The 52,724-nt window shown below is 43.2% G+C and overlaps 1 protein-coding gene across 1 annotated transcript; it reads right to left on the reverse strand.

The window, feature by feature from the left end:
* Positions 1 to 633: 633 nt before the first annotated feature.
* On the reverse strand, positions 634 to 29,748 carry PLCXD2 (phosphatidylinositol specific phospholipase C X domain containing 2). The gene is made up of 4 exons (XM_030582049.1): positions 29,635 to 29,748; positions 12,198 to 12,658; positions 10,488 to 10,729; positions 634 to 1,593 (listed from the first exon to the last, which is right to left on the reverse strand). Exons 1-4 carry the CDS (start codon positions 29,717 to 29,719, stop codon positions 1,431 to 1,433), a joined length of 951 nt encoding a protein of 316 aa, XP_030437909.1. The 5' UTR covers positions 29,720 to 29,748; the 3' UTR covers positions 634 to 1,430.
* Between the last annotated feature and the right edge of the window lie 22,976 nt (positions 29,749 to 52,724).

A 52,724-nucleotide genomic window follows, 5' to 3' on the forward strand; every position in this document is an offset into this window, starting at 1 on the left:
TCCTCTCAAATCTGTTAACTTCCCCTAATTCGTTAATGGAGTGTCAATACTGAAACATAATTTTAAAATATAAATTGTCAACATTTTGCTGCCGATCAAAACAAACAATTAAAAAAAGTGTATGATCATGTAATGAGGATCGGCACAATCTGTGAGCAGCATCTTATTCTGCGATCAGAAGAGGGTGCAGCTTGGGAGAATTCTACCAGTTATTCCCACTCCTCCACTCCCTGCATCCCAATTTGCCTCCCAGAGAGTAAACATGAAACTCAGGTCAGGGACTCAAAATCTCAAGTAAGCTACAAACCTCACAGTGACTTTAGGGTGGGTTTTGAGCAAACCTGGATAGGTTCAAGTTTTGGGGCACAAAATGATGTAAAAAATGACCAGATGCCAAACCAAAAAGTAATAATTTCCACAGTTTTTTTTTCAAATGAAGTCTAGGGAATGAAAAACCAAGTGAATCGAAATTGGGGTAGAGGGTAAGGTCCACCCAAATGAAACCACCAAAGTTTTCACTAAACTTCACTCTATAGTTTGCTACATTGTGTCTCAAAGCTACATACAATGAACAAAGCCTGCTGTGTTTCTAACATGTTCACATAGCAGCCTTTTGTGCAGAGCTTCCTCCCCCTCCCCACAATCTTTCAAGAAAACTCAACTGATTTCCACCTCCCCCCTCAACTTAAGAAAAGTGCATCTGCATCCTGCTTTAATGGAAGTCCCTTAAAATAAGAGAGAGACCGAAACCAAAACCTTGAAGTCAAAAGCCCCTGAGAGTTATAAGTTTAGATCCAACCTCCACACCTCGGGCCCATCTCTATTTAAACCACTGAATACAGTATAAAAGCTTCCCTCTGAACAATGGGGATGCTGTTTTTTTTAAAGAAAGTCAGAGGTAGCTTCCAGTACGACATAAGAAATACAATAGCAACTGCTAGCAGAGACCAGCACAGCTCTGACTTATGTAGCCAGATGGAGGATCCCTTTTGGCTAGTTTGGTAGAATTGCTCCTGGGGATCAACACCAATTCTTAGACTGACAATGGGGTTCAATAACACACAGGATGCACACCCACAGGGAGTCTAGTTGCCAGGGGAAACACTGCTGCCAATTGGTTACATCTGTTGTAGTGTCGGCCTCCTATTGGCAGGCAGACAACAGCTTGCTGTACTGCAGCAGATGTGTGCATAACAGAGTCAGCAGCACTCAGACACTGCTTAGTGTTCAGGTCAGATCCATGCAGCAATAGATCCTGATGTGAATGATTTTCAGCACGTTTTTCTCAGAAACTAGGTTTTTGTTTGTTAAAAAACAAAACCAAAAACACCTAAATTGAGATTTACATTGAAAGCTGTTGACATGGATGAAAGGCTCCAAATCCTCATCTCAGTCGATGAGCGCTGATCTTAGAGTGAGAGACAGAACAGTCAGGATTTAGTTACAGCTTGGTGCCCTTCTAAAAGGAGGTCGTTTAATGCAATAACCATGGCAGCAAAGTCAACCAGCTCCACAAAGTCTGATGTAATTATGTTTATGCCCATAATGCCTGGCTTCTGTGTCTTTACCCAGTTCAAAATCATAGGCAGGTTCCTAAAGAAAAAAAGGATAAATATGTTAACCAATATAACACACTGATATGGAAGCACCTTGATTTTGCTCTACATGTAACAGTTTGTCTATGAACAGCATGTTCGCACAGTATCCTTTAACCCCAAAGTAGCAAACACAATATATACTGCACCCTTAAAATGCAACCACCTCTGGGGAGAAGGGTGGCAGAAAACAGCACACTGCACAACCATTTTTTTTTGGTGTGTGCAAGTGGGGAATAGAAATATCGGCCAAAGTCACCAGTGGAAACCGCTGCTCTTACAAGACATACTATAGCATTCTTATTGACTTCACTGAACAGTTAGGACCTCAGAATTTAAGGTCCTGCAATGGTTTCTTTGTTCTTATTTTGTCTGAGTATATGCTGATCTGCAGGCTTTATTCATAGTGATTAGGTCTTGTGTTATTACTTAAATCATCGTAAGTAGGGATGAATGAAATGGTTTGGATTACTAAGAACTGAAATTTTTTTCAGTCATTTCATGAAAAGAACTTGAACCAAGGGTTTGCAGAAGTTTTTGTGCTCCTTTAACACTACAGCAGTGGGGTTTCCACAGGAGCCAGAAACAGAAGTAACTTATCCTATAGTGTGCCTGTTGTTTTAAAAGCAGATCGAAAGGCAAGCTGTGTGCCCCTTGGAGCTAGCAATCCCAAGAATAAAAGTAATAACAACCCACAAAGGAAGTCATCAGTAAACAAAAGGAAAGGGATAAGGGCAAAAGAGTAGTTATTCTCATGAAAACCCAGTCATTTGTAAATCATTGTGAGGAACAATTTCAAATGTTTCTTCTCCATTAGTTAGAACTTAATGCAAAATGGTTTAAGACTCATGTTTAGGGCCAGCATTATCATAATCAGAAGGCAGAGGTCCATACAAAATTGTACAGCCAAATATGAATGTACAAAAGAGGCAGTTCCCATTCAACTGTGTATAAACACTCTGCGTGAGGGTGCAAGCACGCTTTAACTTGTGAAGTATTTGGACTCTGTTTTTAACTGTATGTCGTTTCCAGACCCCAGTGTTTAAGCAGAACTTCTCAGTAACTTCCTTAGTAAGTTGTGCTTAAAACCTGATGACACATTATGGCTCTGTATTTGAATTATTGTTGGAACAAATGTTAATATTTGAATTATTGTTGGAAGACATCAGGGAAGTAACTAATTTTAAGGAGGGATTTGCCCCATCTGAACATTATTAAAGCTCCTGGAAATGCCTTGAAAATTAATTTACTGATGATTGTGAAGCATTTTGAGGATGAGAATGGTCATGTAAAAGCAGCAAAGAATCCTGTGGCACCTTATAGACTAACAGACGTTTTGAAGCATGAGCTTTTGTGGGTGAATACCCACATCGTCGGATGCATGTAGTGGAAATTTCCAGGGGCAGGTATATATATGCAAGCAAGAAGCAAGCTAGAGATAACGAAGTTGGTTCAATCAGGGAGCTCAGCAGTTTCTCTTTGAAGTCTGGTCCTGAAGTTTTTTTGCTGCAGGATGGCCACCTTAAGATCTGCTATGGTGTGGCCAGGGAGGTTGAAGTGTTCTCCTATAGGTTTTTGTATATTGCCATTCCTAATACCTGATTTGTGTCCATTTATCCTTTTCCGTAGAGACTGTCCAGTTTGGCCGATCTACATAGCAGAGGGGCATTGCTGGCATATGATGGCATATATTACATTGGTGGACGTGCAGGTGAATGAACTGGTGATCTGTGTGGCTGATCTGGTTAGGTCCTGTGATAGTGTCACTGGTGTAGATATGTGGGCAGAGTTGGCATCAAGGTTTGTTGCATGGATTGGTTCCTGAGCTAGTTACTATGGTGCGGTGTGCAGTTACTGGTGAGAATATGCTTCAGGTTGGCAGGTCGTCTGTGGGCAAAGACTGGCCTGCCAACCAAGGCCTGTGAAAGTATGAGATCATTGTCCAGGATGGGTTGTAGATCCCTGATGATGCGTTGGAGGGGTTTTAGCTGGGGACTGCATGTGATGGCCAGTGGAGTCCTGTTGGTTTCTTTCTTGGGTTTGTCTTGCAGTAGGAGGCTTCTGGGTACATGTCTGGCTCTGTTGATCTATTTCCTTATTTCCTCATGCGGGTATTGTAGTTTTGAGAATGCTTGGTGGAGATTTTGTAGGTGTTGGTTTCTGTCTGAGGGGTTAGAGCAGATGCGGTTCTACCTCAGTGCTTGGCTGTAGACAATGGATCAGACTTCAAAGAGAAACTGATGAGCTTCAGTTCATCTGCAAATTTGACACCATCAGCTCAGGATTAAACAAAGACTGTGAATGGCTTGCTAACTACAAAACTAGTTTCTCCTCCCTTGGTTTTCACATCTCAACTGCTAGAACACGGCCTCATCCTCCCTGATTGAACTAACCTCGTTATCTCTAGCTTGCTTCTTGCTTGCATATATATACCTGCCCCTGGAAAGTTCCAATACATGCATCCAATGAAGTGGGTATTCACCCACTAAAGCTCGTGCTCCAAAAAGTCTGTTAGTCTATATGGCGCCACAGGATTCTTTGCTGCTTTTACAGATCCAGACTAACACGGCTACCCCTCTGATACTTGAGAATGCTCATGTGAGTTTTAACACATTCTTATAATATTGCACATTTAATATATACTATAGAAGAACCATATTGTATCCATGCAAATTAAACTCTCTAGTAAGTATCTTCAGTTAAGATTAAGAAACAATTTTAAATGTATAGCGCTTTACTCCTTAAAACACATGCCTCTCTTAACAAAGAAAGGTGAGTGAGGTGATATCTTTTCTTGGATCATCTTCTGTTGGTGAGACAGGCTTTCGCGCTTACACGGAGGGCTTGTCTACACATACAGCGCTGCAGCGGCGCAACTGTACCGATGCAGCTGCACTGTTGTATCACTTAGGTTGTCTACACTGTGCACGCCACCTCCAGTCTGCACCAGCACTTTTAGTTGTTAAAACTTTTTATCATTCAGGGAGTGTTTTTTCATACCCGAGCGACAAAAGTTTTAATGATGAAAATGCCAATGTAGACAAAGCCTTAGCGAAGACACTATCTATGATGAGGGTGAGGAATTTTCTCCCATCAGCACAGGTACTCCATCTCCCTGAGAGGTGGCAGTGATGTCACTGGGAGAAGCTCTCACGTTGACATCGTGCTGTCTACACCAGGAGTTCAATCTGTATAACCGTGTTGCTCAGAGGTGTGAATTTCCACATCTCTGAAGGACGTAGTTATATTCACTTAAGTCTGTAGTGCAGACCAAGCCAGAGCTCTTCTTCAGGTCTGGGAAACTTACCCAAAGTGTCACAGCTAAATAGAGGATGGAACAGATCGTTTAGTACAAGTAGGTAACACTCAAGGGACCACTCAAGGTGAAGTGGCTTGTTAACACCCCTCTAGTCATAGGGAGGAAAAGGAGGGACAAGAAACAGCTGGGTGGGGGTTGTTAGAGGGTTATAGGTTGTTGTAATATGATTTTTAGTGTCAAGAAAAGTTATGAATTTAAGCTCCTAGGCTCGTTCTTTTTGTGAAAAGTGTTCACCCATAGGTAATGTGATGTTTTTGTCTTTTATCATTTTCCTGTGTGAGTTCATTCAAGAGACAAACACACCTTTCAAGATCCATAGGTCCTACACATACCTATCACAACATGTGGTGTATCTCATCCCGTGCACTAAATGCCACAGTAGCAACTATGTGGGTGAAACCTGACAATCACTATGCTCTCAAATGTTCCACCTTGTATGTATTTGCGACACTGACTAAGTTTCACAGACCTGAAGAAGAGCACTATGTAAGTCTGAAAACTTGAGGCTCTCACCAACAAAGGTTGGTCAAAGAAAAGATATCACCTCACCCACCTTGTGGTTTTTTTAAGTGTCCTGTGTTTTCAGGAGTAAAGTTATACAAATTTAAAATTGTTTCTTAATCTTAAAGATATTACCTCACCCACCGCGTCTCTCTAATATCCTGGGTCTGACAAGGCTACACATACTCTTAAAGAAAGCATTTTAGCACCATCTAGTGTTTAATGTACAAAAAACAAATCAATTTATTATTCTCTAAGGTGCCACAAGTATTCCTGTTCTTTTTTTGAAAAAAACAAACTGCAATCTTGGAAAACAGGAAGTTCAAAATCTTTGGATCAGATTACTTGGATATTAACATTATTTCATTATTTAGCTTTAGACATTATTCTGTCAGACTAAATTCTGTGGAAAGGCAAGAGACAGGAACTCCACATCCTAACTTCAACCACAGGAACTTCAGTATTTCTGTTTTGTGAATATTTTAGATTCCGACCCTCTGGGCCTATTTCTTAAGAATAGAATCACAGAATTATAGGGCAGGAAGGGGCCTCAAGAGGTTTTTAGTTCAGTCCCCTGCACTCAAGGCAGGACTAAGTATTATCTAGACCAGGGGTGGGCAAACTACATTTTAAGCTGTCTGGCAAACTGCCCTTGGGGGAGCAGGGTCTGGGGCTTGCCCTGCTCTGGTGCTCCAGCTAGGGGACCAGGATGGGGGGGCTGCACCACACAGCTCCTGGAAGCACCCGCATGGCTCCGCTCCAGTGCTAGCAGGCCGCTCCATGTGTAGGAGCTGGAGAAGAGACATGCCACTGCTTTTGGGAACCGCTTGAGGTAAGCGGGGCTCAGATCCTGCTCCCTGAGACTCTTTCCATGCCCCAAACCCCTCCTCCAGCCCTTATCCCCCTCCCGCCCTCCAAACCCCTCAATACCAGCCCAGAGCACCCTCTGACACCCCAAACTCTTCATCCCCAGCCCCACCCCGGAGCCCACACCCCCAACTAGAGCCTTCAACATCTCCCATACCGCAACTCCAATTTTGTGAGCATTCATGGCCCACCATATAATTTCTATTCCCTGGTGTGGCCCTGAAGCCAAAAAGTTTGCCCACCCCTGATCTAGACTATTCCTGACAGGTGTTTGTCTAACCTATTATTAAATACCACAACCTCCCTGGGCAATTTATTCCAGTGCTTAACCACCCTGACAGTTAGGAATTTTTTCCTAATGTCCAACCTAAACCTCCCTTGCTGCAATTTAAGCCCATTGCTTCTTGTCCTATCCACAGAGGTTAACTAGAACAATTTTTCTCTCTCCTCTTTCTAATAACCTTTTATATACTTGAAAACTGCTAAGTTCCTCCTCAGTCTTCTCTTCTCTAGACTGAACAAAACCATTTTTTTCAATCTTCCCTTATAGGTCACGTTTTCTAGACCGTTAATCATTTTTGTTGCTCTTCTCTGGACTTTCTCCAATTTTTCCACCTCTTTACTGAAATGTGGCACCCAGAACTGAGCACAATACTCCATTTTAGGCTGTGTCACTGTGGAGTAGAGCAGAAGAATTACTTCCCGTGTCTTGCTTACAACACTCCTGCTAATCCATCTCAGAATTATGTTTACCTTTTTTTGCAACAATGTTACATTGTTGACTATATTTAGCTTGTGATCCATTATGATCCCCAGATCCCTTTCCACAGTACTCCTTCCTAGTAGTCATTTCCCATTTTGTATGTGTGCAATTGATTGTTCCTTCCCAGATGGAGTACTTTGCATTTGTCCTTATTGAATTTCACCCTATTTATTTCAGACCATTTCTCCAGTTTGTCCAGAGCATTTTGAACGTTAATCCTGTCCTTTAAAGCAGTTACAATCCCACCCAGCTTGGTATCATCTCTAGACTTCATAAGTGTACTTTCTATGCCATTATCTAAATCAGCATTTCTCAAACTGGGGTCTGCAAGGGCACACCAAGAGGTCCATTGATCCTGCTGATCAACTCCTCCCCATCCCTCCCAGCACCTCCTGCATGCCAGGGAACAGCTGTTCAGGGGCACACAGGAGATGCTGGGGGATAGGGGAGCAGGGATGAGGGGTGCTCAGCAGAGAGAGTAGAAAGAGGCAGGGAAGAGGAGATACATGGGTGGAGCGGCGGTGGGAAGAGGTGGAGCAGGGTGTGGCCTTCGGGGGGGAAGGGTAGAGTGGGGGTGGGGCCTGGGGCTAAGCAGAAGGGCTTGGGGGTCCACAAATTTTTTAAAATGAAAATGGGGGTCCTCGGGTTGCTGAAGTTTGAGAACCACTGATCTAAATCATTTATGAAGTTATTGAACAGAACTGGACCCATGACCGATCCCTGTGTGACCCCACTTGATATGCCCACCCAGCTTGATTGTGAACCACTGATAACTACTTTCTGGGTATGGTTTTCCAACCAGTTATGCACCCACCTTATAGTAGCTCCATCTAGGTTGTATTTCCCTAGTTTGTTTATGAGGTGGTCCTGCGAGACAGTATCAAAAACCTTACAAAAGTCAAGATATATCACATCTTCTGCTTCCTCTCTAAGGGTATGTCTTCACTACCATCTGGATAAGAGGGCAGCGATCGATCTAGTAGGGATCGATTTATCATGTCTAGTTGAGACATGATAAATCGATCCCTGAGTGCTCTCCCATCAATTCACTCTGCGAGAGGCACAGGCAGAGTCGACGGGTGAGCGGCAACAGTCGACTCACCGTAGTGAAGATACCACAGGAAGTAGAGCTAAGTACATGTAGCTGAAGTTGCGTAACTTCGATCGATCCCCGCCCCAGGTAGACCAGACTTTAGGCTTGTTACCCCATTAAAGAAAGCTATTAGGTTGATTTGATATTATTTATTCTTGACAAATCCATGCTGTTACTTATCACCTTATTATCTTCTAGGTGTTTGCTTGCTTGCTTATTTGTTCCATTATCTTTCTGGGCACTGAAGTTAAAGTGACTGATCTGTAATGCCCCAGGTTGTCATTGTTCCCCTTTTTATAGATTGACATAATATTTGGCCTCTTCCAGTCCTCTGGAATCACTCCTGTCTTCCATGAATTTTTGAAGATAATCGTTAATGGCTCCACTATCTCCTCAGTTAGCTCCTTGGATGTATTTCATCAGGCCCTGGTGACTTGAAGCCATCTAACTTTTCTAAGTAATTTTACCTCGTTTTTTCCATATTTTAATTGATGGGCAGGGGGGTGGGTGTATTGTAGGAAAAAAACAATAAATACCACTAGAAGAAACAATAATTTTCCAAAAAAAATCTAGAATTGGGCTGTTATTCACTTGGGACTGAAGATTCAATGAGTTTTTCAGAAAATCAAAAGCCACATGTTAACTGGTTTCCAGTGTCGCTTATTTCATTGTTTTGTATCCAGTTCAGTAGGTGATATGGTCATTTTGACAATCAGACTCACAGTAGCAGCTAGCACCATTGTTACTAAATGCACAGGACTGGACGCCAGTCTGTATGTTACCTTGACAAATCCAAGCTTTGATTATATGGTACGGGTAGAGCTAAGGAGTAAGATCCCAGGCCTTACACGGCAAAAAGGATCACTATTCACTCTGTGATTTGGAATATAGGCTACACAATGTTAATATCACACAGTAGAATCATTTGGGTCGAATTCTGGGAAATGATGGGCCCTGCACCTGCCCTTTAAGTCATTATGAATTACAAGGGTGCAGCAATGTTCAAGGTCAGGCCCTTTATTAGTTGTCTTATTTATGGATAACCATGTAGCCACAATTAGAAAACTCCTATTATTCCTCTCTCTCTCTCTCTCTCTCTCTCTTTTTTTTTTGGTCTGGAGAAGCAAGACATATTTAAGGCCATATGTTGTCCTGTGAGTGTGTAAGTGTTATAGAAGTCACTGGGGTTGGTATGCACATAACTCAGAGCAGATTTTAGTCCACAGAAAAGGAAATCTGGTTTTCATGTAAGAGATAAGCTTGTTTTTCCTCCTCACTTTAAATCAAGAAGAGTTGAGGGTACCTATTTTCTCTAGAGACACCACTTCAAATTGCTCTCTGCTCACAAAATATGAATTTGGTCTTGCATTTTGTCAGCCAAAATCATGACTAAAAGGCTTGCACTTATGCTTGATATATAAACCATGAACTATTTTCCCAGCATCCTTTGTACTTATGCTAAAATAAATTGCATTAGTAGAGCGTATGAACTCTGTCCTTGGGTACGTGTAGGAGCTGTTAGGGATAAGATGCATGTCTTGTTAAGGCCTGACAAGTTGCACGAGGTGCTGGTACTGAGGAATAAGGATGGTTGGCATGATGTCTTTGTGACCTGAAAACTAAGTTCAAAATAAGATAAGAAACTGGTAAGAACTGGGTGTACTCTACTTTTGTTGTAAACAAGAGAATTATATGAGCGAAGTAAGTCCATAATTTTGGAGCAGATTGATTGCTATGAGACTCTACTTCCCAGATTGGATTGGTAAAGTATTAATCTTTTCCCTTCTGTGTTGTGCTGTATTGTCTTTGACTAATAAAGATGGCTGAGCCTTATCTGACATCTCATCAATACCCTAAACTGAACCCTACCAACACACAAGAAGCAATGGGCTTAAACTGCAGCAAGGGAGATTTAGGTTGGACATTAGGAAAAAGTTCCTAACTGTCAGGGTAGTTAAACACTGGAATAGATTGCCTAGGGAAGTTGTGGAATCTCCATCTCTGGAGATATTTAAGAGTAGGTTAGATAAATGTCTATTAGGGATGGTCTAGACAGTATTTGGTCCTGCCATGAGGGCAGGGGACTGGACTCGATGACCTCTCGAGGTCCCTTCCAGTCCTAGAGTCTATGTTCTCTGTGGAGATTTACACATAAAGAGATATTTTATGTTTTAGCTTAACTGCAGGGAGTGAGATGCTTGCAGTCATCAAATATAAATAACAATATATCCTGAAAGATCAGCACTTGTTAATAATTCAAGCACAGGCCTGATAGTTACTTGCTTATTCATTGTAACTTCAAGGTAAAAGTTTCAAACAAGGAGCTGTGGAACCAAGACAAATCCTTACCTGTGAACAAGTGTATTTTTTAGGCCACGGATTAGGTGCCATGCAATAGTTTTCACCCTGGGTGTGAGAATAGCTTGAGAAACATGAAAAGTTCCATGTTGAGCCCGCTCCCCAAGAGTGGTCTCTAAGAACTGTAATAGCTTGTGCACGTTCGTTGTGTTTGCCCAAGGTGCCGGCATTTTATTCCCTGGCCACAGGAAGGGATATTCCTGATACAGAGGGTAGTGGTAGAAAATGAGAACCTAAATAATGGAAAGAAAGATAGAAAAGGATGCAAATTAAACCGAATCATGATGTTTTGGAACCAAACTTTGCATTTAAGTATATCCATGCAGTCCCATTGAAGTCTGAGTACACATGTGTAAAATCTGGTGAGAATCAGGCCTCCTGTCTTTAAACTAGTACACTGAATACAATTAATTCACTGGAGTGTTACCATAAAGGAGAAAATCATTTTGATTAGCTGCAAATTCAGGACTGCATAGTGTTTCAAGTGTCACTAGAGAAAAAGGAGAATTTACAGTATGAAACTGAAATCACATTCCAAGATGTTTTACTTAAACAACATTACTCTAATCTTATTCTAAATATTTGTCAAAGAGCATTGCCAAAATGACTTATCTCAGGAAAAGGATGGTGGCAAGTCAGGAACTAAAATACTGTGTAACGCAATTCAAATTAACTTGCTGTGATATACTTGGCTGGCTCATACACTGGTGTTACACTGCCATTTACTGGATGGAACACCAAAGACAATCTCATTGTCTGCTATAACCTCCACTGTGCCTTCTGGAGCTGAGATATGAGTTTTATTTCTGGTGTCATATGAAATAACAGTTTATGAGAGTCCTGTGAATATCTGAGAAAGGTCTTCAGATCCAGAGTTAAATAATACATTGGGATTCAGTGTTCTAGTTCAGCCCATTAGGGAGTTTCAAGCCAGATGTATGCTGTTTGCCTCTATGTCCGGATCTGAACATCTTAGAAGTTTATAAAGAAAATGGATCTTGAGTTCAGATCTGGATCCATCTCTAGCAAATCTGGATACCGAGTGTTACATCCCAATCTGTTTGTTTCAAAGTGTCAGATGATTTATTGAGAGCTAGCTATAACTAAAACAGAACACCTTTCATTATCTGAATTGACAAGAGGCTCTTTGCTTTAATCAGGTAGAATCCTGGAAGCAGACTGAAGAGGACTTGCTCAGAGGAATTCCTCAAAACATGACTGTGCACACACAACTTTATAGTTTTGGAATTAAATGAAAGCACTGGGAGTCTTTTGCTTCAAGACTGAGCATTAGAGAACTGCAATCAACAGGCACCATAGTCACCAACCAAAGCTCATTCATGCACTAACATGGATAGAACACAGACCATTTGCTCCTAAAACACAGATGAGATAAGAGACTATGCATTAGCTATCTATAGAATTAAAGTTTTTATTCTTTGTGTGGGCTAGTTACTGGAGGACAACGTGTCTTCACAAACACCAAGCCAATACTTTACAGAAGATCAATTACATATGCAAGTTTGTATCTTTGTTGCATATTTGCGAATTCCTGAATAATAGGGCCCTGACCCCTAGATGCCACCGTACTACAAAAAATAAAATAAATAATAATAATATGCTTTGAACCCTAATCAGACATTCTTTATAGTTTGAATTGTAATGTTTTGGGCTTAGATTCATTACATGTCCTTTCCCCACCTGCTGACTCTTCTCCCAAAGATATCGCAAGGTCACATTTTCTACATATTCCATTGTGCAAAGTTTTGATCCAAATGCTTCCCGGATCCTGTTAATCAGGTATATGTGGTGCTGGTCTTCCATGGCATAGAAGTGATTGAAATCCAAGAAGATAGCTTCTTTGGGGTGCTCCGTGAGGAAGGTGTTTATCTCCATCAGTCCATCCCATACTTTGATGCCAAACAAACCATGTATGAAGTAGATCTCCTGTCCCACTTCTCCCGGTTTGGAAGATACACGCAGATCAAAGTAGCGGATCCCAGCTTCCAGCTGCTCTTTGAAGGTCAGGTTTTGAGTCACTGACCATTTCTTCATCAGCTTTTTCACCAAAGAAATTTTAGCCAAACGTTTGATTGCTGTGGCTTGATCAGGTCCCACAGGAGATTTCTCATCAACCCAGTAGCTGAAAGAATCATGTGATCCTAGAGATAAAAAAGAAAGTCATTTTAATGTTATAGCATTGAAAATAATATTTAATGTGTCCAATATGACACAAAGGTCTACTGTTAAGGCACTCGACTGGGATTCAGGAGATTTGGGGTCAACTCTTGGCTCTGACACAGGACTTCTTGTGTTATCTTTGGCAAGCCACTTCATCTTTAAGTCTCAGCTTCCCCCATCTGTAAAATGGGAATACCACTTCCTATTCACATCTGGGAGTTTTTTAGAGTTACAACTGTCTCTTAAGATGTGTTTGTACAGTTCCCAGAATGATGCTAATACAATATAAATAATAAATAGCCATAGTAAGTACACTCCTCTGTCCTATTATCCTCTCCTGTGTTCATACTCCTCTGTCCATCAAAGAAACAAGCAAGCTACCTCCACAGATCTTCCACTGTGGTGGCACAGGGGTTTAAATCTGGTCTTGTGCTTGTTGATGAATTCAGCACTGAGCCCTAGAATGAACCAAGATTCTCTTTTTATATTGTATTTATTCCTTGCTGTAGTGGGGTGCTCACTCATTCCGGCCCTGAAAGGCTTAAAAGCAGCCCTGGAGAGGGTTATGGTGGGGAAAACCTACGCTGATTGGGGGAAGCAGGCACAGCTGAGGCCACGCCCCAATCAGGCCACAGCTGGCCCTTTAAGGGGGCTGAGGGCCAGAGACTGGGAGGAATCTCTCTCTAGCTTCTAAGAGAGAAGGGCCTGGCTGCCTGAGAGCTGAGAAGGGTACCTAGGGTAAAGCAGTGCTGGGGAAGGGCAGAGGGAGCTCCAGCCTAGTAAAACCCCAGGCTGCAGGCCTAGTTAAAGGCCTCCAAACAGGTACTTAGACTGCAGAGGGGCAGCCCAGAGACAGGCACAGGCAGCAGGTCCTAACCCCCTTGCTGATGATGAATGGTTTACAGACTGCAGTCTGCCCCAGGGAGCGGGGGCTAGATGGTGACTGGCAGTAGCCACTGAGGCAAGGTGGGGATAGAGGGTTGGGAGGTTCCCCTGGGAGGGGAGACCAGAGTGAGGGAGTACTGTGGTGGGCAGAACCCCAGGTAAAGGGCACTGGGGTCTGGGAGAGACATGGGGCCAGCAGAGGGCACTGGCCTGCAGAGGGCACTCCAGGTTGGAAAGACCTAACTCCCGAGACGACCAGCCCGGAGGCGCCACACCGGTGAGTCATCACCCCGCAACACTTGCCTTACTATCATAATTCATGTAGATATATCTACAGTTACTTAAAATGACACATGACTGTGGGAAAACCACCTAAGACACCAAAGCTCTTGGTTAATCTATGGGACAGAGACCTCAGGCTGTGGCTGGGTGAAAATCTTCGCAACGCACTGCCAATGAGTCTTAGCTCTGACCATAATGAATCATTTCCAGCCATCAGATGACTGAACTATCTCCATGTTCAGCTAGTCCTTGGCCTTTCAGCTGTCACCGACAACCATGTAGCAGGTAGTGTCAGTTGTAATGATATTGTTTTATTTTGTATTTGTGGATACCTCTATTCCAGGAACTGGACTGAGAGCAAACTCATTTCAAACAGGCTTTTTACTGGCAATGACTTTAGGTCACTACTGACCTTGTAAAAATGCAGGAAGGTGACTAAGAAATGAAAGATTCCCTCTCTCATCATCAATCACCTGATAACCGAGCCATCATCCTGATGCCCCATCCAGTCTCTGCAGGAGAGATGGTAATGTGCCTGTGACACGGGGCGTCAGCATTATGGACATGACAGAATCTGGCAGGGAAATCATGCACCTAACCACAAAATAATGCTCATAAATAAAGCTCCACCTCTCACTAGTCTAATAAAAAGGTACCAAAAAAACAACCTAGTAAGAAAGAAATCAAGAAAAATCCATTGTGGATTATGTCTTCCTAGTTACTGCTTGCAGAATACAAGAGAAGAGAGGCTGGGAGCCCCTGAAGAAGTCCTGACCTGATGGCAGTGGGAAGCATGCAAGGGCAGGAAGGATGATCTTAATTGGAGCAGCAACTTTGAGGGGAGGTGGGACCAAGAACATAGTACTTAGAGGAGACCCTGGAGTCCCTTGTCAGAGGCAACATTAGGCAATCTGGGGATAGAAATCTGCCTGCCAAGACTCCAGTTTAGCTAGATTTCCAACATCCACCCCAGGGAGCTCCATCCTGGTCAATATGCTGGGGCTTTACAGACACAATCCTTCCTCTGCAGTCCCATCCAGGAAAACAACTAAGTGGTTCTAGCTTCTCTGCTCCCTGGCTCCTTCTAGTCTCCCAGCAGAGAAGCTGCAAGCTGTTATTTGGGCTTGACCCACTAGCCATTTCCCAGGAGGAGATAGGAATTCCTGCTCTTAGAGCAGGAATTGAAGGAGCAAGCTACATCCTAATAGCCCTGCTCCTACTGCCAGTCTGAAGCTCAGGGGATGCTGCACAGCAATGCTAGCTCCCTCAGCTCCTGTCCACTTGCTGAAATATAGGAAGCATACACTGACTCCACCAGACTATATAATATTCTAGTATATTACAGATGCCAACATCCCCTTGCCTCCCATCTCTCCCCTCCCTGAAAATCCAGCAATTCCTCTGCCACCTCCCTGAATACTCCTACACAATCTCTTTGTCTAATTTTTTCCCCTCCTCTCTGTTTATTAGACAAGCATCTCTTGTGTGTGTGTGCGTGCGCTCACTTGAAGACTAATATGTTTCCTGTCATGCTGCAGCATCAGAGCTGTAAATGAGATTATGATCTCAACAGGATTACCTTGTTAGGGTTATTAAATCCATGTGGACGCATAAGCTGTTCACAAGTCAAACATCAGTTTGCAAGATTCCAAAGCACTCCAACAGTAATAAGCATGAGCAGTTCCTCTCCATTGTGTAACTCCACACACAGTCATGTGTGCGAGAGGGGGAGGAATCTCTCCTACCCCAATCAGTGTGGTGGAATAAGGGGGAAGAGAAGCATGTCATAATTTTGCAGTTTCAAGAAAACAAAGCTATTTTGCTTTGCTTCTCCTGAAGAGTGAAAGGTTGTTCCCCACAAGTCTGATCATATATTTTATAGTTACAAGACCCTCAACCCAGTGCAGACTGCAGCATTTAACAGGATAAATGAAACTAGTGCAAGACAAAGGGAGATAAGTAATGGCATCAGAATTTTGTGTTTTCCAATCTACCTTCATGCATGTGGCTTTAGACAGATGGAGGTGTAAACATGGAGTCATAAAGCACAGGAGCATCTAATCCAATCCAATCCAGTGCAAGCATTCATGTACGCCTACAAACATATTACTAAACAAGGGAATTCTGTTGAGAGCTGGCAAGTACGTTCAATTGAAACAAATCAGTGTAGAAATATTTAAAACTTTTTAATGATTTTTACATACACGCTTCAGAGACTGGATTCTTAGTGAACTGGGGAAGAAACTCTTTCATGTTGCTACGTTAAAAGTCCCTATATCTATGACTTAATGAATGTTAGTAAATGTTTTGAGACTGTGGATAAGTGACCCTCGAGTATAAATTATTTTATACATAATAAAATTAATTAATTTTAAGACTTGCCCAAAGTCTTTCTGCAGACCAGAAACACAGTGGAGAACAGAACCCAGGCCTCCTGAATCTCAATTTGCTACCTTCTCCACTGTACTGGGGAAATACTCTCCTTGTGAGGTGGTTTGTGACACCAGACGTTCATAGTTAGTATTCCGATTACAACAATATTAGAACTGCTTCGGTGCTGCAGCTTCAATGTGAGCCTCACTGCCAAATACCCGTAGAAGTCAAGACTTAATTTGGAATCATAGGAATGCATAGGTTATGAAATACAACGCGGAACAAACCATTTGGTCTCTCTAGTCCAGTATCCCATCTCTCCACCAGCAAAGGTTGGATTCGTCAGGGAAAGCTATACCCTCTCCCCTGTCTGCCCAGGCATTCAAATTCCTTCCTGACACCAGATTGTTACTATGACAGATAGCTCTTGTAATTTTATCCTAGCAAGTGCAACTGTAGATTCATGAATCCTTTTTCACTTCCACTATGCCACTCTCAAGTTAATTGTGTGTTAAATCTATTGCCTTTATTATCTTTCATTATTCAAGAATGTTTTTGTTCTATTTTCTTTGTTTCAGTTGGTAAGAAGCAGCTTTTTAGCTTCACGTCTGTAACTATTTCTAAATTGCCAGTTCTTCACTTTTTCATGTTCCTTAAAATCATAGGATCAAATTAATTAGTCAGATCAAATGAATGCAGTTACATTACAAAAATTTGGCATTATTTGGTCTTGGACTTAATTTTTATTTTCACTGTTTTGTGTGGGTTATCAAGAACTGATTCCTTTTTCTTGTTACTGTATAAAGTTGATAATAAGAGAACATTGTATAATGATTAGAACATGGTATCTGGAAGCAAGAATTCTGGGTCTTATTCTATTAATGACTTCCTGTGTGACCAAGCGTGTCATTTAACTTTACCCTAACAGGATGTTGTGAAGATTACTGTGCGTGCAAAAGGATTTGACATGTTTCAATGTAAAACAAATTTCAAATACAAAATATATTGTCTACACACTGGAAAGATATAAAATACCCTTTCCTAGGCAAAAGCATATCTAACATCATCTCTACGAATCTAGTTTTCCTGACTGTGAAGTATATTAGGCTGTGGACTAGTCTAAATAAGTGGATGAAACTCCTTTTCTTAAGACTTTTAGAACTAGGCTGGACTTAAACACCAGACAATACTGAAGGGGAACAGTGCTGCATTTTCAGGGAAATGGACTGGATGAGTGGAAAGATTTTTCTCATTGTGGACATACAAGGTATGATTACTGAAAATTAAATAACTTTATGTGTAATATTTCAGTGAGTAGCTGGCGAGGTCCACAAATGGCACTGGCATATTAACAGCATTAAAATGTCAATTGTGGACTCTGGCATTACACCTCAGGATTACCTTAGCTGCAGTGACGCCAAACTTCTTACAGTAAGATTTGCTCTCCACCTAAAATACATTTGCCATTTAATCAAGAAAATATAGATTCAGCACAAACCACAATCAAAAACAAAAACATCTGGAAATACACCAATCAGGCTTCAAAAGCAACAGATCTGGGAGCATCACGGAAAAGCTACACAAGCAGCAGTCAAGGAAAGAACAATATTCTGTATTTTGCAAGGGTAAGCTCTGCTTTGTACCAGCCATGAGGTACATGAATGAGACAGAAGCACCTCTAATAAACGCTGAAGTCTTCTGGATACAGGTCATTAACAATCCAGATTTTCTAATCAAAAGATTAGCATCTTAAAACATCTTTACTAATCCACATTGAATAGCACGTTTGACTTGCTTGTTACCAGGCAAGAGGGGGGAGAGAGTTAGCCATGATTAACTATATGATCCATATGAACTATCTAGATAAGCATGTCCATTTTTGAATAGTATTTTAACAAAATTCTGTAGTTAAATGTAATACAGCAATTAAACAGGGGGAACACAAAGTCTAGTAACTTAAAGCTTCCTAGAAACTTGTAATTTCAGTATCAAGCATAGGGTATTATAATTAGGAGAGGAGGAGAACGGTGTTGAAGAAATAGTTGTTGAAGACACAATGCTCGTATGTTAACGTTCTTTTCTACCGCATCATCTCAAATCCAGTCCACTGTTATTGGCTGTCAGCTGTTGGATGGCCTGTGCCAAATCGATTTGGTGATCCTGGTCTAGTACTTAGTGTATTGCTGTCAGCATCATGAAAACCTCCATCACAACTGGCTGTCACAGCAGAGCGGAGCAGGACATGGAGGCTACACAACCTTGAACCTGGACTGAGGTTCAGTAGGGAAGTGGTTTCTAAAAAACTTACACCGTTGTACCTGATAGTGAGTGAACAGAGGACTTGAATCTTGGAGTATGTTTGACCCTGGATCCTCCTTGGAAAACACAGAATCTGTGTCTTGTTAGCCTAGGCCAGAGTTTGAAAAAACTTCACTTGCCTCTCTAGTGTATCAGTTCTTTTCATTGGAATGGGAGAAAATTGACTATTTGATACCAGTGTGATTAACATCTTCCCCTGTTCGTGAGCTCTGGTCTGTGCATTCGCCTGCATGGAACTCAGAGCTCAACATTATTGCTAGGGAACATTAAGGTCAACCAATGTCTCTCACATGTTCCCACCAACCCAGTTCATTCAATGATTTAGAAATACTTAAGCCAAGTAATAGTAACTTTTAACTCACAGCAAATGGGGCCGATTGTCCCACAGGGGAAATGAAGTGAGAAATCCAATAACTTTCTGACTCCAGTTAGAATAGTGGAAACAAAAATACCAGGAAACTACAGGATTTCCACAGTAGATCGTCACACATCCCCACACTCAGTGGTGGGAAATAATGAACAGAAAGCACTGAATTTGGAATAAAAAAGAAGGTGGGAAGATTAATTTGTGATGGAATTAACTCTTCTCCCTAGGAAAGTGCTGTGAACGCTCATTCACCTTGCAGTTATCTGTATCTTTTTGGGGTCCTGAGATGCTGAACACAAGGAAGAATTATTTCCAGAGAGACATGGGAAAGCAGAATTTACTTTCATGAGGAAAGCCTGTAATGTTCTGGGGACGACATTGTCTTTATATAAATTGCAATAGGATATCTGTACTGAAAGAGCCACCAAGTTCTGACACTTGCTTTTGGGATTCCTGAGTGGCAACATTGCCAGGAGTCAGCCAATGGCTCTTGTGACCCATGTTGCCAGCAGAGATTTTGGTTGGAGGGTTTCTGCTTCTGACTATTTATTAAGAGAAGTTAGTCTTAGAGCAAGGGGCCTGAGTTCATCCCAAGACAATGGGTGGCTGGGCAATATGTGATTGTTGCTGCAGAGGCCAAGACACAGTTAAGGACCTACAGGAGGGAACACTGGACTACTTAGAAGAGGTGTATTTGCACAGGGGAGAGTTTTCAAAGACTTACTTCTGAACTGGTTGAGGTAGGTTATCATCCTCTTGTGAGACCCTCTGGTCTGTATTCATTTTGTCCACAGGGTCACCACACTGTCCAGTGGAGAGGGACGTGTATGAAGAGACATTGCACTGATCCAACATTGTGCTCTGACACAGTGAGGGTCAGCGGGCTGTGATCAGGCATGGCAGAGTCTACCCTACCTCAGATACATAACAACACTAAGAAGTTGCACAGTTCTTTCTGGGCTGTTCTCCCACTTTGTGGTCGCCTATGAGGGAGGTACTACACCACAGGGCCAACAGAAAACAGCCTCTTCTTATTATGATACTCCCCAGAGGAAAAGCTAGTAATATAGCATCTTGCCACTGCCCTCCAAAAAGAATAAAAGCAAAGTTGAAAAGAAAGGTGGGAGAAAGCAGAAGCACTGAATTTTTTTTTTTTTAATTATTTCTAGCAGGGGGACTTCCTACACCTGGTGTTTCCTAGTAGCAACAATGCTGTCCTCCTGCCTCAGCTTTCCAATTAGACCAAAGCAGTGTCCATCACTGACAAGTTGGAGATGATGTCATGATCCAGAGATCCTTGCTTTCACTGACTACATTCTCATGAGCAGGCATTTTTTGTCTTATTAGTTTTTCTACCCTATTTTTCAATGCTTCATGTAATCTGTGTAGCTCAACACTCTAATTTATACTCAGAAATGGTCTCACTAACACAGGAATTGCCACGCTGAATCAGACTAATGGCCCAGTCAGTCCAATAACCGGTCTCCAACTGCAGCCAGTATCAGCGGCTAATAGAGAGAAGTGCAAGAAACCCCACAGTAAGCAGTTATGGAATAACCTGGCTATCAGGAGAGGCTCTTTTTAAGACCTACTAATCAGAAGCTGCATTTCATATCAGGTTTTCATCACTGCTGCAAGATTATTTTCCTCTAGTGGATGATGCATCATTGCTTGGTGAATGTCCACTGAGTTGGGCAGGAAGCCAAAGAATGGAGATTTAAGAAGTTAGCCGTACATCCTCTATTTTTGATCTTTTTTTTCAATCTCATATGCTTCACCTGTCACATGAGTACAAACTTTAACCCAACAGATGGTCAGTTCAGCTGTCTATGCACTGATTCAATGACATTATCCCCTCAGTCAGCAGTCCATTCCATCAGGACCCCTATAGAGACCTGCTGCCGTTTCAATTTGCTCCCTCCTTGCATGGGGCCACAGGGTGAAGGTCATCTACTTCTCTTTGAGGGCCAAATTTTCATGGGGCACAAAGGTCTCATAAATGAAGATGGGGAAACTGACACACAGAAAGTGACTTGTCCCAGGTCTCACAGACAGAACCCAAATCACCTGTCTCCAAGCTCACCCTAAAAATTTAACCTGGTTTTCACTTAACTAACACTTTCATTTAACTTAGCCAATTAAGACACAAGACACCCAGGGAACTTTGGGTCAGCAATTACACATGCATCAAAATAATCTTGGCTATACCCACCTTTGGGAGGTGCTGAAATATTTGTATACACTTACACCCATTTAAGGTAAGTCATGCACATCTCATTCTGTGAGCAGCATATGCAACTGTGACCTCTTTTTCATGATTGCATACATTCAGAACTTGGAACTATTTTCCCTTAACAGCTTCTTGTGAATTCAATAAACCAAAGTACACCCCTTCATGTTCTGTGTAATAGATACTCACTTTATTATACTTGGGGCTGGTAATATTGCCTATTAAGGTTGCTTGACACTTTCCCCATTGTAAGACCCTTCATAATATTGCCACACTTTAATTGTTGGGGCTGGGTTGTCTACATCAGGTTGAACATTTTTTGGAAAATTTCAGCCAAAATTGTTCAGCCATATCTAAGAACGCATAGTTGTGCGCATCTTAAAAGATTCCAGCAACTTTTTCTTTTAACAACTTGGCCACCTCCATGCTTTGGAGCGGGTTCTGAAATTTGGCAGGAGATGACCTTTTTGACAGGGATGTGCCTTTTGCCCTCCCTGTAAAAATCTCCTCAAACTGGGCCAAGTTATAAGCCTTTGAAAAATCACATGTTCATTAGAGACGGATTCTAGCAGCTAAATTCTCTCACTGAACATGCTTCATCAGCTCACAACCTCTTGTGTGGGTGGATTGAGCATGTGCTATTCCCACAGAGCAACTGAGCATGCTTCCTCCAATCCAAGGCCAGTACAGGGGTGAAGTCAGACTGTCCAGGTAATGGCTGCTCTAAGTTGGGCCCAGGCACTGGACCTATGAGCAGGACCTCGCTCTCTGGTATTCTCAATGATCCCCCTGCAGATATCCAGGCAGCATAGAGGAGGAAATCACATGATTAGAATGCAGAGGAGACAAGGAGTAGAGATGTGGGGACAGAAACTGACAGTAGCTGGGCAAAGAGACTGGGAAGAGAAGCCTGGAGAGCAGTGGAGGCTGGAAACTGGTGGGGGGGGGGGTGGACAGAAGGGCTGGGACTGGTTGGGCAAGGAAACTGGAACTTAAAAACTATCACAAAGCATATGTACACATGGAGGGAGGAGTGGTGGCAAGATAAGGTTGCATAAGTGACCTTAATTTGGCTATCTCCTACCTTTTGAGTGCTTGACTTTGCAATCTTAGCAACGTTCTTTTAATGTATTTTTGTATGTATAATTATTTATGTAGTGGCATCTGTCTAAAGATTCCAACCCTGCCTATAGTTCCCAATCAGGAACTGAGATCTGAGTGTGTTAGGTTCTATCCTTGCCCGCTAATCTTAACCTGGCCTCCCACAATGCACCTGAAATGGAATTTGGAAGCTACTTTCAGCAATCAAGTTCGACTAAAAATATTGCTTCTTAGGATCTGTCTCCCTCAGCCCTTTGAACAGCACTCTTTATGACTTCACCAGTCTCCTGGTGCTGCATAAATCCTAGTATCAGTCTTTGGAGCCACCCAGTCTGCCACTATAATGATCACTGAGCCATGTTATGGTTATTTTATATGCTTAGAACCAGAGGAGCAAGATCCTGGTTATCCCTGGTGGAGAGGACTGAGACAGGAGGTACATAGACTTTTCTCCTCCTAACACAGTGGAAAAAAAAAATCCTCATGCTTCTTCACTTCAAGGGGCAGGAGAGTCATAGTGAAGTCTAAGGCGTTACGCATCCTAAATACATGGCTGAGGCACATCAAAGCCTTGTGCACCTCCAGCCCATGCACCAGCTTGTGGTCTAAAACCAGGTCGATAGGAAGGGCCATGACATACCTTCAAACCAGTAACTGAAGAGCTGCCTTCTCATCTCATCTCTTCTCTACATTGCTAGGAGGCACTCAAGAGGTGAGTGCTCCTTTACAGCATCCCTGCTAGTGAAGCCACAATTTGATTTAGAAAGCAGGTAAATAATGATCAGGAATGTAATTTTTAGGCTAAAATTCTACCAGTGCAATAGAAAAAGATTTTACAGTTAATGATCACAGTGGGACTTGGTCTAAGAGCACAATAGGTCTTTCCCATTTGTAATTTCTGTGAAATCAAGTCTATCTGCTGTGAATGCTTCTGAGCCAAAACATACTAGCTAGGACAAAGTTAATGCCCTAGTGCTTCATTCTCTAGTCTAAGGTATCACCCAAATGCAATGAATTCCCCTAATCTAAAGAACAAAATAGTCAATGCTTTTGCTCATTACCATGACCCAATGTATGGAAGGCTGGACTAACCAACAGCTCAATAAAGTTTCAAGTGAACATCTGCTAGCTTGCTTTGCTGGCTCCTTGAACAATGGGGACAGGACAGCAGCTTATCATGATCTGAGTAAGTGTTTAGGACTGCAAGGGGAGAGAGTACTTGAGTGTCAGGGAATAAACAGAAAGTTCAGCCTGTCCTAATAAAAAGAATTGTGTCAGTCTGATGAAACTGGGAAGCAATACTATATCCAGCTAAACCATTCCACAGATACTGACAAAGATACCAGGCTGCAGCCAGGATGTCAGATCTGAACTGTGATATTGGAGAAATTGTTCAGAAAAACAATTCATTGGAAGTGCAACCACCACAAACCATGCCTACTGTTGCTCTGAATTTTGTCAAATGAACAAGTCATCAATGATTAGATATTCTCACCAAATTCTTTAAAAAGGAGGTTTATTTACTGTGCTAGAATAGTAGTTCAATGAATACTAATGTAGCACAAGCCAAACTTTGTCGGATATATCACTTCTCACATTTATAATGGAGAAAATAAGAATACCAATAAAGACAAAAGTTAAATATTTTTGTTAGGAGGCGGTAGAAGGGGACAGAAGTGTACAACACTGGTATTTTTCATATATATATATTTTTGCACTGAAACATTTGTCACTTTGTTTTGAGCAGTACAATACCCTTTTATATTTTGTATTCACGTTAAAAAAACCTTCAAAAATGCCAATTTTAAACCCACCTTCATGTGGACTAGATGCATTTTTTTTACTAAAATGGGCTTATTTTCAAGGGAATTAGTTTACTGAAATTATCCAGCAAAATTAGCCCCCTTAAGTATAACACAAAATACATTAAAAATGATGAGTTAAGTAATCTTGGGTGATTTTTTTTCTCTCTCTCTACAAAAAGGTATAGTGGTATCTTCCTTGGAATGAACCATAATGAGGAATCTCACACCTCTGTCTGGATGATACTAGATTGTGCTGCATTTTATTCTTGATGGTTATGGGTTTCAGGCTTTCAGATCTATTTTGTGAAAACTCCAAAGGTGAACATAGCTAAGCTGTGCAGCATAGGTCAAAATCCACATCTGGATTCAAATGTCTCAAAGGCCCACTCTATCTTGATTGCAGGTTAAATCAACACAGGAATTGCCATACTGAATCAAACCGTTGGTTCATCTCCAAAAGTGGCCATTATCAGCTATTTCAGAGGCAGAATCAGGCAATCACCTGTACCCAGGGAATGTTTCTTCCTAGCCCATTCAATAGCTAGAGGCAGGCTTATGCCCTGAAGCAACAGGGTTAATTCACCTTAAACCTTTTCTATTTTTAAAGATAGCATTTATTGTTAAAACTTTGGATATTTTGTGTTCTGTATAAATGTCTAATCCTTTTTTGAATACTGTCAAGTATCTGAGAATTGAGCTCCACTGTGCGTGTGTTGTGTGTAAAAGTACTTATTTTTATACATTTTGAATGTTCCAGCTATCAGTTTAATTAAACATTCCTTTGTTCTTGTAGAAATTTTCCATCTATCTTCTCTAAAACACTGAATACAAGCAGTCCCAAAAGCTACGGTGTTTGGGGCAGAGGGAGGAAGAGCAAATGCACTCAAATTAGGTACCCCCTTGATTTAAAATCAAAGGGTTACTGTATCATGAAGAGCCCTGGACTTTACTGTTTGACTTGATTTCTTTCTAGGGTATTGGCTGTTTGGTTTGTTGCTCTTGTTGTTAGAAACTAATTTGTTTTTTTAATAGAATGATTTTATTTTTAATATATGTTGAAGATGCTTAGATCTTTCAGTTATCTAGCCCACTCCAAGTCTATGCAGGTTTGTTCCCCACAGACATTTTCCAGCATTGTGTCCTATCTGGTTTGGAAAGTCCCAAACAATGGAGTCTCTTTTGCTAAAGAAATGTCATGATTCTGTGAAAAAAATGCAACATTATTTTGAACATACTAAACAAGAGCTCAACAGGTCCAAATCCTTATGTTCTCAGAGACCCTTGTCCCCAGCTCTCCAAAAAGGAGAGTTACTTCCAAGGCAGCTATTCCTCATCAGCCCCACATGGAGCATAAATGTGTATTTCTCACTTTAGATTAATAAAGCCTCCCTCCATGTCACTGTCCTTAGTCAATATTCCTTAATGAACCCAATCATTGCTGTCAACTGCTGGAATGTTGATCCATGAAGTGATCGTTTTCTTACATGCTGCTGTTGACTTGCCTTGGCTCCTTTACAGGCTGCTTTATCATTGATTATACTCTATTTCATACAAAAGTTTGGTAGGATGCAAATGGAAAACAAAACAAACAATAATTTGTGGAGTGCTGCTGTTCATTTGAATTTTCCACTCTTCCCTTCCCTTCACACTCCCTCCCTGTCTTCTGTATTCACAGGCTACATGACAGGCAACTGTGTCTAGCTGTCAACTTTCACCATCACCATATCCACAATGTGAAGGTTTCAAGAAAGACAGAAAGTCTGTCTTACGATGAGGAAACGTACAGCATGTTAGGGTTTCCAAGCCTACCATCATTAACTTTTCTGGTTCCTCTGCTGCAACTACCATGCTGCCAATATCCACTCACATCACTTGACTGAAATTAATAGACAGTTATGACATATCCAATACACTGAATAGCACTGCAGGTGCATATCCTGCCTGCAACATTTGGGAGGCACATGTGCCGAACACATCTAAGCAGCATCTTCATTGTTGTTAGTATTATTGTCGCATATTACCGCTGCTATAGCTGGTTGAAAATTAGAATTTCTGTCTCCTGAGAAACTTCTGTTTGTTTTTGTCACTTACAAGGGTGAAAATTTGGGGGAAAACATTTGTGGAATGGAAAATTCCAGAGCATATGGATTTGGAAGTGTCAAAATATTTGGTTTGGAGGTTTTTGGTAAAATGACACATTGTGAAAGTCATGAACCAAAATGTTTTGTTTTGGGTCAGTTTGTCAGTGAACTGCATCTAGCTGAGCTGCTCTGGTGCATCATGGGAGTTGCAGTTAGGGTGCCTCACGTTCCAGTGGCTTGAAACTCCATGGGTTTGCATCTCCCAGAGCACACACCAAAGGCTTCCCATGAAAATGTCTAGAACTTCAATGAATTTGCCACAACATACATACCGGGGAAGTTATGATGGCTTTAGGAGACTATTGCAAGGAACTTGGCAGTGCTGCACTTGAGCAGAGTCCAAAAATGAAATACCATAAGGAACAGTCTATAGCAGTTACCACTAAAATCTTCACAGTCTCAGGGGACTTGGGGTCAATTCCTGGCTCTGCCATTGGCCTGCTGGGTGACTTTGGACAAGTCACTTCCCTTCCTTGAACCTCAGTTTCTCCCTCTGTAAAATGAGGATGATGATACTGACCTGCTTTGTAAAGTGCTGTGGCATCTACAGATGAAAAGTGCTACATAAGAGTTAGATTATTAAGTACAATGAGACTGTGCAATTGTAAAATAGGCATAAGAGACAATATTTTAATGGCAACCACTATTCTTGAGTCTGCTGAATAAAAAAATATTGAGCTGACTTACAATTACATTGTGACCTTTTCTCTACAGAACAACATAAGTAGTCTCTACTATAAAGCATTCATACTGAATGACTAATGAATACATGCAGTAGGGATGATTTTTACATTACTCATCAGTATTGCCCAGGGCTAAGCACAGCATAGCATTAATAATTAAGTATCGCCCCAGCCTGCTTCCAGCCCTACCTAGCAACATGAGAAATATATTTCAAAAGTAACATTAAAGGTATTAGAGTAGGGGAGCAGAAAGGGAAGGCAGTACAGATAAATACCAATTCTTCCAGAGCTTGAATCTCTGTTTGAAATTCACACCTGTTCCCATATCTGAAACAGATATCAATACTAGAATTCACCTTTACAAAACCTGACTTGATTAAATATTTGGACTCCATTTTAGACATTGCCAGTACTAGAAAGGTTTAGTTCCTGAATGCGGTGTTTGCTGTGGTTTCTTTCTCGAGTTTTTTCCTTCTGTTTTACAAACAGAAGTCACCTACGCCTCTCACTGGCACTAGAGCTGGTCAAAGGCTAAGAAGATGACAGATGCACTGCTGTTTACATAAAAGTCTAAGCACTAGTTTGCTGTGACAGATGGGGTTATATTACCTGTCATTCAGACGTATTTAATTTTGCACAGCCACCAAGCATCAATGAAAATGTTTTTTAGTTCCAGGTTTCGTTATTTTTAGCATGAGTGATTAATTCATTTGAAAAATACTTCACAAAAGTAAATTATTAATTGTTCTCCTGTTTTAAAAGCTTTGAGGTCATTTGGGAACATAAATACTAACTTGTGACTTCGGCAGCCAAACACACAATATGAATAATGGAAGCAAATGTTGTATGACCTCACATGTAAACCTAAAGTTATTTGGGCTAAGTGTCTGGCCAGTACTTATGAATGACTGATAAATTTGAAGAAAGCCAGGATTGACTCATGAACTCTTCACAAAACTAGAAGGGACTAAGGTCAGGCTGATATTTCGGAAACAGTTTAAGGAAGCTTGCATCCTGCCAAATCTCACTGAATTTCTACAGGATCCGAGTACCCAGCCAGAGCCCTGCACAGGACTATTTTTTAAAAATCCCATTCCCGTCCCGCTCTGCAATACCCACTCCCACTCATGCCCACATTGTTTCTTGCTTTTTTATCCTGTACCTTCTTGCAAAAACCATAGATCCCACAAATCCCACCAGAGAGAGAGAGTCCCCCATGCTACTTTTAAAAAAGTCAGATAGTATATACATTATAACAGGAGTTATAGTTTTACATGGTTTAAGCAAGATTTTTTTTTCTTTTGGTAGTAAAAATTGTGTCTGAATTCTGTTTTTATATATAAAAAACAGAATTCAGACAATTTTTACCACCAAAAGAAAAAAAAATCTTGCTTAAACCATGTAAAAATATAACCCTGTTATAATAGACATCAAATCTCTTTTTATTCCTCACTTAAATGTAAGTATTAAAACCTTTATTTAAATCAGAAAAACTTGCTTTACATTGCTGAAATTCTATTTCTGACAAACTGAAGGAAGATTTAGTGTTTTCCTGCAAATTACTGTAGTTTTCTCCCCCTCCTTCCCCGGTCCTCCTCGCACATAGTACATTTTACTTGGATAACAAGAATATCCCAGACTTGTCATAATAAATATCAGAACAACAAATAACATTACAAGGGATACAAACTCATGTTTCAGGGCATAAAACAACTTCTAACTATTGGGGGATTGGCGTAAACTCCGATGTTACTGTATGACAATCCTCTGAAGCAGATGGTACTGGACTTGATGGCACAGCGGTCTCCACAATTCCTATATAGCTTTCAGTAGAAAGACTCACGTGCTAGACTGCTTCATTCCTATTTTACTACCTATAGATGAGACATAGATCCCAAATTGAATGTCAGTCAGTTGATCTCATAGATTACGGGTTCCTCAGTTCCGGAAGGTGTTCAGACACAGGCATTACCAGAGTAAAACAATGATTCATCTAGTCCGGCATCCTGGCTCCACCAGTAGCCAGCGCTGGATGCCTCTGATGGAAGGTCACTCCCTCCTCAATAATTTACTCCCTTGTGTAAGTGCGTGGGAGGAGAGAATGTTTCTTGACCTCAGCTGGTGATCAGCTGACCCCAGAGGAGAAGGTGGTAAAATAACCCCGGACATTAAATTTTACCCTCGCTGACCACACACTTTGCAGCAAAGTGGCAACCAACACTGGGTATGGTTGTTTCAAACCAAACAAAAAACCAGACAGAAACAACCCCCAGCCAAGCCTATAGCGAAGGTAATTCGGGGGTACTCACACCTCCTAGACCTAGGTGATAAAAACAGCGTAACTCGCACAGGGGCTTTGTCTGGGGTGAGCCCCCGAAACAATCAGCCCCTCTCCGCCAATCCGCAGGTGCGTTCACACGACACGGCCCCGCCCAGCCCCCAGGCTTGCAGTGTTTCTTGTCAACCAGCCAGTTCGGGCGCCGAAACGTGTCCCGGGAGGAAGAGCCCATCGGGAACCCCTTGCCCTGAGCGGTTCCCAGCCAGCCTCGGGCTGGCACACCAGGGAATGGGCTCTCTCCTCCGCGCTGCCCTTTCTCCTGGGCGGCACCGAGCGCGCCCCAGAGGAGCATCCCCCGCCCGTGGCTGGCTAGCGCGGGACATGGGGGCTCTAACCCGCGCGCTGTCCCTCCCGGGGCACCTCACGCCCCTGGCCGCCCCGCGGGGCTCATCCCGGCGGCGGGGGCGAGCCAGGCGCGCAGAGGACGCGTTACCTGGGATGGCCAGATGGGCCAGCGGGAAGGCGCTCAGGGCGGGGGCGAGGGAGCCCATCCAGTCCGCGTTGCTGCCCTCTGCCATCCTCCCGCCGCTTCGCCGGGGCTGCCTGCTCGCGGGAAGGGCGGGCGGCTACCGCGGGGCTCGCCTGCTGCCACCAGCTCCCCCGGGGCCGCCCGCCCTTCGCCTCTCCCGGGGCCGCCTCCGGCTCCTGCCGCCGCGTGGGCACCAGTCCCCCCAGCCGCCCTGGCTACGCGCAACTTCGTACCGCGCCCCCACCCCCGGCGGACATGCCCTGCCCGCGCCTCCCCGCCGGGAGCGGAACCACACGGCACAGGGGCCCGCTCCCGGCTTATGTAACAGGTGCGCGGCTCCTCCCCGGCCGCGGCGAGGTATAAAGCCGCTGGGCCCGCTGCCAGCGCCCAGCCGCCTTGGCAAACATCCTCTGGCTCTGCCCAGGGCACGCCGGGCTGCAGCTGCGAGCCCCCGCCCAGCACCGGGGAAAAGGCGCGACGCGAGCAGCCTCGCTGCCCTCTGGCTGTGCAGAGATCAGCTTTGCAGGGCAAGTTAGAGGCGATTTGTCAAGGTCAGACTGAACGCCGCGGGGAGAGATTTGTCTCCGCCCAGCAGCTGGCTCGGCTTCCGACTGCGGCAGGAGGGCCTGAGACGGGGGGCCAAGCCCCCCACCCCTTTTAAAAGAACCGCTTGTAGATCAACCAACAAGTACAAGCAAGGGATTTAAGGAAAAAACGGGAGGAAAATGGCTCTGACAGCGCAACTTCACATCTAATAAAAACCACGTTGGTAAGAAATCTCCGAAGCTAGGAAAACGTGCCTAGGGGAGATAGGAGTAGAGCTGTCCTGGGGGTGGTCATAAGAACATGCTTTATTTGTCAATATCGCAACTGTGTGTGAATGTGGCAATATCAATCCATCTTTTTCTTTTTGGGAGGTGGGGGATGGGGGAGGAGAAGGGAAATGTTTCTCAGGTACAGGCTGGCATCCCCCCCCTCCAAAAAAAAAAACATGGTTAGGACACTCTCCGGGGGTGAGGGAGAAGGAGTTTCAAGTCCCTTGTGTGCCCAATTGAGTAACACAACCACTGGGCTGTAGAGTTAGGCTCTGTTTGGTAGGTTATACGAAGTGGAACAGTTCCAACAGGAGAGTCAGAGAAACACCAAATAGTCAATGCCATAAGATAGGGGGTGGAACAGCATTCTGGGACTTATGCATCATGAAGGACTTTTGCTCTCCAAAACAGTAGGGATTAGACCTTGGTCAATACCCAGTGATTAGAGCATTTACAGAGGGTAGTAGGAGGAAGGATAGAAACTCAAGCTCAGTTCCCTGAGATGAAGCAGGGATTTGAGCCTGGATCACCAACCTCCCAAATGAATGGCCTGACCCTGAGCGATTGGCTATTCAGGAGTGGGTTGGTTCTTCCTCCTTCCCTCTCTCATTTTTCATTACAAACTTCAAGAGGGCTTTCTTTCATCCCACTGCAGAAAGAAAAAATATTTGGAAACTCAGATTTTTGCAGGATAGAAAATCTTGCCCAGTTCTCATCATAACAAGGGAAAACACATTACATGGTACCATATCAAATTGTACTTTCACTGCAGTTTCAAATAATAAAGTATTAATCGTTCTTTTAAATAGTGAAATAGGTGCAGACACATTCAAAATACAAACTGAAGTGAGCATATCCATCTAGCTCATGGAAGAGCATCTGATAAAGCTTCATATTGCTTTTGGAATTAAATTTCCGAATCCAGGGTAGGCATAGCCACAGGCTGCCATAATGCAAATACCTATTGATACTGACATCAGGATGGGAATCACTTACAGGTACTATATGCCAAGGCAGCAAAGAATCCTGTGGCACCTTATAGACTAACAGACGTTTTGGAGCATGAGCTTTCGTGGGTGAATACCCACTTCCTCAGATGCATCTGAGGAAGTGGGTATTCACCCACGAAAGCTCATGCTCCAAAACGTCTGTTAGTCTATAAGGTGCCACAGGATTCTTTGCTGCTTTTACAGATCCAGACTAACACGGCTACCCTCTGATACTATATGCCAAGGGCCTTTGGTCTATCATTCACCAAAAGCTTCATCCCTTTATCATCATTCCCCCCCACCCCACGCAGTAATTATTCTCTGAATATTCAACAATGAAACCCACTCAACTAGCTGAGGAGTCCAAAAACCTAACAGAGATGGAATACATGTGCATAGATCAAGTTACTAGGCAGGAAATAGCCCATCTCATATAAAATTCAAATGCACTATATTCAGATATTAAACAGGTACATTGGTACATATGTGCAGTAATAGCGCTGTTTGGACTATCATTTTGTAGCTTCAGGAGAATGGGAATGAATGAGGCAAGACCACCCTGTCTTACACAAGTTATTTAATGCAGCCAGAACCAGCAATACCTGAATTCTCGAGATCAGAGTTGACTGCAGGCAGCCCCACACTCAAGAACATTGCCTTTCACACTTTCCATTTTCAGAGCCTCTCTCAAACCACACTCACTTCCTACACAGCTAGGCAGGGTAAAGGGAAACCTATAAGAAAAAGCACATAGCAAATAATTTTATAGAATTTCTATTAGCTTGTCCTCAGTACAAAATTTTATATGGTTACAACACAGCTGTGCAAAGTTGAATCAACTTGCATGATACTGATCAGGACACTGTGGTCAGCATAGAATTGGCTAACCTGTGTTTAGTATCATGCAGCACACCTTACTGACAACACTGTCTACAGTGCCAAAGTCGTGGTTAGCGCTGTGCTGGCTAACTCAACTCTTCATAGTTGTTTACTAACAGCATACATTTTTAATAATGAAAACAAGGCTTATATGGTCACAAAGGCCTCCATGTCCATTTCAAGCCCCACCTCAGCCACAATAAATCTTTTCAGACTTCAGGAAAGCCTTTAGCACACTAAAATATACCTCCAGATAACTCAGATTATAGTGAATCAGTTAAAACACATGCCAAATTTAAGTCCTTAGCAATTTTCTTAGCAGCTGTTAATATGACTCTGTGTTAGAGTACTGTGCTGTATAAGCCTGGCAACAAAGAAATATCTTTCTTGTTAGCCATCCCAGTTGGCTCTCTCATTTTCAGATCCAACTGAGTTCTTGCAACATGTCTTAGATACCCTTCCTGGCTGTCCTCCCAGGTCATCTTCCAGAGCCTCTCTTGGCCTGTGATAAAGCAAACTATTTCCAAAACAAGAGGCAAATCCTAAATATTGTATTATTCCTCACTATACAAGTCATCTACTAAGTAGACTCCTGCTCTCCCCTCAAGAACATATCCTTTTGTCAAATAGGAAGCAGCATAGCCTCCAGGGAACAAATACAGTCTGGAATTCACCAATTGTTTATTCTAATACCTTTTCTACCATCCCACTGCTGTGTGACCTCAGACAAGTCACTGTTTTCTTCACCTGTATCACTAATATAGTATGTACCTACCCATCAACATAGGAGGGAGTTGAGGTCAGGGCCGGCTCCAGGCCCCAGCATGCCAAGTGTGTGCTTGGGGCAGCATGCCGCGGGGGGCGCTCTGCCGGTTGCTGAGAGGGCAGCAGGCGGCTCCGGTGGACCTCCCGCAGGCGTCCCTGCGGAGGGTCTGCTGGTTCCGTGGCTCCGGTGGACTTCCCGCAAGCGTGCCTGCGGATTCTCCACCCGAGCCACAGAACCAGCGGACCCTCTGCAGGGACGCCTGCGGGAGATCCACCGGAGCCGCGGGACCGGAGAGCGGCAGAGCGCCCCCCGTGGCATGCTGCCGTGCTTGGGGCGGTGAAATGGCTAGAGCCGGCCCTGGTTGAGGTTCACTTAAAAATACATACATAATGCTTCACATTCTCTATATTCCAGACACTCGGCCAACCCTGCAGTTCCTCCGCTTAATGCTTGTAACTTTTGAGATCTGGCACCATTTCTTCTTCATAGTCTCACGTGTTGCCACAGAGACTCCTAAAAAGCCTCATGTAGCCTGAATTCTGAAATCTGAACCCCAAGGATTACATTTTTTTTCATTGGTGCTGGTCAGCTTAGAGGTCAGCCAGGTGCCTGTCTTCTGTGAAGTATTTGCACTCTGCTTCTCTGCCTTTTTATTTATTTATTGCTCTATGCACATTTGGCAAATCTGACAGATTTAACTCCTCATGCAGCAGGACCCAGATGCTCAAGTGAATATGTTGCAGGACTTCTTTTTCTGACAGGCACTGCAAACAGCAGGAACAAAATAGAAGTCAGATCCCACAGTTCAGAGTCTCAAACTTTTCTGCAAAGCCGGCTTGTAAAAATGGGCCTAATCAGGCATGAGTAGAAAGCAGGACCTTTACTTTCTGTATCAAAGTTGCATTTTACACAACTTAGAAACTTATTTTATGTACGTTTCACAGTGATTATTACTATTATTTGGTCTCTGAGTAAAGTAGTACACAACATGCCTGCTTCCCCTTACTGTTTGAATCCTCCTCCTGTCTGAGTAGTAGCTGAGGCCTAAATAAAAAGAAGTCATTCTTATGTAGTACATTTTAACACCTGCATGTTTTTCTGACCATCTGACCATCCTGTTATTGCAATGTCAATCAGCAAGGGGAACAGTTGCATGTGAAAAAAAGCTGACCCCACACAGAGCTGCCCCACAACTGGTCAAATAATGTCCAGACAGTATAGCAATAGGAATAAGTAACACATTGGTTCCTCTTCTGCATCAGCTCAACAACAGAACTGGAACAAGATCCATCAGTATGTGGGCATGGGCTGGGCCAAAGAGGAAGTGGTGATCAAATCAGGGAGGATGTCAGCAGAGTCATAGAATCATAGACTATCAGGTTGGAAGGGACTTCAGGAAGTCATCTAGTCCAACCCCCTGCTCAACGCAGGACTAATCCCCAACTAAATCATCCCAGCCAGGGTTTTGTCAAGCCTGACCTTAAAAACCTCTAAGGAAGGAGATTCCACCACCTCCCTAGGTAACCCATTCCAGTGCTTCACCTCCCTCCTAGTGAAAATATTTTTCCTAATATCCAACCTAAACCTCCCCCACTGCAACTTGGGACCATTACTCCTTTTTATGTCATCTGGTACCACTGAGAACAGTCTAGATCCATCCTCTTTGAAACCTCCTTTCAGGTAGTTGAAAGCAGCTATCAAATCCCACCTCATTCTTCTCTTCTGCAGACTAAACAATCCCAGTTCCCTCAGCCTCTCCTCATAAGTCATGTGCTCCAGCCCCCTAATCATTTTTGTTGCCCTCCGCTGGACTGTCTCCAATTTTTCCACATCCTTCTTGTCATGTGGGGCCCAAAACTGGACATAGTGGTCCAGATGAGGCCTCACCAATTTCAAATAGAGGGGAATGATCACGTCCCTCGATCTGCTGGCAATGCCCCTACTTATACAGCTCAAAATGCTATTAGCGTTCTTGGCAACAAGGGCACACTGTCGACTCATATCCAGCTTCTCGTTCACTGTAACCCCTAGGTCCTTTTCTGCAGAACTGCTGCCTAGCCATTCGGTCCCTAGTCTGTAGCAGTGCATGGGATTCTTCTGTCCTAAGTGCAGGACTCTCCGCTTTTCCTTGTTGAACCTCGTCAGGTTTCTTTTTGCCCAATCCTCTAATTTGTCTACGTCCCTCTGTTTCCTGTCCCTATCCTCCAGTATATCTACCACTCTTCCCAGTTTAGTGTCATCTGAAAACTTGCTGAGCGTGCAGTCCCCACCATCCTCCAGATCATTAATGGAGATACTGAACAAAACCAGCCCCAGGACCGACCCTTGGGGCACTCTGCTTGGTACCGGCTGCCAACTAAACGTAGAGCCATTGATCACTACCCGTTGAGCCCGACGATCTAGCCAGCTTTCTATCCACCTTATAGTCCATTCATCCAGCCCATACTTCTTTAACTTGCCAGCAAGAAGTCGGATGTAATCTTACCCCAACTGGCACCAAATAGGAATTCTAGATTTGCACTGCCATGAAATTTAAAATCCACTGAGCCAGTGTGAACTTCTGCATGCCGCCAAGGCCTGCAATTATCACATTACAGCCTCATACAGCACACCTGTTTTATGTGCGTGCATATGAACACATACGCTGGATTCCATCTGTATCCACAAAAAAGCTGTGGTCCTGAATCAGATCTTACTCACACCATTGTAATTCTATTCGATGGAGTTATCCCAACATACAGCAGAATGACAGCAGAATCAGTACTTACGTTACTGCAGCATTCATTCATAAATCAGGAAATGTGAACAGTAAGATTGCAGCTGTCAATTTACTCTTCCCCCTTGTCCACAGACATTAAGATATAGGGTAATATTTAGGGTACAGCTACATTTCAAGCTAGGAGTATAATTTCCAGCTCAAGGAGACACATACTCATACTAGCATGCTAAAAATAGAGTGTAGCTGTAGCAGTGCAAGCAGCAGGAGGGGCTAGCTGCCTGGAGTACATGCCTAAAGTCTCAGATAGGTATGCAGCCAGGGTGGTTATCTCCTCACGCTGCTGCAACTGCACTCTGTTTCTGGTGTCCTAGCTTGACCAGAGCTAGCACAGATATTTCTCCTCAAGTTGTAAATCACACCTCTAGGTGTCAGCTAGTCAGTACAATTGAGTAGAAATTGGTGCAATTTCCACACGAAGGGAGAGTAAAGGAATAACAGTACAAACCAACTAACATGAGAGGCTAAAGAGTAAGGTATCTCCATAATGGCAGAGCTACAGTGCCGGGAGTTACAGCACTGCTCAGAGCGCTGAAGGGAAACCGCTTTTGTGTGTTCACGCTGTCAGCTGCCTTTGCAATTGCTTGTTCACACTTGCAGCGGTATTTAGAGTGCTGCACTCTGGGCAGCTATCCCACAGAGAACCATTTTCTTTTCTGCCTCTAAGAGTTGTGGGAAGATGGAGGCGGTAGTGGGGAAGTCAAAATGCCCATTGTGATCCTGGGAGACCCTACCTACCCCTTAATGCTTTGGCTTATGAAGCCATACACGGGGCAACTTGACAGAAGCAAGGAGCGGTCCAACAACAGGCTGAGCAAGTGCAGAATAAGTATTGAGTGTGTTTTTGGCCGTTTAAAAGCCCGCTGGTGCTGCCTCTGTGGGAAGCTGGACCTGTCTGATGACAATATTCCCATGTTTATAGTCGCATGCTATATGCTCCATAATGTTTGTGAAGGGAAGGGTGAAAGCTTCCTTCAGGGCTGGACCACAGAGGCTCAGCACCTGGAGGCTGAGTTTGAACAGCCAGAGACCAGGGCTATTAGAGGGGTGCAATGTGGGGCCATAAGGATCAGGGATGTCTTGAGGCAGTAATTTGAAGCTGAAAGCCACTAATATTTGTTGTTATGCTCGGGAGTGCAGTGCTTATAATGCTAGGTGGTGATTGGTGCAGATGATGCAATATGTGAGCTTAACATAATTGTACACTGCTTTGCAGGGCTCTTTTTGCTTTCAATTAATAGAATAAAGATTGCTTTCAAACTAACACAATTCTTTTATTAAAAAACAACAACTGGAGGAGAGAGTCAAACCAAAAAAACCCAACCAACCAACCAACCAAACCACTAGCAGTGAGGGGGATGGAGGAAGGTCCCAGGAGGAGGAGGGCTCCCAGGACGGCTAAAGATTTGTGTATGTCCAGGGATCATATCCATCCTTCTCCTTTGGAGTACAATTCAGTGTGTGCTGTACTTCAGCAGGGTCAAACTGCTGAGGGATGGGTGTTGAATACAGTGGGTAGTGGGAGTCTGCAGTGCTGGACTGTGAGTGGGGAGGAGTGGAATACAGTGGGTATAGACTGGAGCCAGGAGGTTGATAAGAGTGTGTTGGTGGTGTCTGGGGGGGCACATGGGAAAGAGTTTTGCGACAGTAGCTGCAGGGGAGAGCAGGCATGGAGCTGCTCAGTTTGAAGAGCTAGTATCGCTGGGACCGTGTCCACTCGGCGCTCCATAACGTTTAAGAGCTGCTAAGTGGCTTCATTCTGGTGCACCACGTTCTCCTTTCAATCCCTCTTCTTGCTGTCCCACCACTACTTCAATTCTTGTTTTTCGTCCGCGGAGTGAATCATGAATCTAGACTGTTCTCAGTGGTACCAGATGACAGAACAAGGAATAATGGTCTCAAGTTCCAGTGGGGGAGGTTTAGGTTGGATATTAGGAAAAACTTTTTCTCTAGGAGGGTGGTGAAACACTGGAATGAGTTACCTAGGGAGGTGGTGGGATCTCCTTCCTTAGGAGTTTTTAAGGTCAGGCTTGACAGAGCCCTGGCTGAGATGATTTAGTTGGGGGATTGGTCCTGCTTTGAGCAGGGGGGTTGGACTAGATGGCGTCCTGAGGTCTCTTTCCAACCCTGATATTCTGATTGTGACATCACACAGAAAATCCTCCTTAGTTCTTCTTGGTTCATTCTAATTCTGCGCAGCTGTTCAGCTGGCTATAACAAAGAGGGAAGCTGGGCTCCCAGGGTCATCTCTGTGAAGTTTAAATGCAACATTTGAAAGAAGTAGTATTGTTTACAACATAGACAACAGTGATTTAGTGATTTAACACACAGCCATTACTCTCACACCTGTCACTAAATGGCTGACCCCAGGCAAGCGCACATGAGCCACAAGACCCCCAAAATGGATAGTAGCCACAGGGGAAGAGTAAATCACTCTTCCTGGATCCTGCTGTACACTGGGCACATGGCTCTTGGGGAGAGCCAGCACTGTGTGTGTGAGGGGACTGATAGTCATTCCTGTCTGCACACTTTCCACAGGAGGTGATCATTATGGAAAATAGCTCATTGCTCAGGGTCAGTGGGGAATCAAGGGAGGGTCTTCTCCAAGACTGCAGCTTCTGCCCTGGCCCTATGCGGCTTGCCTGTGTGCAGCAATGGTCCCCGTGCCTCCGGGATGGCACAATGACATGGGAAAGTTACCGTTAATGGGACAAGAAACAAAGCAGCTCTGCCAAAGAACTTGCATCAGTGGATTTCCCAGTATCTCCATGAGAGTTTCCTGGAAATCTGAGAGAGATTCCCATGAAGTAAGAGAGTCAATCAACAGCCTGTTCCGTCACTCAGACTAGCCATGCAGTGGGAGACAAGCCTGCTTTATGCAACCCTTCTACCTCCCAACAACTTGCTTCAGTGATTCCCAAAATCAAATCCACTTACCAGGGGTTGCCTCTCCTGTTTGCGCTTCGCCAGTATCTGACAGCTGTGACTGGTTAGCCTCCTCTGAGGTAGAAAAGAGCTCCTGGCTGCATGCATCTCTGATCTCTGAATAATCTTCTGCCTCTGGGTCCCCTTCCCCCTCCACATGCTCATCTAAGATTTCCTCCTCCTGGATCAGTCCACTTTCGACTGGTACACAAGCCACAGAAGTATCCACAGTGGTCTTCACAGTAGCGGTGCGGTCACCACCGAGTATTGCGTCCAACTCTTTGCAAAAATGGCAGCTTGTGGGCGCAGCACTGGAGCGCCAGTTTGCCTCCTGCCCCTTATGGTAGGCATTCTGCAACTCTGTCATTTTGACCCTGCAATGCAATGTGTCCCAGTCATGGCCCCTTTCTGTCCTGCATCCTGAAATCTGTCCATAGGTATTATAATTCCTACAGCTGGAGCACAGCTGATGAGGTCCAACAGCTCAGCATTGCTCCAAGTGGGGATCGCCTTGTGCGTGGAGCAGCCGTGGCCATCTGGAAAGATGCACTGAGAGCACTGCATGTGATACAGAGCAAACAGGAAGGGACTTTTAAAATCCAAAGGAATTTATGGGGTGGGGATGATGGTTGGTCCTGTGAGCGCAGGGCAGTAGAGTTCAAACCAATAGCCAGAGAGGTGAGAACAGGCATTGTGGGACACCTCCCGGAGGCCAATTGCAGCACTGCAATTAACCACAGTTTCTACACTGGCACTGCAGTGCTGTACCCCGACGCAGAAAGTTGTACGCCTCTTGTTGGGTTGTTTTTTATACAGTGCTACAGCTGCACAGATTCTGCACACTAAGGGCTTGTCTACATTACCCGCTGGATCGACGGGCAGAGATCGAGCCAGCAGGGGTCAATTTATCGCATTGAGTCTAGATGCGATAAATCGACCACTGAGTGCTCCCCCATCGACTCTGATACTCCATCAGGGCAAAAGGTGCAGGCGGAGTCAATGGGAGAGCATCAATCATTGACTTACCACAGTGAAGAGACCACGGTAAGTAGATCTAAGTACGTTTACTTCAGCTATGTTATTCACGTAGCTGAAGTTGCATAACTTAGATCGATCCCCCACCTCGCCCCCCCACCAAAGCATAGACCAGGCCAAAGTGGCTTGTCAATGTGTACACCTCGTGACTTACAATGCAGAAAGCTGCTTTACTGTACAGAAGCTTGCCAGTGTAGACAAGGCCTAAAACAGACCATTTTATTTTATACTTACATTGTCTGTGGCACTTCTTGCAACATCCTGTTCCTTCCACTTGCTCAGGATGCAATATTACCAGTCTATGTTCACTCATTACTATAGCACTTATTTCACCTTTGTCTTCATCCCTAAGAATACGTCAACACTATAGACACAATAGCAGCATAGCTACGTCACTGTAGTTATGCCGTGTCAAGGTTTTTTCCCTCACTTTGAACTTTAGAGTAAAAATGTTGGGGAGCTGCATGGACCCTTCTAAGCTTAATTACTAGCGTAAATCTGGTACGCTGCCACCAGCCAGAAGTCTGTGTCTGGCACACTTCTGTTCCCACAAAACCTTCCCTGGGGAATCCAAGACCCAAACCCCTTGGGTCTTAAAACAAGGAGAAATTAACCAACCCCCCAGCTTTCCCCCCACCAATCCCTGGTGAGTTTAGACTCAATCCCTTGGATTCTAAAACAAGGAAAAATCAATCAGGTTCTTAAAAAGAAAGATTTTAATTAAAGAAAGAAAAAGGTAAACATTATCTCTGTAAAATCAGGATGGAAAATGCTTTACAGGGTACTCAGATTCATACAGACTAGAGGGACCACCCTTCCCCTAGCCTGAGATACAAAGTTACAGCAAACAGAGGTAAAAATCCTTCCAGGAAAAAGACACATTTACAAGTTAAGAAAACAAACATAAGACTAATCTGCTTTGCCTGGCAATTACTTACTATTTTGAAACATGAAAGACTAATTCAGAAAGATTGGGAAGACTGGGAATACGTCTTGTCCCTCTCAGTCCCAAGAGCGAACAACGAACAAAACAAAAAGCACAAACAAAGACTTCCCTCCACCAAGATTTGAAAGTCTCTTGTCCCCCTATTGGTCCTCTGGTCAGGTGTCAGCCAGGTTTACTGAGCTTCTTTAACCCTTTACAGGTAAAAGAGACATTAACCCTTAACCATCTGTTTATGACACACACCCCAAATCTCAGACAGTGTGGAACCACACTGGCGGTGATTTATTCCTAGCACTTTAGAATAAACAGATTAATAAACACATGCACCTTTACATATACTACTAATTATGTAAACTACAAGACTTTTCACATTTTAAGGACAATTTTTAACCAGTTGATTCTGGGAAACTTTCACGGGAGAGTGCATCAGCTATTTTGTTAGAAGCTCCTGAAATGTGTTGAATTTCAAAATCAAAATCTTGGAGAGCTAAACTCCATCGAAGAAGTTTTTTGTTGTTCCTCTTGGCAGTATGAAGCCACTTTAGCGCAGCATGGTCGGTTTGTAGCTGGAAACGCCGTCCCCAAATGTATGGGCGTAGCTTTTCCAGGGCATACACAATGGCGTAGCATTCTTTTTCACTGATTGACCAGTGGCTTTCCCTCTCCGACAGTTTCTTGCTGAGAAACACGATAGGATGGAAGTTTTGATCCGGTCCTTCTTGCATTAAAACTGCTCCTACACCACGCTCAGATGCATCTGTGGTTACTAGGAATGGTTTGTCAAAGTCTGGGGCCCTTAGCACAGGGTCAGACATGCGTGTTGCCTTAAGCTGGGTGAAGGCCTTCTGACACTTAGTAGTCCATTTACTGCATTTGGCTGGGTCTTTTTGGTCAGGTCTGTTAGTGGGGCAGCGATTTGGCTGTAGTGTGGTACAAATCGCCTGTAATACCCGGCCAAGCCTAAGAAGAATTGGACCTGTTTCTTTGACTTTGGGACAGGCCACTTTTGGATAGCATTTACCTTGGCCTGTAGGGGGTTTATTGTTCCTTAACCCATCTGGTGTTCAAGGTAAGTCACTCTGTTTTGGCCTATTTGTCACATTTTAGCCTTAACAGTTAGTCCTGCCTGCCTGATGAGCTCAAAGACTTTTTCGAGGTGCTTCAGGTGTTTTGCCCATGAATCAGAAAAAATGGCCACATCATCGAGGTAGGCAACTGCATATTCTCCCAATCCTGCTAGGAGACCATCTACAAGTCTTTGGAAGGTGGTGGGTGCATTTCACAGACCGAAAGGAAGCACATTAAATTCATACACCCCTGCATGGGTGATGAAGGCTGACCTTTCTTTGGCGGGTTCATCTAGTGGTACTTGCCAGTACCCCTTGGTTAAGTCTATTGTAGAGATGAACTGGGCATGTCACAATTCCTCCAATAGCTCATCGGTGCATGGCATTGGATAGTTGTCAGGATGAGTTACAGAATTTAGCTTACAGTAGTCCACGCAAAAGCATATTTCTCCATCTGGTTTGGGTACCAGAACCGCTGGAGATGCCCATGCACTGGTAGAGGGGTGAATTATACCCATGTATACCAATTATACCAATGTAGCATGTTTTGGATCTCCCGTTTTATAGCAGCTTGGGCATGAGAAGACACCCGGTAGTGTGGGGTTCTAATTGGATGAGCATTACCTGTGTCAATGGAGTGGTATGCCCGTTCAGTCCGTCCTGGGGTGGCTGAGAACAATGGACCGAAGCTAGAGCACAGCTTCTTGATCTGTTGCCGCTGCAGACATTTCAAGGTTGTGGAGAGGGTCACCTCTTTCAAGCCATCATCACTTTTTTCTTTGTAGTAGACGCTTTCAGGCCACTCAGCGTTATCTTCTCCCTGGGCTGTAAACTGACAAACCTTTAAGTCTCTGGAATAAAAGGGCTTTAAAGAATTAACATGGTACGCTTTAGGCTTTAGGTGGGAAATGCTATGAGATAGTTAACAGCTCCCAGGCGCTCTTGGACCGTGAATGGCCCTTCTCATGACGCTTCCATCTTATGGGCCTGTTGCCCCTTCAAGACCATAACCTGGTCTCCTACTTTGAAGGAACCCTCTCTGGTATGTCTGTCATACCAGGCCTTTTGCTCTTTCTGAGCATTCTTTAGGTTTTCTTTAGCAAGAGCTAAAGAGTGTTGGAGGGTGCTTTGTAGGTTGCTTACAAAGTCTAGAATGTTAATTCCTGGAGAAGGCGTAAACCCCTCCCATTGCTGCTTCACCAATTGTAATGGCCCCTTAACCTTGTGGCCATACACAAGTTCAAATGGTGAAAACCCTAAACTGGGATGTGGTACAGCCCTGTAGGCAAAAAGCAACTGCTGCAACACTAGGTCCCAATCATTGGAGTGTTCATTTCCGAATTAACGTATCATGGTCCCCAAAGTTCCATTAAACCTCTCCACCAGGCCATTGGTTTGATGGTGGTAAGGGGTGGCAACCAAGTGATTCACCCCATGAGCTTCCCACAGATTTTTCGTGGTCCCTGCCAGGAAATTAGTTCCCGAATCTGTAAGGATATCAGAGGGCCAACCTACTCTGGCAAAAATGTCTCTTAAGGCCTGGCACACAGTTTTAGCCCTGGTGTTGCTTAGAGCTACTGCTTCCAGCCATCGGGTAGCAAAGTCCACGAAAGTCAGTATGTACTGCTTTCCTCTGGAGGTCTTTTTTGGGAAAGGACCCAGAATATCCACAGCTACTCGCTGAAATGGGACCTCAGTTATGGGGAGTGGCTGTAGAGGGGCTTTGACTTGGTCTTGGGGCTTTCCCACTCTTTGGCGTACCTCACAAGACCAGACATAATTAGCAATGTCCTTGCCCATCCCCTCCCAGTGGAAGGACTTCCCCAACCTGTCTTTGGTTCTGTTCATCCCAGAATGGCCACTAGGATGATCATGGGCTAAGCTTAAGAGCTTTCTGCAGTACTTGGTTGGAACTACCAACTGTTTTTGAGGATGCCAGTCTTCCTGGTGTCCACCAGAAAGAGTCTCCTTGTATAAAAGTCCTTGTTCTACAACAAACCGGGATCAGTTAGAACAGCTGAGAGGCAGTGAGGTGCTCCGTGCTGCCTACCAAGCTTTCTGAAGGCTGTCATCTGCTTCCTGCTCAGTCTGGAACTGTTCCCTTGAGGCTGGAGACACCAGTTCCTCCTTAGACTGTGGACTTGGGCTTGGTCCCTCTGGAAGCAATGTAGGTGATGAGGTTGTTTTCGGTGATGGTGAACCACTTTTCGCTGGTGCACTATGCGATATTTCAGGCTCTGGCTGAGCCTCTTGGGTAGGGTTGTCTGCTGCTTCTGCCAGTTCAGGCCCGCTGGCACCCTCTGGCACTGGGGTTGGAGATGGGTTTGCAAGTGCTGGCGTCAGTGCTGGCAACGGTTTTGGTGCTGGTTGCTTTTCCAGTTCCGGTTCTGGGACTGGATGCACTATGGCTGTTACCGTCGTTGGCAGGGGTTCTGGGTCCACCACCTCTGTTTGGGTCTCTGGTAACAAAGACGGGGCCCTTGTGGATGACTCAGGAACAGGGATGGGTTTGGAAGCTTGCCTGGCTTGGCTGCGTGTAACCATTCCCACCCTCTTGGCCCGCTTCACCTGGTTGGCCAAGTCTTCCCCTAGTAGCATGGGGATGGGATAATTGTCATAGACTGCAAAAGTCCACATTCCTGACCAGCCCTTGTACTGGACAGGCAATTCAGCTGTAGGCAAGTTTAAAGATTTTTATATGAATGAGTGAATTGTCACTTGGGCCTCTGGGTTGATGAATTTGGGGTTCACTAAGGATTGGTGGACACTTGTGCCCCGGTGTGTCTCCATGCGATAACCTTCTCTCCGCCCACTCTCAAGGTTTCCCTTCTCTCCGAGGGTATTTGAGAGGCATCTGGGCCTGGGGATCTTTGGTGTGATGGTGTTGTAATGAACTGTACTCAGCTGGGGTTCTTGGGGCAGTTGGCCTTTATATGTCCCAGTTCATTACATTTAAAACATCGCCCATCTGACTGGTCACTGGGCCGAGGTGGGTTGCTGGAGACTGGTGAGGTGAGACAATAGGGTGTCTGGGGCTTTCCTTGGGTTGTAGGTGGGGTTTTGGGTTGCCCTCGGTGATAGGGTTTATTTTTGGTTTGCCCCCGGTGATATTCGCTCCCTTTGCTAGTAGCTTTTTTCTTTTCTGCCACTTCCACCCATCTGGCTCCAATCTCCCCCACCTCGGTTACAGTTTTGGGCTCCCCATCTAGGATGTACCTTTCTATTTCCTCAGGAACACCCTCTAAGAACTGTTCCATTTGCATTAGGAGGGACAACTCTTCCAGAGATTTAACATTTGCTCCTGATATCCAGGCATTCCAATTCTTTCCAATGTGGTAGGCGTGTCGGGTAAATGACACCTCTGGTTTCCACCTTAGGGCCCTAAATTGCCGATGGGCATGCTCAGGTGTTAGCCCCATTCTGATTCTGGCCTTGGTTTGAAAAAGTTCGTAATCGTTCGTGTGTTCCTTAGGCATTTCAGCCGCCACCTCTGCTAAGGGTCCACTGAGCTGTGGCCTCAGCTCTATCATGTACTGGTCTGTAGAGATGTTGTACCTATGGCAGGTCCTCTCAAAATTTTCTAAGAAGGCCTCAGTGTCATCACCTGCCTTGTAGGAAGGAAATTTTCTGGGATGGGAAACAGTACCTGGAGAAGGGTTGTTAGGGTTGGCTATTCCATCCTGCTTAACCTTTGCTAATTCCAGGGCCTGCTGGTGGGCCCCCCTCTGGAGCTCCAAAGCCCTCCGGTGGGCAGCCTCTTTGGCTTGTTCTTCTATTTCTTTCATCTCCAGCTTTCTCCTGTGGTCAGCCTCTTTGTCTTTCTCATCTGCATCCAGCCTAGCCATTTCCGGTTTAACTGCTTTCTTGGCACTCATTTTTCTGCTTTCTTGTGCTGCCCGCACCCCTCTGCAGCTCAGGCTGTTTGGTTAACAAAGACCCTTGTTAAAAAAACTTAATACCTCTGCCCTCAGGTTGCTTTCCAAGCAGCTAAAAAGGAAAGAAAAAAAATCCAACTGGCTTTTGGTTCCTAGAAATCCCAACGCTGCTCACCATGTCAAGGTTTCCCCCCCCCACTTTGAACTTTAGAGTAAAAATGTGGGGGACCTGCATGGACCCTTCTAAGCTTAATTACTAGCTTAAATCTGGTGCAGTGCCACCAGCCAGAAATCTGTGTCTGGCACACTTCTGTCCCCCCAGAACCTTCCCTGGGGAATCCAAGACCCTAACCCCTTGGGTCTTAAAACAAGGAGAAATTAACCAACCCCCCAGCTTTCCCCCCACCAATCCCTGGTGAGTTTAGACTCAATCCCTTGGATTCTAAAACAAGGAAAAATCAATCAGGTTCTTAAAAAGAAAGCTTTTAAATAAAGAAAGAAAAGGTAAAAATTATCTCTGTAAAATCAGGATGGAAAATGCTTTACAGGGTATTCAGATTCATATAGACTACAGGGACCCCTCTCCCCCGAGTCTCAGATACAAAGTTACAGCAAACAGAGGTAAAAATCCTTCCAGCAAAAAGACACATTTACAAGTTAAGAAAACAAACATAAGACTAATCCGCTTTGCCTGGCTATTACTTTCTATTTTGAAACATGAAAGACTGATTCAGAAAGATTGGGAAGCCTGGGTGTACGTCTTGTCCCTCTCAGTCCCGAGAGCGAACAACGAACAGAACAAAAAGCACAAACAAAGACTTCCCTCCACCAAGATTTGAAAGTATCTTGTCCCCCTATTGGTCCTCTGATCAAGTATCAGCCAGGTTTACTGAGCTTCTTAACCTTTTACAGGTAAAAGAGACATTAACTCTTAACCATCTGTTTATGACATGCCGGCATTACCCTGTGGAGTAGATTTAGCCTATACAAATGGAAGGGGTTTTTCCATTGGTGTTGGAACACCAAATAACATTCTTCCACTGATATAGCTGCATCTACCCTGGAGGTTAGATCAGCATAGCTACATCAGTTTGAGGTATGGACTTTTAAATTAAGAACAAGCCAAAGTCTCTAATTGAGTGATCAAGCACTGTCTGTAATACAATTTGTGAACTACATAGGCCTAGTTGACACTTAAAATTTGGGTCAACAGTTACATTGTTCAGGGTGTAAAAAATCCATACCCCTACCCAAGATAGCTTTGCCAACATAACCTTCATCTGTAGGTGCTGCTAGGTTGATGGAAGAATGCTTCTGCTGAACCAGATACCATTAATCTGGGAGGTGGTATTCCTACACCAAAGGAAAAACCCCTTTCATCAGTATAGGGTGCGTATACACTCTGGGATTATGCCAGCATAACTACAGGGATGCAACTATGTTAGTATAGTCCCTGTAGTGTAGACATACCCTGAGATTCACGTGTAGCTTCTTCCAATATATTTTTTTCAACATCTTAACAGCACATTCTATCTTTCAAGGCTTACACTTTGTGGGCAAGTTCTTCCTTTAAAAAGAAGAGTGCTTTGTCACATATAAACACATATTTTATACAAACATGCACAGATTTTTTTCCCCTTAAGACTACTGTAAATTGAAAAGTGTTGCTCCATCAAATATCCTTCTAGAATCAGAGTACATTATAGTGTAAATTTCAAAGTTTCCTTGATTCTGTATCTTTTTTAAAAGTACAGTATATATGTTTATATAATATGTATTTTTCATTTGACAGGTTCTCAAACTCTTACTTAAATTCAAGCACCATGCACAGAGTACTTTATACACTTCCTTTAATATATTGTATATAAAAAATTGTCATATACAAATCAATCCCTTCTGGCATAATATTATCACCATCATTTATCATCATTAGTCTACATCAACGGAATGCATCTTCCGATGATAAGGAGTGTACCAAAGCCAAGATGGAAATTCCGGAACCAGATGGGGGCTCCTTTACAGAGTACTTGGGATGGTTACAACACCTCATTCTATTAAAGTATCAGAAGGGTAGCCGTGTTAGTCTGGATCTGTAAAAGCAGGAGAGAGTCCTGTGGCACCTTATAGACTAACAGATGTTTTGGAGCATGAGCTTTTGTGGGTGAATACCCCACATCATCTCCATGGAAGATGCAAATTGTTGTTTCTGTTGTGCCATTGTTAAAGTTCTAAGTGCAAGAATTCCATGTGGCTTCCAACCAGTGTAGATTCCATGTTTGAATGATGATTGTGCTGAAACAGTATGAGAAGTCAAGTGATCTGGAGATTTTGGACCATTTTATAGAATCATTGGATTCCGCTCGCCGGCCTCGATGGGAGGAAGTGACAGTGGTGCTTGACTTTACACAGTCAAGCCAGAAGAGCTGGCGCTTAATTTGTTGACTAAGTGCGGTTCAACATCCATGTGCACAAAGCAGGCTGGCATTACTCCAGATCTAATTGCCAGTCATCTGTTGAAGGTCACCAAAGATCCTGTTGACAGTTGTCTAATGACAGATACATGACAAATAGTGGCGTTTCCTAAGGAGAAATCCAGTCGATAGGACAATGGAGCCATTCACTAGTCTGGAATTGGTTAAAGTGCAGAATGATTTGAAAATGGGTACAGCTCCCAGATATGATAGAATTACACCTGAATTCATGAAACTTGTAGGTTCTCATGCTTAGGAATGGCTTGTTTGTTTTTTCAACAGACTTCTGCAAGAATCCAGACTGCCTAGAATCTGGTGCCAAGTGAAGGTCATTCCCTTGCTGAAACCTAGGAAAGACCCATTCTTGCCTATGAGCTGCAGACAAATTCTACCCATAAGCATATGCTTTAAAGTACTCGAGTGTCTGATTTTGCAAAGAATTTCACCATCTGTGGAAGGCATGTCAGCACCAAAGCAAGCTGGTTTTCGCCACAGTCATAGTACACATGATCAAGTACTGGCAATTACAACTTTCATCAAAAATGGAATCCAACATAAGCTGAAGACTGATTCAGATTTCTTTGATCTGACTGCAGCCTACAATACAGTTTGGCACACAGGTCTTGTGGTGAAATTTTCTAGAACTGTGCTGAATTGGGTAGTATGTGCAGTGGCTCTTTTTGAGAAATTACTATTTCCATGTGCATATTGGTGATAAAACAAGTGCTTAGAGGCACCAGAAGAATGGCCTCCTGCAACGATATTCAACTTATATTGAAATGACCTATCACTTGCCAGATCTCGCAAGTTTGTTTATGCAGATGACTTTTACCTTGGCACTTAGTCATACTCCTTTGACAAACTTGAGTGTTCAGAATGCAGATATGGTGGTTATGGCTCATTGTCATTGTCGGTGGTGCTTGATACGAAGTAGAGGTAAGACTGTGTCAAGTGTCTTCCACTTAGATCATGCACAAGTGGGCAGAGAACTAACCATAGTTCTCAGTGGTCAGCGAATAAAGCACGAGTTATACTCGATCTGTCTAAGCCTCACGTTGTATAGAACTCTCACCGTCTTACAAAGACAGTGACTAAGGTCAAAATGCACAACAACCTGCTCAGAAGACTAACTGGAATGACATGGGGCACCAACGCCCAAATGTTACATACTTCAGCCTTGGCACTCTGTTATTCAGTGGCGGACTATTGCAACCCAGTATGGGCTTACTTGTATCACATAAAGCTGATCAATATACAACTTAATTCACCATGCTTATTATTTCATACCAACCAACCATGGTTACTGGTTCTCTGCAATATCGTTCTGCCAGTGTTCACAGAGAGATAAGTGTAGCAAAACTGATGGCGAACTGATGTAGCAAAACTGATGCCACATCTACTATTAAAGAATTGCTAATCCCTCATGTCGCCCATTGTGAATGTTTACCAGTTGAGCGATTTATCATAAAGGACACGTGGCAAGCTTCATGATCTGCAGAGAAAGTGACAAATAATTTTATTGTCTTGGATCCCACTCAACATCAACCCGGATTTGATTTAGCACAAAGACAATGGAGCCTTCTGAACAGGTTTCTTACCAAGCATGGAATTTGTACAGCAGCGGAATTTCAGTGGTGTTTTAGAGACAGTCCACTATGTCAATGTGGGCAGCCACAAACATGACACATATTGTTGAGGACTTCAAAATGACAACTTCCTGAAGAGCTTTGTATGTTGAACATCGTCAATAAGAATGCTGTGGCTTGCCTTGAAAAGATTACATATGCCAAATAAATTAATTTTTCAAGTAGAGTGACAAAATATGATCATTTCTAAGTGTTAAGTATTTAATCGTATGAAAAATAATATATTTACAGCTATATGTATTCACACAGCAAACTGATCTAATATTGTCCTGCATCCAGGGAACAACAGAAAGGATATGTTTAGGATCTAGTTAACTGTGCATTGCAGCCCAGCTTCTCCTTCAGTTGAGGTCAATTAGCATATTTGTCATTGACTTTAAAAGGAGCAAAATCAGGCCCCAATATCTCAGCACAACCCCTATGCTATTTCAATCACCAATATTTTCCATGTAATTAAGGCCATAGAATTGCAGCTGCCATCAAAGCTCTGAACCCAGAGAGGATTTTCATGTGGCTACATCAGCTTGTGCAGTACCTATCTTGATAGTTCAGTACATTTAATTTGATTTTGTTTTCCCTAATTCATCACTGTCGTTCACCCTCCCATGCCCCTCACTCTTTGGTTTAGCATCTATTTGGCTATCAAATGCAGCTATTTGTTTAAAGAAAGTAAATCGTTAACTGTGTAATCTGTTTTGTTTTTCATGATGGAAAGGCTACATGACACTGGAACGGTCTCTTCATGTGCATGTACAGCACTTAGCATAATGCAGGTCTCATTCTTACTGGGGCATTTGGATGCTACCATAATAAATAAATAAATATATATATATACGATTAAAATAAATAAAAATGGAAAAACTAAATGTGTGTTCTCATGGATTCCACAACTCCATCCTTTGCTGAATAGTTCTCTTCCAGAACCTACATTTTTCTTTGTCCAGAAAGGTTGTTTCCAGAACTTACTGTGGCAAAAATAAATTTATAAATATGAATGAAGTATAACTGGTGCAGAATCATATTTTTGAGTTTAACAGCCTGAAACAGTGCTGAGAGGCATGGACTGTCCCATTCATCTCACTAGCATGTTAATTTTGAAACCTAAAAGATGAGATTTTAATAGTCAGCACTAACTGCTTCATTGGTTACCTGTAGCAGAAACAAGTGTCATTCTCCCACACCAAAATCACCTCCCACACTGTTCCAGATGCCCAGAGCCCAACGTGACCTATTCCCTTGGCAAAATCGTTAGCTCCCTCCGCCCCAGAAGACATCTAAAATTTAATTGCGTGTGCTCAATACAAAAACCTGCAGCAGTGACATTTATAAATTTAGGCCAGAGTTAAAAAAGTAATCATCATCATCATCATCTTCCAAGGACCAATCCTGCAAACACACTTACACATGCTTCACTTAAAGTCAGTGAGACTAAGTGCTTAAAGTTAAACTCATGTTTAAGTGTTGGCAGGATTGATGCCTAAACAAACATTGCTAGGGATATTGTACTGATTTGCACTAGCCATTTTTGCAGAAAGTTCAGTAAAAACCTGTATTTTTTTTCTTTTTTTCTGTAGCTGCTATGGAATTTTCATTCAGCTGCACTGTGTGAAACAGAAACCAGGGTAGCCTCTTGACAGAATTTATATCCAGTGTGCCATGGATTATCAGGGCGTTAGAGCTTGAATTTAGATGTACACAAAAGCTAAAGAAAGGATACCTATCCCCATTGAGCTGGCGACCGTAGACATAGGTTGGTGCCTGCAAAGGGTGGCAGTACAACTCTACATCACCAGCAAGCCAGGCAACTTAAAAGCTTAAACTTCCATTCCTCTCTCTCTCTGATAGTTCCCCCCAAATGCATGGTAAAAAGATTAGCTTTGCAGCATACACTGAAGGTCATCAGTCTGGGGCTAATTCAGAGTAATGGGAATGTATGTTTTTCACCATTGCCTAACAAAAAAAATATGTGAATGGTTTGTACTCAGGTTTTCATAAAAAATAATGAAATAATAAATAAATAAATAATACAATAATAAAAAAATAAAATAAAAAGTAAAATTCACCCCCAGGTTGACACCAAATGTGAAAAATTTAAGCCAAAAAGATATGAAAAATTCAAAGTCTATGAGCTACTGAAAATAAAAGTTTCTAATGGAAGAGCTACTGCAACCCTGCCCTGATTGTTTTCTGTCACACATCCCATTACTCAATGAGTTGAATAGCTGCTATTAGGGCTTTCAGTCATAGTTTTTCAAGATTTACATGTTAGTCCTAAATCTACAGCACTATGTTAATTCCAAATCTTTACATGCATTTATCATCACAGACTAGATCAAAATTATTATTCAACTGGCTTCTGCATCATCCCAGTGTTTTAAAGGGACACTGCTACCCTTAAAAACAAAAAAAAAGCAGGATTCAGCAATTCATGTTAGTATACTGAAGTCTTCTAAATTATTCATTACCATTTTCACCACTGAGTGCAATGGAATTATTATTTCATATTTAAGAATATCAGACACAGTCTTTCATAATGCATAGCAGACACCATTTTTTAAAAATATTGCTTCTTCAGTTACAGTAGACCAAGTTACTGTGTTCAGTCCCTGTTACATATCAAAACAGAAAAATACAGTGACTATCACAGAAACTCAGTTATTTGCAAAGGCAATCGCGAATGTCAATAGCAATCTTGTTTTTTTTGTATTGGCCCTTTTTTTTTTTTTTTTTTTGCATTCATGATCTCCACTTCTATTTAATTGTATTAAGTGTACATACTTTATTTTCCTTTCTTTCAACTAAAACCTAATATTTAGGACTCAACTACATGACAGTGCTTTCCCTTTAAATACAGTATTTACACC

The sequence above is a fragment of the Gopherus evgoodei genome, chromosome 1, assembly GCF_007399415.2.
Source record: "Gopherus evgoodei ecotype Sinaloan lineage chromosome 1, rGopEvg1_v1.p, whole genome shotgun sequence".
Classification (NCBI taxonomy): Eukaryota; Metazoa; Chordata; order Testudines; family Testudinidae; genus Gopherus; species Gopherus evgoodei.

Bases quoted from the DNA above. Each gene is read 5' to 3' on its own strand.
- PLCXD2 (XM_030582049.1), bottom strand. From the start codon at position 29,719: ATGGCAGAGGGCAGCAACGCGGACTGGATGGGCTCCCTCGCCCCCGCC. The intron at 12,659-29,634 runs GTAACGCGTCCT...TTTTATCTCTAG, and splicing joins GGCCCATCTGGCCATCCCAG to GATCACATGATTCTTTCAGC. The intron at 10,730-12,197 runs GTGGGGAAAGGA...TCCATTATTTAG, and splicing joins TTTGGGAGAAGAGTCAGCAG to GTTCTCATTTTCTACCACTA.